Consider the following 72,089-nt stretch of genomic DNA (forward strand, 5'->3'; position numbering starts at 1 on the left):
GAAATTGGGACTGTGGTTGAGCCCACAGCAGAATGCTACAACTCTATGTGAGTCTGAAATTGCCCTGATGTTTTCAGAAATTATGAACATAACAATATATGTGTATCAATTGTTTCCCTAAAGTAACAAATCAATAAACTGAATGCACTCTAATTGAAACAAACGCCCAAAGTGAATATTCAAAGAAAGGTATACCCAAATAATTTTATAAAAAAACATATTTCTGCTTAACATTAGATTTTAAATTATTATCACAAACATTGGAAAGGTAAATGAGAATTCCCCCACCTAAAGAAAATATATTTTACACAAAGGCAGCAGGCCTGATTTACTGGGGAATAATCATATACGTCAATGCTTTGGTATGACCATGAAACAGTCAGAATAAATATATTGAATTCTAACACTGGTCTACTATGGGACTGTCTCTGCATTTGTGGTGGCATACCTACAATAACAATGTTATTTTCTCTAAAGTTTTGACTAAATATTTTACATCTGCTAGCTATTTGTAAGGCACATTTTATAAAATTCGCACATAAAATTCGCACTGATACCATTAAAGGCGGCTGTTAAAAGTTCAGCATTCAACCATGGCAAGTACTCTCTCATACATTGCTGATTGTGAATTCATAATAAATGATAAATACCTGTACTACATTGCTCTGAGGCCATAGATACATTATCAAGCTCATCATAAATTATTTTCTTAAACAACAACCAAGCAGACATTGGCAACTGCAATACCAAAATTTTTGAACTGCTGTTTAAATATTGGATAATTGTTATTTAACCTATCACTGGGTGACATTTAGCTCATTATACCATTGTCTATCAGAAACAGCAGCAACATTTTATTATAATAAACGGTTTTATTTTTTTCTATTTTTAGTCAGTCTTAGTGCTGCTGATTTCCTGCAGCAACTGCAATCACTTTCGCCTACAATGACAAGGTCCAGTAACGGCAACATTGCATAGGTCAGGGTGGGTTTCCTGATGGTGAATGTAGTGGACAATCAGATCCCTTACCATTTACCATGGGTGTTCCTCAATAGAAGCATGTATTAATGATATGATGGCATATTAAAAGAAACATTTCTTCCAAAGATTACTTAGTAGTTGTCCTTCATACTACTTTTTAATACAAGAATATTTACAGCAAAAAGCTGTTCTGGACCAGTAAAAAAGGACTCCCTGAGTTACATTTAGAACATGTTTTTTCTACATACTTCATAATATTTTTTGCTTTGTTTGATTGTGCTGAAAAAACATTTTCTGGCTTAACTTTCAATAATTACCCCCCCCAAAAAAATCAAAGTCTAAGTTCAGAAAAGTTTGTCAAAGCGAAAGATTTTTGTTTCTCCCTTGGAATTAGTAATTGTGTACACAAGCTTTTGTGTTTTCTTACTAACATCTGTATTAAAAGCATTTTTGGCAGCTGTGGAATGCACGGTTTGATTTTTTGAAATGGAATTTGTGGAGCTTTATATACTTACATGTATTGTTGTTATTTCATGCATCTTATTGCTTTGTTTTCGCTGCTCCATACAAGTTGAGGCAAATGCTCTTAAAACACATCTTATGTTGATCTTAAATTGATCTCATAGTGATCTCAAACACAACCTTTCCTTAAAACATTCTTGATATGACTCTACACTAAAGTAAAAGCTGTGTGCACTTATAAAAAAAGCTTTGAAATTGCCTGAAAGTCTGGAAAACCTAACTTTCGGTGGCCATTATACTCTGTAGTGTGAATCAAAAAAAAGACTTAAATAAAGACCTGCACACATGTGCTTGCTGTATATGTGCTGTGAGAAAATATATTAAATTGCAAATATAATATGGTCTTTTTGATTTATTTTTTAAATGATGCTCTTCTTTAAAAATATTTTCTATATTCTTTTACTAATAATTGTGTGAAAATGCTTCATACTGAGCTACTGTTCGTTGGTTGATAATATCCCATTTAAAGGTTTTAGACCACAAATAGCTACATTTGGGGAATGATTAAATGAACATCAATCAACTTTTACAATGGAGAAGGAGAATGTAAATGCATTTTAGAAGAAATTTATTTAGAAATAATTTTGTTAACTGTAGGCATTGCATTGTTCCACAAATGATATGCAAATCATCTGTGCAAAGGTTCACAACTTTAGGTTAACAAGTGTGCAAAAATTACAAACCAATTTTTGCAGGTCAGAATCAGAACCAGTGTTTGTGCATAATGTATTATCTGTGATTTTCATGGATATTGGAACTGTATTTACCTGACTGGGGCATTAACAGTCTTCCCTATAATCCCTATCATCCCCTCTGATCTAGCTGTCAACCAAAATAGACTACATTTTACCAAACTGCACAAGATGATTTTTTTCTTGGAAATAGCTGAGGAATGTTTGCTTTTATAACCAGCTTTTTGCTTCAGCAGAGCTGTCAATCTATTTTAGACTGTATTGCTTGAGAAAGATTTCCGATAACATACCTTCTATTTTAAATTACAGCTGACCATATATATATATATATATATATATATATATATATATATATATTTATATATATATATACTGTCAGGATAATAAGAGTGTAATTTTTAAGAAAAAATTTGCTTTTTCTGATAAAATACCATGCTAGTTGCAAGAACCAGTGACCATAACTGTTTACACTGTCAGACAGCTAAAACTAGTCAGTACTGCTTAAAATGGACCCAACATCAGGCATATATCAGGTTTTATATTTAGTGCAGGTTTCCTCAGTAGTTTGTCATTGTAACACTTCTATCTCCACTGAAAATGCTGTTTCTCTTTCCTAAAGGATGGCGCTATCCTTGTTCAGTCATCATCCATGGTCTCCATCTACCAATGATTGGTAATGGACAATGTGCAGGCCTGACCAGAACAGTAAAAACTTGTGGTGCTGGATGTAAACAAACAGCAAAACCATGTTCATCAAATCTCTGTAAATACGCATTTCTGTTAAGGAAAAAAAGCAATTCAAGTTAACGAATTCTGCGGGATATTTTGTTGACCAGGACTGTAACATATTTATAATATTAGTGTATTTTTTGCCATTGCAGAGCTAGATTCCAGGTTCAAACCTCAGCCAGAATGTGTAGGTGTGGGTATTCTGTTTTCCACACACATTTGAAAAACATTCAGGTAGAATAGTTGGTTTCCTTCCCAAAATGGCTTTAGACTGGTAACGAAATTTGACTATGGTAGGGACATTAGATTGTGAGCTCCTTTGGGGAACAGCTAGAGGCATGACTATGGACTTTTTAAAGTGCTGCGTAATATGTAGGCACTATAAATCGACAAGTTAATATAATTTTAACAAATCAGTCAAATATTTATTGTAATAATCAACCCACTAGGTCACCCACCCACTAGGCCATATGAACTCACCTTGTATGTAATCTGGCCCAGGGTAATTTAAAAAATTGTAACTATGTTTTTCTTAGCACATTGAACTATACGATCTAAATAACCAATAATACCAGAAGAGGGAATCACACTATAAACATCTGCCTCCCTGATGTCCCCTGCAGTTCACAGATGTTCAGAAAGACTTAGATTGTGCCCTAAGGTAATGTGACAATCCTGAAAATCATTCACATCTCTGCCAAGGATAAATAACACATTCTTGTCACAAGAATGTTTTTTCTAAACTTCTAATAAAATCCTGCAGCTTGTTTAAGTGATTCCTGATGTAAAATGCATCCTTATTTGGATTATAATTCTGGAGATATACAACTCCTTGGAAAACATGAAAATCAAAAAGTACTTTTCCTTAGCAAAACAAATGTTGTGTTACATTTTAATTCAGACTGTTTCTTTTTATATTCCTTAAGCAAGTAAATACCCACGGAAATAAGATGACAGTTTTTCTGAATTGGATGACATTTTGTCATTGGACTGAGATGGACAACTTCCAGTTTTGTCTATGATAGTCACTCTGAACAGGGTGGTCTTAGATGGATATGTAGTTAGGAATAACAGATATGCAAATAAAATCAAAATCTTTGAACTTTTACAGAAACATTTTTTTCTCCTAAGCCTTACAAAAGGTTGACTTTTTTAAGCACCCTTAGCAATGTTTAATATTAATATTGATATTAACTAGTATTTATACAGCTCCAACATACTCATGTCTCTCGAAGGGACAGTTACTGGTAGTGACATGATTATGGACTTTGTAAAGTGGGTTGTCCCAACCCCTTTAACTAAAACTTTTCCTAGAAGGCTTGGCCTGTTTATGTAAGTGAAAAAAACTGTGAATCTGCAGCATCAAAAGGTATAAACGCATTTTCACAAGGCGGACACAGAAAATGCTTGCTGTGTTACTACTAGCAACACACATCATACATTTGGATCCATTTATAGCTCTTCCACTCATATAGGCTTCATTATAATCACTTGCATATTGCAATAAGTTCTATTTAAAGCTATTCTCTCATATTTACAAAAACCGTAAACATGCATTATGCATCACTAAATAATCAAAATGACATATTTTTGCTATATCCCTCAGTTTATACTTGTATATGTAATGCTAAATATACTTTTAATGCTGTCATGCAGAATAACTAATCACTCATTAGTATTGAGCACTTATGACAGCACATACACAGTTCATAGGTTGTTGCAAAAGTGAACTAAAATACCACATGAATTTAAATAAGCCAGACATAAAATACATATAAATCTGCTGTTCCTTGACCTCCCTGAATATAATAATGCAGTTATTCTTATCCAGTAGCTTTAATAACTGATCCAGAAAAAGTATGTTAATCAGTAATCTTAGAGAAATATCAGAGGTGCCTATTTACATATTTGCTTTGGGTCAGTAACTGCAAGTACCGAGAATCCAGATATGACATCTCTATATTTCTCTCATCACAGACTTCCTTTCAAAGGTAAATGTGATTTGTTCAATGTCTAGCAACCCTGATCATCAACTGTGACAGTTCTACTTTAAATTCTAACAGATGAATGTAAATTGGAACCTTTTGTCTACTGCAATCAACATTAATATTTTCAGGTATCATTTTTAAAAATACAATTGTGACCAAAACAATTTTTTTTAATTTATAACAAAATTTTACATCAAATATAAAGAATGAATGATTTTTTAGAATACATTTTTGACTACTTGTTTATATACATTATTATACTTATATATTATATATATATATTGAGTACATCTTTTCATTTATGTGACTAGTAAGTATTAAAAAACAATTAGAATCATAGGAAGGAAATTTGCTAAATAAAGGTTGTACATTGTTTTGAAAAAGATAGCTGATCCATAAAAAATGTAATAAATATTTATATATTTATTTATATATTATACATGTGTTTATACACAAAATAATGGTTTAGAAACATGTAACATATATGAATAACTGTTGATAAAATTCTTGTTACATTGTAGATAAACCATTAATAGATTTTAGATTATATATGACTTTGTTTATAAGATACTACTCCATATGCAAATATTAGCAGTCAATCAGTAGTGGCCTTGCAGCTTGTTATAGTTTATTGGTATTTGCACACATACACACACTTCCTGCATGTATGTATATGTGTGTAATTTTTTATTATTTTTAATTTTTAAAAAAACTTTTGTTTTATGTGTTTGTTTTCTCTTTTGTATTTCTATCCTTAAACTGCAGGACTTTTGCATGTTTTCTCCATGGACAGAGCCATCAGACATCCCACAAACCAGCTTTACATTATTAGGTACTTCTCCTTAATGGAAAACATCTGGAAACAGAGCAAGAAAAAAACACAAAGAAACTCCCACAAGTTGAAAAAAAGTTTACTTCCCGAGGTATTGAAATGTTTTAAACATTCTAACAGGAACAAAAAGAATTTACATAAAAAAAAAACTTACTTGTAGTGAAGAGCCTGACACAATCCCTTCTTCGTGGCTGGAATGATGATGAAGGCAACTCTTGCTCAGAAAAGATCCCTTTCACACATTTTTACAATGAATGAAACAACTCAATAGGGACCAACCAAGTACGAAGGGGAGTAATGAAGCTTTGAGCTTTGGAAGGAGCCAGGAAACTCATTGAGGAGTGGGAGGGCTTATCCCCCTCTTCCTCCAAATTTTAGGACTTCTAAAACTAGACATATCAGTTATGCACAAGGTATTAATAGCTGGAGTGCTCAGAGGCAAGCTTCTGCAAGCAGCATCTGATAGAAGATGCCTGCACATACTGCATTAGCTGTAATGATAGAAAATCAGCATGTCTCTTCTAATGCACAGAAGTATATGTAGTGTTTGGTATACAGAATATAAAGGAGTTATCAAATATGCAACATTTCCTTTTCACCTAGAAACCAGGACAAGACTATTAGAAATGAAATGCGAATTGAAGAAAGTGGGCTCTGTTTCAGCAAAAACATTTAAAGAGGATCTATCACCACCGCTTTTACTTTATATAGAAGGGTAGATAACCCTTCTATATATAATAAACATGTGATTTGTTTGGTTTTTGTGGTAAAGAAATATCTGGTACCATTTGCCTGTAATTACAACTGCCTTTTGGGGTTTTTGGGGATTTTAAGGTAGCAATACATTTAAAAAAACATTCCAGAACATAACAATATTTTAGGGACACTTTCCCCAGAGAATTTTTGCCTCTAAAGGCATTGCAGTTCTTAAAGTTGAGGTCCTGGACACGTTTGACTTTTTGACTTTACCAGAGGATCAACTTTTATATATGCCAAACAATCAATGTAAAGAATTCCACACACCCATATGAGGCAAAGTAAATTATCCAAATTTTTGTAAAATCAGTGTAAATCCATTGTTTACAACCAATAGATAGACAATTAGTGGTGTAATCATTGTGACATTGTGCACTTGAATACAACATTACCAATATGCTTGAACTGTCACATGATTTTCACTGGAAGTTTAATGCACCAATGTCTCTGACCTTGATAATAAACAAAAGAAATTCACTCACACGTCATATGGCTGTTTTTTTAATTACATTTTAAAAAAATAAAATAAAATGTAAAGCCCCTCCTCTTCTGTCTTTACTGCCATTGCAGTAAAGACTGAATGGGTGAGCAGAGCCTCCTGAAATACATACGTCACAAATCCCAGGTGGATTCAGGCTCCGATCTCAGGCATGAGCAGAAGAGACCTTTCAGTCATTGAACAACAGCAGCATACGTCACCCAATCTTGTGCCTGCGCATTGCGTGATCAGATGACAAAGGCAGAAGAAGGAAGAAAATGTCGGTGCCCAGAGCAGAAGAAGCAAGAAACCAGGAAGACACAGAACTGTATGGAAGACAGCTCCAGGGGAATCGACGAACATGTCATTTTTTTTAATTTCCACTTTAGTTCCACCTAAAGAGCTAATGGACTTTATGTCTGATTTGTCAAATAATTAAAAATTACCATTAATGAGCTGACATATGGGTACACTAGGTACACAAGCCAGATTATTACTGTCGAGGCGAGGGATTGTATTTGTCTCCTGTACATACAGCGGTCCCCCAATACCGTTCATCAATCATCCTGGTGGATCAATGACTGACCAAGAAGGGACCACCACTATACTTTCTATGTGGGGGGAGCACAACAGGGTGCCGCTTGCTCGTTCTCCCCTACTTGATCCACAGAACAGAATAGGGCTGTGTGTACAGTACTCTTTTCTCCTGGCACGGGAAATGCTTACAAAATATGTTTTCAGCAGCAGAAATTTAACATGTGCACAGGGTTTAAGGGCTCCAACAAATGTTATAAAAAGTGACAGATCCTCTTTAAGTGTTACCATTCTACAACTACATACCATTACAATGATACTTGCGACTATGGTTAACATGTTATTATCAAAAAGACAAATGGTGAGGTCATTTCTAGTTCTTTTAAATGCGCCACATCCCACATAACCAATTTTTTCAATTAATTTTTTCAATTAAAAACATTTAAAACACAAGCAAAAGTACATCGCCATTTAGTAATGAGTTTGTTCCTCCTTTGACGCGTTTTTCCTCCTGAAGAAGTGGACTAGATCCATGAAACGCGTCGAGAGAAGAACAAAACAGTTACTAAATGGCAATGTCTTTTTCTTTGTGTTTTAAATTTTTTTCTGACCATAGTTTCAGGATGAAAAAATTTGTTTAAAAGTTATTTATTAAATGAAAAACTGTTATAATTTAAACATTTGAGTAATATATGTTATCTTTCTATATGTGCTGATAAAGTCCCTTTGTTGTTTTTTTCTGGGAAATTTGTAACATATTATTTGTTAACAGCATATGACAATACATTTGTGAATATGAGATTTTGAATACGCACAACGGGCCTGATTTATTAAAATTTTTCAAGACTGTGGAGGATAGACTATCATGGGAGGGCCTGGGTGATCCAGTAAACATGAAATTGATCTGGTTCAGGCTTTAAAGTTTTTGCCACCTAACAGGAAATTATTTTTAAGAAATACGTTCCAGGTTTCCTGGATCTCCCAGGTTCTCCCATGATAATCTATCTTCTCCAGTCTTGGAGAGGTTTAATAAAACAGGCCAATGGTGTGGGTGTGTTGATTATACAGCCATATTTTACATATGTAGTAACTTTTAGTATTTTATATGCTTAAATATAAGCATCCTGCAAATATGATCAGAAACAAATATTAATAGACAAGCTCTGAGCCTAGTGAACATACTGAAGACATAGAATCTGCATAAAAGATAGACAGTGCACATTTTCAGCAGTAAGCACTCTTAGATAGATAGTTCAACTACAGGTTTCATTTAAAGGTATACTCCAATCAGTTTTTGAAATAAAAAAATAATAATTGAAACTCTTTTATATGTGAGTACCTAACTGTGACCTTATATCAGCCTATGCATTGCATTTCCCTCAGACAACATCAGACTAAAGAGCAGCACAAGGAACCAATCAGTTGTATCTCAGTATTTATGCTCAGAGCATGCTGATAGGAAAAGAGAACACAATGACAGATGATTTCAGCCTGCTACCACTTTATATATTACAAAATCATTAGTCCAATAGAGAAGCATGACAAATTATTATTATGAATTTATTAAAAAACAAAACCACAAAGCATTTATAAAACAAGATTATCTTATACTAAGAGTGAACGTAAAGCTGAAATGGTTTAGGACATAATTGTATTTCTGTACATCCAATTCTGGGAATTCTCCAGCCTTCCACACAACACAGCCAGGTAGGTCACCTCCCTGCCTCCAGGTTGTTATTGGACAGTGAAGGAATGGAAGCTGACTGATAAGCTCATGGCCCTGCTCACTCTGCTGCCTCCTCCTTAGCATGTTCCTTGTCAGTACATGTGATTGGCTCATAGCACTGCTCTGTTTCACACAGAGGGCTGGGTTTATCAAAGCTCTCACATACTGAAGGAGAGAGAATATCATTGGTGAACCTGAGTGATTCAGCAAACCTGGAAATAATCTGATCCAGATTTAAAACATTTGCCAAATAACAGCAAATGATTTTAAGAGATCCATTGAAGGTTTGCTGGATCACAGAGGTTCACCCACAATAGTCTATCTTGTCTAGTCTTGGAGCGCTTTAATAAAGCAGGCTCAGTGTGTTGTGGTACTAAGGATAACAAAAGTCTGCTACTAAGTCAAATTAGGTTTTTACACTAGTTGCATTACAGAATACGTTCCTTTATTTTTGTATTAAAAAACTCATTTTATTAATTTGTGTTTCTGCCTGGAGTCCAGAATAAAAAATGAGTTGCAAAGGGAATTACAACTTTTCTCTCTGGTGGTCTAGAATTTAACACATTTAAATTTGCCAAGGCCATCCAGAGCAGAGGTAAGAAATAGCAAATCCCAGCCTGTACAGCCTCTAGAAAGTTATACAAATGTTTCATTCATATGACTGTATTCATCCTTTTTCCCTGTGTTTTTGGCTGCAGCCCAAGAATGAGGGATCACATAGCATAGATAAGCACCAAACCAAAGTTTAAATAAAATCCAGCTGGAGCCAGAAGTGCAACTATTACATACCATATAATACTCCCACAATGTTTACACTCCGCATACAACTAGGAATCCATAGTAAACTTTTTTTTTCTGAAAAAAGCCAAATATTTGACTACTCTGACTAAAGTGTTTTGTGTGTTTTTTTAATGCCAATTATTTGTATTTTTTCGTTCTATAGAATTTCAATATTTAACTAAAAATTATTTAAAATTATTACTGTATTTGTATTTTATTAGTAATTTTGATTAACTGAAACAATACAAAATGTGTTATCTATGTATTTATTTTAGATACATACCCATCATAAGTGCAGGTTGTAATGCCTGAAGGCAAATCACTTTTTATTATTTTCATTTATTTATTTAAATGATTGTCCATAAGCCACCAGTCCTCATACTTTTATACACCTTATGGATCAGAGCAATTTCCATATATCCACTCTAGGCACAACTTATGTAAGAAAACACTGGGGAACAATTTTGAACACATTTTTTTAAGCTTATTTACACTAAAATAGGTATGCCGATGAAAGTGCAGTTAGTTTTCTTCTATCAAGTTAGGTTTTTTCACTACCGCTTATATTATTGCGATTACTGTAGCATGGATTTGTATACGCTATTCATTTACACGCAAGACAGTGTGGTCAGAGGTTGTGCGCTGCTCTACGTAGTGAATAGGCAAAATTTATTTTTCTACTTACACATGTATTTCCTTTCTTTCAGATCATGTCTGGCTCTGCTGTTTCTCGTCGTAAGTGCCTAAACAACCCTGATTTATTTGGTTATATCTGTGGCAGTTTCACCATTCCCAGTCAAAGGACGAACATCAGCACATTTGTAGAACAAGCCTGTTTGGCATATTTCAAAGTTAAACTTGGTGATCAAGATACGTCTTGGGCCTCTTGTAAGGTGTGCAAACAGTGTGTCGAGGGTTTACAGATGTGGACAAAGGGAACACGTGATACGATGCCATTTGGTATAGCTATTGTTTGGTGAGAGCCAGGAGATCATTTCAGTGACTGTTACTTTTGTATAATGAAAACATCAGGATATAACAAGAAAAATAAATGTAACATAGAGTCTGCCATCTAGTCTGCCATCAACAATACTAGGTGACAACAATGATGAAGAGCTTGAAATTGAACAGGACTCTGTTCGCAAGAGATTTGATCACCATGAGCGGAGTAATTTGGCACGTGATTTGAGACTATCGAAGAAGGGTTCAGAACTCCTAGCATCAAGACTGCGTGAGAAAAACTTACTTGAGTAAGAAACAAAGGTATTGTACTTTCCAACCAGAGAAATTCCATTTCTGCAGTACTTTAGAACTGACAGTGGCTTTGTGTATTGCCATAACATACCTGGTTTAATGGAGGAATTGGGAATTCCAATCTATACTCAACTGTCAAAGCTTAAAGTGTGTCCTCAATGGCAATATATTTGGGTCAGTCCCAATTGGCCATTCAGATTCTTTGTGAAGAATATGCAGACTTAAAGAGAGTCATTGAGTTGTTGCAAAATCACCAACATAATTGGGTCATCTGTGTTGGCCTTAAAATGTAATGCTTCCTTCTTGGTCAGAAACGTGGATACACCAAGTATCCCTGTTATCTGTGCATGTGGGACAGCAGAGCTCGTGAGAGGCATTGGATGGAAAGGAATTGGCCTCCAAGATCTGTCCTAAAACCAGGTGATCCAAACATTCTACATGAGCCACTTGATGATAGAAAGAATAATGTATTCCTACCTCTGCACATGAAACTGGGTCTGATGAAGCAGTTTGTAAAGCTTTGCTAAATAAAGGAAACTGTTTCAAGTACCTAATTTTGGCATTTCCTAGCCTGCCATTTGAAAAAATAAAGACCGGTATGTTTGATGGTCCACAGATTCGGCAGCTCATCAAAGATGAACATTTCATCAGGACAATGTCAGAAGTCCAAAAGTTTCCTTTCTTTGAAACACACGAGCAAATAATTACACAGAAATTGCCCAGAAATTCTTGGAGAGCTACAAAATGCTTGGTTGCAATATGAGCATCAAGGTGCATTTTCTGCATAGCCATCTTTCTAACTTCCCGGAAAACCTTGGTGCAGTCAGTGATGAGCAAGGTGAATGATTTCACCAAGATTTGAAGGTCATGGAAGGACGGTATCAGGGTAGATGGGATGTACATATGATGGCTGACTATTGTTGGAGCATCCGGCGGGATTGTCCTAACACTGAACACTCCAGGAAAAGCTAAAAGTGTAAATTTTTACCTTAACTGCTTACCCGATTCATTTTCAAATGTTTTACTGTAAAAAAATGTCATAGAGTAACAATAAATTCTTTGTATGAACAAAAGTAATTTGTGTGTTTTTTGACAAAAATGGAGGGTACCCTGAATCGTAAAAACTGGATGTGATAGCAAAAAAACTGGGGTCATTTCTGGATTCACCACCTAAAAAGTAGTAAAAAAACAAGTGTAAGATCTAACTCAACAAAAAATGCGTTCCCCAGTGTAATAAATAAATAAATAAATAAATTAAAAAAAAAAAAAAAAAAAAAAAATATATATATATATATATATATATATATATATATATTGGCTATTCTTTCTTGAGTGGTGGACAAACTAGGATTTCTTTAGGAATTAGTTTCTTGCAAAAATGATTTTATTTGATCAAATTACATAACAAAGAATAAAAAGAACATTAATTTTCCAATGTAACCAGTTGCAGGTGTTCAAAAGTATTTTTCTGTAAATAAAAACAATTTCTTTACTCTATAATTCATCCCATTTAAAATCACAAAATGGTGTTTCTAGTACAAAACATGGCAAATCTTGGTTTTCTATTTCTACCTATTTTTCTAGTTATCTATCCTTTGCTATTCTACCCAAGAGTTAGAACCTTGTGGGAAGAAGAACCAAGTGAGACACACAAACTAATAAGTCAAAGAAGCATAAATGAAGCTGGAACACATGGGATGCTCCGAGGTCACAGGAGGCTCAGAGGTCATGGAAAGATCAGGGGTCACAGGAGACAACTGAGAGAGCAGAATTAATGGAGGCACATAATTTAGCAGCATGGGGGTTCAGCAATTACATTGCAACACATATCTCAAAATCTGCATGATGATCTTGGTATGCTTTTAAATGCTTAGGAGAAGGAACTCCAGGCAAAATATTGAAAAACACAACCAGCAGAAAGATTTAGATTGAAAAGTAGACTAGCAACAAAAGAAAACTGGTGGGAAGTGTAAGGGGGCATAATCAATAGCTGTTGGTGAGTACCAATGCTCTGTATACTTTATTGGTCAATGAATGATGGGTGCTAAACTAACACACTAATTTGTGTAGCTTTTTTCAACTAAAAGCAAATTAATGTCGGAAAGTATTCATTTAAGCATTTACGCATTGTTTTTATCTACAAAATGTTTGCTGGCACATTTCCAACATCTTCTAGGCCATTCCTGATGGCCCATTCAATAACAGAGCCTCCACTGCAAGATTATTGCTTAGCCAAGGCAGATCATAATCTTTACTCATGTATGCAAGCCATTATATCTAAACCAATAATTTAGAGAAAAAGGAAAATAAAGAAGCCAACATATTTTGACTGATCAACAAAAGGAAGTTGGGCTGTTCAATTAACAAATTGAATTATCACTTTGCAAGCAAATGTTCAGTTTATCACCCAATTATACCAATACATGACTTTTACATGCGCATAATTAAATGAGTGATATCAGCAAAGCTTCATCTAATTCACTAAGCGAAATCTACTTTGCAAAGTAAGCGTTCACCTTGACAAGAAAAAACGCATAAATGTATTTTTTCAACCCAATTATTACAAACAGCAACAGGTGAATTTAAGAATTCTTCAACATCCAAAGAAGAAGACCATTTCAATCATAACCAATAACCAATAAATAACAAAACAGATTATTTGCATTCTTCTGAGCCAACATTTTATAAATAGTCACTGATTTCACACCTTAAATTTTAATGATTATTTTCCACCTTTTGTGGCACAGCAAACAAGTATCATAGCCAATTGTAGCCAATTGCATGTATTTTACATACTCACCAGGATCTTGTTTACTAAGTAACTTTGAGCTGTCTTTCTCTTTCTCTCCTCCAGATGGCAGATATATAATTCCCCCATTGTTGAATGCACAAAATATTCATATGTAACCTTCTTGCATCTGGATCTTTATTTTTACCAATTGAAGATTACTTTTACTGTATATTTAAAATGATTGCATTGATTTATAGCAATAATTCAGCTTTAAAGGGCCTCTTTGGTCCAGCAAAAAAAAAGCACTGTAAAAACTCCACACTACAGAAAGCTTCACAGCTAGTAGTTACAAATGGGATGGTACAGGGATTTAACAGAGAAGCTGCTGTCAAGTTAATTTTTCATGGTCTGGTAGTTTATTTTACCCTGCTTTCATAGGACTACATATACAGGAAATGGATGAGGCTGCAGTTTGTTATGAATGTCTATATAATCTCAGTGTACCACAGACAAATTAAAGCAGTTTATATATGGATACATTTGGATTTTTAATCCATAGGAATGGTAGAATGGTCGGACAATTAAAGAAAGGTTAATATTGTTTATAACATCCCAGAATCATCATAGATCATCATCTTCCAACATTGCTTTTTTAACAAACAATTATCTAAGATAGCACATAGATTGACCAGATTATTTGTCCAATCTGTACTATGAATGCCTTGAAATGTTGCAATTATGAAGTCAACAAGTGGAAAAATTGACTGGGAACTCCTGATTTTTTCTATTTCAGCTATTGTGGTCTAGATTTGCTGGTGTGCTTAGAATCATTTTCCTGTTGAACCAATTGGGGTTAGGATTTAGCTGTTTCACCTTACATTTGACCCCAGAATACAAGGTGCCCAGGTCCTGTGGCTGCTAATCAAGCTCAATTAATACCCCACCACCACCACTGTGCTATGTTTGGCTTTCCCCAAGCGTGGTGCTGTGCATTATTAACAAACATGTCTATTTGCATCTCCAGCCTCTGACTGTACTGTAAATTGAGAAGCAGCTCAGTTATGATCCAATCCATATCATCTCTGCTTTCTTCTCTTATCAGTATACTGCTTGCCAGCACATAAAGTATTTGGCTCTATGTACTGCTTCTTTTTTCACAATAGAGTCCTGCTAACTGGCAGGTCTCATACCAGGTCAATTTCATCTACCTATACTGTAGGCGTATAAAATGGTTATAACATGGTAAAACCTAACTAGGCATGTATTTGATTTATTCTGGCCTGTTTAACCATTGTTGCTATTGTGAGATTTTCAACACTGTACAGTGCGTTCTAGTTTTAGACCCCATTGCAGGGTATTTTAGGGAGTAAAACATGAGGTAATGTGCATGTTTTGCAAAGATGTTGCAATATTATAATTATTAAGACCTTGACATAGATTTTAAACCTTCCCCCCCACCCCCCCAAAAAAAAACTGCTGCACTAACTACTTAAAAAGTGTGTTATTGTTAAAACAATAGATGTTTGGCTCATGCTAATCCTATTTCTGAGTAATAAGACTGCATACACATGCTCAATTAATGTAGTTGGAAACAATCTTTCATGATTGTTTCCAGCGACAAAAGACTGAAAAATGAATGAACCAGTGCTGTACATACAGCGCCGTTCTGTTGTATGTAGAAGGAAGAGGGGAGCGCGAATGAGCGGCACCCCAATGTGCTCTCCTCCCTTCACTTCTATTGTAGTTTTTCATTGTCTGTCATTCATGGATCTTTAAGGATGGATCCATTAACAACAACAGGTGTCTGATTCTCACCTGAGATGAGTCCGACTGATTGTATCAGACCAGAATCATCAGATGTGTGTGCATTACCTAACTAGCAGTGAGCTTCAGATCAAGAGTTATACATATGTTCATATCAGTTTAGTGACTTAGAAAGCAAAAACAAATCCTCAGTCATGTATTATATTAATCCTAGGGGTTATGATTTTATGGATATTTCTTCTAGATGTCTAATAGACCAAATCCCTAAATTTGAAAACCTTGATGGGCTTTCCTTATACTTCTATCCTTATTATGTTAAAGACAATGTAATACCACATCCATTCAGTAGATGGTGTATGTGATCAATGTGAGCTCATGACAAATGCTATTGTTACTCAGCAGTAGGCAGTCTTTGGCTTGGAAGTGTGCTTGTATAGTAAAGTGTTTTGTCCAGCCCATTAAGTCTATTGACAGGATTTGTGTGCACTTCCTTCACTGCTGAGTCTGATTGTTACTCTTACAGATCTAGCTGGAACAAAGTTTTGTAGTTTGGGGTAAGTCAATTCTCTTTTGCCTTCTATCTGCTTTTTGTACTTTGATCTAATGCTTTACCTTTTAACTTGTACAAGCTGATGTCATTGGGCTTTGTGTTTATGGATGATTGGGATTCACAAAACAAGGAAATATTTAAAACTATGAACTGAGTATTGTGCATGGACAGCTGTTTGATATACAGTGGCAAAAAAAACTAGCAAATCTATCAATCTGTTGGTAAATGTGTTTTATGTTTATTTTTTTATAAACATTGTATGTATCTAAATAACACAGCATTGGGCAAACTAGTATATGTTTGGTTGCTGAAGTTTTTGGGATATTTGGTAATGTGTTGTAATATTGTACACAAAAGTCTGTAGCATGCATGGTTACAGTGCACTGTATATAACCCCTAAGATCTGATCTGAATAAAATGATTCAGGTTTTATGTATCTTTATACAAAGCATTGCTAGCTAAACCACACATATGATAACTATTTAAACTGTCTCATTTCTTTACAAATTCCAGCTGTGGAACATTGCCAGGACAGAATATGTTTTCAGTTAGATACAGAGTTCAATTTGCAGTGGGTGTAACTACCAAGAAAGCAGAAGGTGCAGGTTGCTGACATTCCTTGGAGAAACAAAATTATTTTCTGTGTCTTTCAGTATGTCCTGTACACTCTGCAATACCCATTGTCATTTTTATGCTGCAATAAAATCACGTAAAAATGTGTATTCACCTTGCTGCAACTGGATAATATATTGTTTATGGTACTGGTAGAATTTATTAACTAGGGCGGGCATTGAACTACTCAATCTATTATTATTAATAATAATAAACATGATTTATATAGCGCCAACATATTACGCAGCAATGTACATTAAATAGGGGTTGAACAGACAGTGACACAGGAGGAGAGGACCCTGCCCTGAAGAGCTTACAATCTAGGAGGTGGGGGAAGTAACACACAATAGGAGGGGAGATATGTAGTGGTGGGAAGTAGTGAGGGTTTCAAAAGACAGAAGAAGATGGGTAGGCAAGTTTGAAAAAATGGGTTTGAGCGCTCTTTTAAATGAGCAGAAAGTAGGAGCAAACTGAATAGGATGAGGAAGACCATTCCAGAGAGTTGGGGCAGCTCTAGAGAAGTCTTGTATCCGTGCGTGTGATGAGGTTATTAGTGAGGAAGTCATTAGTAGGTCTTTGGAGGAGCGGAGAGAGCGGCTGGGGGAATACTTTTTTACCAGGTCAGAAATGTAAGTGGGACAATAACTGTGTAGGGATTTGAAGGCAAAGCACAGGAGCTTGAATTTGATTTTAAGGTGAAATGGAAGCCAATGGAGAGAACTACAAAGAGATGCAGCGGAAGAGGAGTGGTGGGAAGGATGGATGAGTCTGGCAGCAGCATTCATAATAGATTGTAGAGAGTCGGGTTAGTGGAATACCAGCGAGAAGGATGTTACAGTAGTCCAGACGAGAGATGATAAGAGCATGTACAAGGAGTTTGGTGGTCTCGGGGGACAGGTAGGGGCAGATTTTGGAGATGTTGCGTAGGTGAAAGTGACAGGACCTGGAAATGTTCTGAATATGGGGGGTAAATGAGAGGGCAGAGTCAAAGGTGACACCAAGACAACGTGCCTGAGGGGAGAGACAAATAACAGTGTTGTTAACAGTTAGATATATGTCAGGGGGGGATTTGGAATTTGAGGGGGGGATGATGGTGCGTTCTGTTTTATCCAGGTTGAGCTTCAGAAATCAGTCAGACATCCATGATGAAATGGCTGACAGGAAGCAAGTAGTGCTCTCAGTTTTAGGCACCACTTGGGTTCTGACCAATTTCAGGCAGTTGAAAAACTTTTTATCACACAAGGAGACTTTTCAAATGTATTGGATTATCTCCCTGGGAGTGGAACCTGGCCAATTTATTTTCAATGTAGATGAGTAAACAATCAAAAACACTAATTCATAGGATATGAATTATAGGAACACAATGGACCACAGTGGGTTCAGTTTCTAGAAGAAGATACTCAGTGTTTGGCATGTTTGACATCTCCCTGGTTATATTTTGGGAGACATCTGCTGAACTATGGTCAGCTCACAGTAATATGTAGACACCTACCAACCCCATGAATACATGAAATACATATAAAACATGAAGTGATATATAAAGCTGCATTATCCACAAGTTGTCCTTATATAAAAGGAAAGCCTACCCAAGCCCTTGATCTAATCCTGTTTATAACCCTTCATCCAGGTGCTTACCTATTCCTGGTTGATGTACCAGTGTTTTGATCCTTTCACATGTGACCAGTGCCAAAAATGTTTTTGGCACTGATTGAATTTTTTTTAATTTAGTTGTATTATGTAGCACTTTCCAAAGTTCATAGTCAGGCCACTAATTGTCCCTCAAAGTCTCACAATCTAATGTTTCTACTATAGTCATATGTCATTACCACAGTCTAAGGCAAACTTTTGATGGAAAATCAATTTACCTAACTGCATGTTTTTGGGACTAAGGCCGCAAATATGAGAGAAGACTTCTTCCAATAAAAAGGGCTAAGTAGCATCGAGAGGGAGATATACCTTAGCATATTAAAAGTCTATGGATGGTGGTCCTTAGTTTTTTAAGCTTTGTTTTTTGGATGTGTTTAATTTTTTTGAAATTGAAGTTTCCCCAAAAGGTAAACAAGCATGTATTACCTAAAATAAAACACATTCTTTAACAATCAGTTGTTTGGAGAAAATGCAATACATTTCTTCATTTTAGTAAAGCAAGCCCATTGAAAGGCATGTGTATGTCATGTGAGGCCTTATTAAATGGCTGATCTCATTCCTAAATGTTAGAAATGTTATAAGTGCCTATATCAATAGGTGTGGCAGAATCCTGTTGATGCTGTTTAATGTGTAATTTTAGAGATTCACTTTCTGCTACACCTACTGCTTCATCACATTCCCATAATTAAGCATGTATTAGACATTTCATATAATGCAAGGTCATAAAGGTATCCAAATAAAAACTCAGTATTTAACCTTTAAAATAAATCAGTGATTTGCCTGTGCAGGCACAATGAAAAGGTTTGATTTAATCCCTCATACCCAGTAGCATATACTTACCTTTCCATTACCCCAACACTGATTCACTTACTACCAACAGCAATAGAACTATCTACTACCTCTGAGCATTGATGATCATGTGACCGACTCCCTGTAACATGGGGGATCCCTCTTATAGGCTACATGGCTTTCCTTTTAATGGTGCAGAGTGGGAGTTCATTATATCTTCATAGTGCTAAGCAGAGAATGTACCACTGTCTGGAAATCTGTTTTACAAAATAGCATTTTTGTATTAATATTAATGTATAACCAAAGCTTTTATCATAGTCTTAGAGTAGGAAACTATCAGAGTGTTGTTTTATTGCTGGTGGTGAGAGCAATTCTTCATTGGCTGTGATGTCCTCTGAAATCTAGATATAAATTATTGGACTAAGGCTGCCTATGCCTAATTAGGTTATTCCAATATTCATATAGCAAAAGAAGAGGTCAGAAACTCAATATCAAATGTATGGCTATAAATTATTTTTTACAGCTGCATTTGACCCAAATCAAGGGCCCTATTCCGTGATTGTAAACTGCATGTATTTTTACATGCTTTTGAATGCTGAATGTGTTTTGAAGGCATTTTAAAAGATGTATATCCTGCATGTATTTTTAGAAGTGAGACTTTCTAAGCATGTACAATACATTTACAAAAGTACCATTTAACCCATAAAAACTTTCATTTCTCAAAAGTGTACATAAACTACAACAAACTAAATTATTAGAAAACATACAACATAAAACATCAGTTGTAGTGTGCTAAAATATAAAATGTAAATAATCCCTACTTCCCTAATTATCCCTGACATGATTACAGAATAAAAGATTTCATTGGGCACTGTACATATCCGCTAACATTTTATATTTCAAACAATTTTATTGGGGTTTACAAGGGTTTTTTACAACATATTTAGGGTCAAATTGAGAAGGCAGAATGACTAGTAGGCATTGTTACAGGGAAATAGGCTGTTGTCCTACACCCTCAGTTTGCCTCAAAAGGTTTTTATCTTGGTGGGAAAAAAGGCAGCAAGTAACATAACCACAAAAATAGGGAAATCAACTCAATTTTGAACTTTTGGGTTAAAAATTGAACAGTGGGTTTTTGACTGCCAAGCTCTGTTTTTTTTAAACCTACATGTTTTCTAGTTTGGAGCTAATGCAGCTCTATAAACATTTATTTAGCTATAAATAACTTTCTTTATAAAGGTTACATCCTTGTAAAACATTCCTCTCAAAAGTATCTGTGTATAAGGTCATCGAACATTGTCTTCCCCAACATCACCTGGGGCTAATTTCATTTATTAGGATAGAAAAAGAATGAAACATTCCTTTCTTTGTATTGGTATATATAAGTTTCAGTACTCAATTCACTTGTTGCCATGGGTTGTACACTGCTCTCTAATCCAATTTTAGTAAATGCACCACACTAGCATTCCATTATTAAAATAAATTTGGCTATTCTGGGCAGGCCAAAAAAATCCAGAACTTGACTGGATTTATTTAATTCTAAAAAGGTCAAAGAAAATGATGCAATCACTTGAGAACAAGCTGCTTTTGTTGCTTGGATCTCGTTACAGAATCTTAACCTTTGTCAATGTAGCTGCTGGATCATTTTGTACTACTCGATATACGTCAGCACTGACTCTCTTCTAATAGAGTAAACCTCACAATGTTCCTTAATAACAGCCAGGGTCTCTGTGAAAAAAAAATAAATCACAGTGGAGATCATTGTTCTGAAATTAACAGAGAAGAGGAATGTACTTCACTTACATTTAGAGTGTAAGTAGTGTAACATTTTTTAAGTTTTTATGGTATAGGAAAGGGTTAAATCATCTGCCAAATATTTTATTTTGAACCCTCTCTTTCTTGCCTGAATAACTTAACTATCTAATATTTACATTACTATCCCCCTTCTCTGGAGTCTCGATATTTATCAATATCCATCATTTATCACAAGGCCAGGTAAATTAAGCCAATTGGCTCAGAATTTGTCATCTTTAATAGCAGAGGGACACTGAAAGGGTTGTTAAAGTAAAAAAGGATGCCAAAGAATTCACTGCAATATGTTATAATACATTGCTGTTACAATGCATCCAAGCAAGTTAACATACAATAATGTGTGATAAAAGCAGCAGTACTGGTAGTTTCAATAATAAAGTTTAAGAAAGCTATCGTTTTAGTTTGTATAAGGGTAAAGAAAGGTTGTGTGCAAGAGAGATGGCAGGGAAGCAAACCTTCCAATAGCATATAGGTCCACCTTACCTATAAGCGTGTTGTCACTCAATCCTCTATGTGGAAATGCTGTGCGGCTGCAGCCAGAATAGGTTATGCCTCACTATTCTTCCCAAAATTTTCTTTCTATTTTCTCTGTATCATCTTCTCTCACTTTCTGGATCTTCCAGCTTTTCCCAATCTTTTTAACTTAATGGAACCTTTGACATTTTTATGCCTGTCAGAACCAATTCATTGGGGGTTAGTGCAGATTGCTCTTCATATTGGTGGTCATTGAGATAAAAAATCTCTCATCACAGTTTTGAACAGATTGGAAACCTAACAGACAAGTAAAACTATCATTGATGTCCTGCAGCTGGCACTGCCAAGTGGCATTGGCCCTAGAACTATATCATATCATCCAATGGAAGGATAAGGGTACCAGCTCAAGAGACCACTGTCAACCACTGGAAGAACACTAGGATTCAACAGAACCTTGTTTAAGAATGACCGGTCTAGATTTTAGATGTAGGCATCATAACCAGTTAGGAATATTCACATTCTTTCTATGCAGCTGTGAGCTCAGGCTCTAATTCAGATACATTCTGGTTCTGATAACTCTACAGTATCATCAAATACTGTACAAATGCTATAAAGGATATAGAATGTTCTTCTCTACTTTACTTTAGAATCAAAGTTATCAGAGGAGTAGGATTTTTGTTTTACATAAAATGAAATGGTTTCATTGACATAGTTAAGCAGAAACCTTTCAGAAATTCCAGGTATTTCAGAATCTTAAAGAATTTACAACACCATATGTTTTCTATTAAATCCAGTCCTTTTCTTCTTTTATAATGCTTGTGATTCCCTTCAGTAAGCCCCCTCTTCCCTGCTTTGGGTACAGTTTACAAACAAATGAAAAGAACACAATCTTACATTTTTGAAAACATGTAAATGTATTATTTATATATTAGTTGTAGTTGTATACCCAACCTATCACGTTTATTTTTCAGATTAAACAGGGAATCTGATTGGTTTCTGAGGAGCTGCATTAGTTATCATATATGTACAGTAAACTAACATGTTCAGTCTTTTTTAGTGGCATTTAACCAGAAGCAGAGTTTATTTCAGGATAGAAATATAAATGGAGTTGTTTTGTGATATATTTATCTTGGAGTAATTTGCAGTTACAGTTTATTTAAAGTACACCACAATCCAGAATGAAAGCACTGCAATTAGCATGCTTGTGAAAACTGACCTTTTGTAAAGTCTGTTATTATGTTCACGTTTACTACTGGTTAGGTCTTCCTTTTATTTTAGTTAGCATTGAAGGTTAGCACAGAATGCTGAGATTTTGGTACTGTATGACAATATGAACGTCTTATAGATACAAGTATCAAGGTGTCAGGATCATTGTCATTTCCACCAAACAGAACCAACCCAACCCTATCCTGGAAATTACAGACCGAATCTGACTGTTTCAATCCGGTATTTGAATGAGTAAATAAAAATAATACTTTACAGACACCTTGGTATAATAATACAGACACCTTGGTATATGTTAATAAACAATGACCAGTAGTCTAAACATAGACTATATTCAGGTTGTTGTGCAGATACTACTTCGTCATGCCAGTGAACTGATGCTTTGAGGAAGATGCTACAAATAGCTTCTACCTGCGGCAGCCAGGTATAATGGAGGTGGCAATGAGAGCGGTACATTATCATTCACTGCTGCCCAATGTCTAATCTGCAGATCCTGGTTCTGGAACCAGCACTGTCTTATGAGTGACCAAGACACTGGGAGTTGATTCCAAAGCAAGTCTGATTCTACTTTTAGTCTCTTTGCTACATAGATACTACTTTGATCAACGAGTACCTCCTGCATCACTGAAAAAATGGTTTCCCTTTAAAATGTAGTTGATTGTACATTGAAGTCATGCATCATTTTAGGTTTGGATGGAGTAGTGAAAGCTTAAAGTCTTTGCCAGTTTTTTTTTTTTTCTTTCTGCTGTATTTAGATTTTCCTTCAATTCCTGTCCAATAAACCTAACAGGAATTTAGAGGAAAGACTTTCAAAGATAGCTGGCCTTGGAACTGGTATTCTTGTATAAGATTTACTCTTACCTTTTGTTCTGGTCACAAGGTGAAAATATTAAAAATATTGATTTCCCATCACTTTCTGTTTTGGTTATGGTGGCCAGTGTAAAACAAATTTCCAAGGCTTCTTATTCCATTATTTTACATTGACCCTGCATACATGGTGTAATATAATGTAACATTGTAGTTTTTTTTTTTTTTATAGTCTACATATAATAACATGTACCCCAAATGTTTTCTTTTTCAGAGATGAAAATATATTGTACACTATGACATGGATGCTGTACAGTCTACTCAGATGCTTCAGTGTTAAATCCCAAGAAATATAACTTTATAACATTTTTCTGAATCCTAAAAGGATTACCTATTGCAGTTGAATCCCAAGGATTTTATCATATAAACTGGTATAAACAGCAGCAGCCATGCTTAAGCAGATATTAGCTGACATGTATATCGACCCAGAACTTTTAGCAGAACTTAGTGAAGAACAGAAACAGATCTTGTTCTTCAAGATGAGAGAAGAACAGGTACGGAGATGGAAAGATAGAGAGACCAAACTTGAACAAAACGAAGCGTTACAGAAGTGCAACAAACCAAAGAAAGGTAAGGATTTGCTTCTTTATTCCTAAAAAGACCCAGACACTCAAATTGTTGATGTAGTAGTTTTGTAATAGTATAAATAGATTTCTTGATATTTGTACTAAATACAGAACTGCATTAAGTTTATATTATTTTGGATAAATGTGCATACTAAAAAATACACTACACAAGTAGTACACACAAGTATTTCCTTTAAATGTATGTTCGTTCAGGCTCTTTATGGCCAACCTGACAGATAAATAATCTAAATATCTTTATTCTTAAAAAAAAAGTCACTGACAAACAAAAGCATCCTGTTTGTTTGTGGAAGTGATTCAGACTGCCTGGTATTATTACTAAAAGGCAGGAAGATTAGGTTTAAACAAGAAACAAGGAAGTCACACAAAGAGTATATTAAAAAAAAAAACAACAGCTGTCTGTGAAAGGGCTAAAATATTATCCTTTATCTTCTCTGAAATATGGTCTAGGGTTGATGTTTGTAAATGGAGATTACAGCGTTTGCTGAACTTTGAGCTCACACTGCTCACCAGCAACCACTAAAGTAATCCTCAGTTTGAGATTGAGGTTTTGCTATGTTGTAGCAAATATCTAGAAATGTTAAATGTCCACTATAAAAGGTACTCTTTGTCTTGAAAACCTTTTTCAAAATAGCAGTGTTTTTCAAGGCTTAATAGCTAAATAACAGTTGTCCATCTACTCCTGTTTTGTGATATGTGCCTTTTCATAGAATACTTTATACATTTCTTTTTGTGTATTTAAAGTAGTTAAAGTGTTTTACTGAAGGTTAACTGATTCAGAGGATGAATTTTATACATACCTATAACCTGTAGTAAGGAGTGGTTATATCTTTAGACTTTCAAACAGAAGTGTTTGGTTAGTTGGTGTGTCTCTCAGCTTTGATAAAGAACACTTGAAATGATCTACAGCTTTTGAGAATCTTAATGCTTGCATTCCATGGAATTAAAATTAGGAGGTGTTGCCAATGGACATTGCAGGAATTTTATTTTCTAGCCATTAAAAAGAGCATTTGAGGAGTGCTTCCACCAAAATGTTATACATTTGTTACTTTTTTTTAGCTTGAAAATATATTGTTGCAATAGTTGGCTTGAATAGTTTTGTCAATAAAAACACAAACATTTTCAGAAGGGGGTTACTAATGACCCCCGACCATCAAATCTACCACCACATCCAACAATTCTCTCATGACATGTATACTTTAAAGGCCAATTGCTTCTGAATTGACATTTGGGTGGGCACTTGTTAATTAATTACCCACTGCCTGTGGTGCCTCTGCTAAACCCATATGGACATCATACCTTACCAATGTAAATTATTAACAACAAGCTATATACTGTACCTTCTATATATATATGTAATAATAAAACATATAAACTATTACTACCTACACTGAATGATGAAAAAGGTACTATACTATACCTAAAAGTAAGTTTGACAACTTTAACCTATTACATGATAATGATTTTTTTATATCTACTATTTGTATTAATAAAAAAAGTCCTATGTGTTGCCAACATGTAATGAATTCTATACAATACAATAAAATGCTTGAAGGTAACATTATCATTCAGTGATATAGAAAACTTTACACATTCCACGTCATTGCATAGTTTCACAGTGTTGTGGTATGTACAGGATATTCCATATCCTTTTTAAAGCACTGTTTATACAGACTTTTTTACGTTTCCTTCCTTATTTTGCCATTAATTTTCCTTTTACTGCATGCCACTATAGCTTTATCTTTATGCAACAGGTGTCTTCTTCATTGTGTGTTTTATAAGAGGTTCATAAAGCACAACACCCTGATTTCTACTTGCCAATAAATAATAACTCCGTTATGGCACATAGATTGTTCCATAATAATATACTATATATATATATATATATATATATATATATATATATATATATATATATATATATATCTTTACAATAAGGTATCACTTGTTTACTCACCAAAAGTTTTTAGTACAGTTCCTATATTTATAAAATACATTGATTACTTGTATTTGCATCTTCTTCCATTGCCCCCATTGGCAAAGATATTTTAAAAATAGCTGACATTTTCAAATTTATTGTGGCTTTATTAGTTTACCTATAAATATGCCCCGTGATCCTTTGTACATGATGGTATAAACCTAATAATATTAGGTAATAATAATAATACTTTATAACTGCACTGAAAAATGAATTAATGAGGGTGAATATCAATGAGTCCAGATACATCTAGGCCTTCTTTTCATTCATACGTCTTAGTATTTATTACATAATTACTCGTAATATCCTCAACCCTTTTGTCTCTACACTGTCATACTTTTGATTGTACAATATAATTTTACCATGACACCTGTGTCCAGCATATACAAACACCATGGTATTGTTTCCAAGAATGAACAAATAGGCATGATTGAATCAGTATCATGGGTGAAACAATGAAGCAAAATACAGTCTATTATAACATACAATAAAACACCTGCCTTATTGCCCAGGTAGTTATCCTATTATTTTTTAGTATTTATATAGAGCCAACATATCACGCAGTGCTATACAAAGTCCATAGTCATGTCACTAGCTGTCCCTCAAAGGGGTTCACAATCTAATGTCTCTACCTCATACTAATATGTCATTACCACAGTTTAAGGTCAATTTTGGGTAAAGCCAATAAACCTAACTGCATGTTTTTGGAATGTGGGAGGAAACCGGAGTACCTGGAGAAAACCCCTGCAAACACAGGGGGAACCTGCAAACTCCATGCAGATAGTGTCCTGGACAAGATTTAAACCTTGCATCTAGTGCTACAAGGACCAGAGTGCTAACCTCTGAACCACCATGCTGCCCACCTGCCTTTGTCCCAAAATAATATAAAAAGTGTAAAAACTCAATTCCCTATATTTGACAGTAGAATAGTCGCAATAGCAGCCATTATACATGGTTAGGTTATATTTTGTTCACAGGGAGAGCTTTACATGTAGGAAAAGAATTTGCCTTTTTTGGTTAAAATCAGTGCATCAGTCATGTAGTTCTCCTGATTTCTTTCCTCAGCAATTAACTTTTCTCTGTATATCAGAACATAAATCTCAGTATCAGGATCTGAGCACAGCATACTTTCAGTTAGATAATAAAAGTTGATATATATATATCCCATAGAGGATGTCCCGATAGTACTCTTAATCCAGCAAAGGTGAAATTTTACTTTAATGTTTGCTAACAAAAAGCAGATGACGTTTAGGAAAACCATTCCAGGTTTTCTGGATCACCCAGGTTAACTGATAAAAGTATAATGCCTTGGAGTGCATTAATAAATCAGACCCATTACTATAATATATATATATTATCTGCCTGTAGTGTAGTAAATAAGTCACCAGTAAAACATTCTTATCATAGTTTGGCACTGCTTGTTTGTTTTTTATTCATACAGTGTTAATAGGCAAGTTATGTGCTTGCTTCAGCATTTACTCCCTATGATCTATTCCAGATGTGGTCATTAACAATGGATTGTTTAGGAGATTTCAAAAACAAAGGAAAGATACCACATATCAGAGGTTTTATAATGTAACGCATACTAGCAACAATAATGCTAAGATTTTTCTGAAAAACTAAATAGAATTATCTTGTACTAAAATGTTGGCACAAAAATACAAACATAGGAAAAACAGGATTTTAACCTTGCAGTCATTTTCATACATATGGCAAGCACGTTACGGTTTTATGTTTTATTTTGTCTCGTAAAAGTTAAATAGATGTTCTTTTGTCACTATAGGCAAACAGAAAAGTTAATTGTTAGCCCTGACTCAATGCACTAGTGCTTTGTGATGAATTGTTTGAGAATTTTAATTCCTGTTATGCTTCATTCTACAGCTGTGGAATGTGGATCTTGTTAACTCTATGTGTAGTACAGCAGATGATCTTTGGGGATTCTCAGCAATAAGAAAAGCAGGCTTTTCACATAATTATATCACATACCTTGATCAGTTATTTTCCACTCTTTATTATAAAGCTACAGCTTTCATACAAATTCTATTAGCACTATTAAAAAGCATATTGCTATGCAACATGTTTAGCATTTGTAACATGCACAATTTAGATTCCAAAGTGAACTCCAGGTAAAAAAAAACACCCTTCTATCTTTTAAAGCATTCATCATAGTGTACTTTTTAAGCTAGTTTAGGTGCCTGTTTTTTTTTTTTTTTGCCTTTTTTTATCCCCTGTACAGACTGGAGGGGCCAGCAGTTTCAACCATTCAAGCTTTATGCTCTGTGCTTGGCATAGTATTGTATTGCATGGCAGAACTAAACCTAAAACTGAAAAACTTGCAAAGGACAGGATATGTATCTTCTGTAATATAACAAACATATCTGTCTGTTCACAATCTTTTCTATAATGTACACTGGGCTGCTCAGGTGCAACTTAGTGTATGACCCACTCATACCTGGCCGCCATAAATGTGCCATAAATGGCTCACTTGATTATCCATTTGTCAGGGGTCATTTTTCCCAGTTGCCAATATTTGAAGCCAGGTGCTGTGAGTAGTTAGAAAAAAAAAAAAGGAAAACATATTCATATTGTAGTAGAGGACACAAAGATATTTGACAGCCCATAAGGACTCTCAAAGATGCTTCCTAAAATTAAATGGTAAGAAATAATATTTTCAGTTGATTAAAAAAAAACAAAGTAGTTTTTTTATTTTTTTATTAGAATAAATTATTAAAAATGAAAAAAATAAAATAATTTATAGGAAAAAAGAAAACCATATGTGTAGTTAAAAGTGAATCCAAACCAATTTTTTTAATTAATTTTTTTAATTAAGATGAGGAAAAAAGTGGTTCATTTTTAATTATTTAACATACAGCAGAAGTATGTATTGATATTACCTTAGTTTTAAGTACTAGAAAATGTGCAAACGGTATTGTTATGTAGTCACTAAATCACATACTGTTCATCTACATTACACATGCCTATTGTATGTTCTTTCCTATTTCCTTTTTGCTTATTCTCCATGTGACAGTTATGTAGGATGCATTGTATAATTTGAGAAACAAGCAGACACACACCCAGGCCACATTCCTATTACTTGCAGGCACAGATCATACCAATGTCACCTACATGTATTATTGGCATTGCAAATATTTATGTATTGCATATAATTATTTTTGTAATGTACTGTACGTTTTTATGGTTCATACAGATATATATGTGCACATTGCTGGGTTGCCATTATTGTGTCTCTTTACTGTTATTTAAAATTGTTCTATTCAAATTAGCTACAATACAATCAATGCAAGTTCAAATAAACTACCACTCCTGTAACAAAATGTTATATATTTGAATGTGTTCTTATTAAGAATCAAAGTTATTTCTCTATTGCTATTAAGTGCCAGCAAACATGCAGTAAAAGTTTGAATCTGGGGAAATATTTCTAGTTCTTAAGCTGCGTACGTACACACGTGCAATTCTTAGGATAGATCCACGTACAATAAACGACGTAAGCTGTACACACGCCAGATTCTCGACGGTTATCCGCCCTGAGCCGATTATCGGGCAAGAAAAATTTGACGTGTGTACATAGCTGTGGTAAGAACATATTAATTCCCAAGGTTGTAAGGCAGTCCAGAGCGACCACTTATTCCAGCCACTCCAGACATGCTGAGACTGGAGACCAAAGGAGATAGCTTATCCACTGCTAGGACAAACTGTTGCCCTTCTTTTATTGAAATTGGGACTCAGGGTAAACAAAAACACACTATATAAATACAGACACCAACACTGGAGGAACAGTATCATTAAGAACTAAGTTTATTTGTACTGGCAGACGGAACAACAGGCTAGAACATTTTGGTAATCACCAAAATGTGTCTACCATCAGAAACATGTGTTCGTGGCTTGTGGCCCCCACCGCAGCCTGTCCAAGGCTCAGCATTGTCTTTACAGAAACCTATCAGTGGGTATGTATTAGTGGTGGGGGTGGGCAGAAACACATCATGACTTCTGATTGCTGCAGGAAATAGATGGATAGATCCAATGCAACCTATGGAGAAAAACTGCTTATTTAATAAATCATGGCCTCCTAGCTCAAGAAGATGATTGTAGAACTGCTGGAGTCAGTGATGGTCTTGAAAAACAAGGATGCTTCCCAGCTGATCTTAGGTCCATGGTCCATGTTGAAAATATGGAAAACAGTTGTCAAAAGTTTATTCTTACTTGTGATTATATTACAAATCATAAAACTGTTGCTTTACAATGCATTATTTGCCAGGAACATAGCACAGAACATAACACATTATCATCAGTACTTTCCAAGCTGGAATGTTCATAATGATTTATATGACTGTGATTATACTATAATGTTGTTCATGTGATGTAAGCATAATGTTTATCCACTTAGAATGAGTGTTATGTAGTAAACATAACATGAATGTGACATAACACATATTCATTGATGTTAGGTAAGCTGGAGTAAAAGAATCGCGTTATTCTCATACAGTCCTAATTGCATATCATTTTGTTAATTCTATTACCAGCAATTTAGCTTTAAAGAGTTATAAACGTAGTTTGTCATGTGGATCTTGTAGCTTTCATCTGTACAAGAAATCTTACATAACTTACCTTTTATCTGAATTTTAAAATATATTTTTTTTCACTGTGTAACAATGCCATTGTATTTTAGGAATATTTTTATATTAAAGCTAAAAATAATTTTGATAGCAATGTATGAGACACCTATATATAGTATTTATTTATATTCTTCTTATGATACAGTTTTTATTTTTACCTAATCAATGTATTATTCGAATAGTACATTATTACATTTTAATGTTCAGGTTACCTAGGTAATCCATGTTTGCTGGACCCCCCAGGTTCTCCCATGATAGTCTATCTTCACCGGTATTGGAGAGCTTTATTAAATAAGGTCCATTGTGTTGAACACACTACACCATAGTGGAGGGATATGTTTACATGTCTTTGTTTTGAATTATTCCCTATACTAGGCATGAGCAAATTTAGATTTGACCCTGAATTGTCTTTATTTGCATGCTTCATTAGTATGGATTTTTTCAGGGGGAGCATATTGGATTTTTAAGACACACTCATCTCATTTGAACAATCGTTAAAAAAACATTGCCTATAGTGTATTGTAGGTATAACACACGACCCACTAATTATTTTTAGGCTGACATTGATTTTAGGTTACATTTAAATGAAATGGCTAAATGATTTTTTGGCTAAGACTTCTAAAGAAAAGTACACTTGTAAGAGAATACTATTTGCTGACTTATTTACTGACTTATCACTGCCATAGCTACAGACCAATGTCCTCAATGCAACTTGGGCACCCCTATTATCAGCACAGTTTGGACACTGACTAAGTGACAGAACCTCTCAGTAACAGACTCTTCTTGGTTCCCAAGACAAACCCCTTTGGTGACAAACCCCCACAGTACAGACCGCCCACCGCCCACCCCAGTGACAGACTTCTCCCCTCAATGCAGAATCCCAATGGCTGACAGACCCACCACACCTAATGCAGACAGCCCACTTACTGAGAGGACCCCCCTTGGTGACAGGACCCCCTTCTTAGTGACAGACTCTTTGCCTCAGTGCAGAATGCCCAATGACAGGACACCTCCCAGTTATACTTCCCTTTCGAAACAATGGGCCCTACCGCAATTGTGACCTCTGAATCCCCTGTTCCTACATCCCTGCTTTCAGCATTGTTTACTATTCTGATGCTGATTTTCTAAAAGCTATTGGTCACCTTTCGAAGTGAAGAAGGAAATAAACTCTATAATGAGGCCTAATGACATTCAGAACTAAACAGCAGTTTCTAACTCATTATTAACCTTTTGCACAGGTTACACTTATGACTTTGTTAGGACATACATATTGATAGTTTCAACAGTGGGGTCTTGCAATAGAAAATTCCCGGTTTACGATTGAAGTATGTCATTTATTGATATTTTATATCTGTTTTATTATCTATTTTATTCAATATAAGAAGTCCCAATAAAGCTTTATACATTTATAGTAAGATGGATCCTGTGATAAACATATTTCTTTTTTATGATGTGAACTCTTATTGGTCTCTACATAAATGTAACTATCTATGTTTGATGATTCCCTCATGGTATTTGGTGTCTCAGTGCTGGATAGTTTGTCATGTGATGTGACACTTTTATATTTGATGACACTACTCTACTGTCCTTCTAGACTTCATCTGTTATCAGGCAAATAATCATGGCAATTTCTCAGCAGTCCTTGTTAACTATTATATGATCTCATAGTTTCAGTATAGTAAGTTATTTTTTCAAGCCACAATTTTAACATATTTAAAGCCCAGGTAAAGTCATGTAAAAAGATAGACCGTCAGATAGACTTTGTATTTCTATTTTTATAGTTGTCAGTTTTCTTGTCAGTATGAAAACACTCACTGGGCCAGATTTATTAAAGCTCTCCAAGGCTGGATAGGATACACTTTAATTAGTGAAGCTGGGTGATCGAGCAAACCTGGATTGGATTTCCTAAAATCATTTGCTATATAAATGTTTTGAATCCTGGACCAGATTAATTCCAGGAGTTCTGTATCACCCAGCTTCACTGAATAAACAAATTGCCAGAAACAAATGGTTGTGCTCGTCTTCGGCAAAAAACTAGCATGGGTAACCGTTTATGACGGGAATTACCATTGTGATTTCCTATGGCGGCGTTGCCACTTGCTTGTCCTCCCTCTTTCCCCTCTTCATAGATCAGAATGGCTTTGTGTGTCTTGTTCATTCATCTGTCACTGGAAACAATTTTGAAAGATTGACAATAACAATATTCTGAGGTCTATCTGATGTTATTACAGTGCTATATTCTGTGTAAAGGAGCTTGGGCTGGAGATATTCACCCCCTTATTTACACTAATGACCATTGTCACTTAACCAGAAATTATGGAAATTCCAATACTTTAGAGTGGTCATCAGAACAAAAGGTAATGGAGGTATCTCAGCCATGAATAACTGTTTAAGAAGGGAATTTCTGATACATCACAGAGACAGGAAGTAAAGGAAAAATTCTCCAGTGGTGCACAAACAGGAAAAAAACCCAGAATAAACAGTCAAAGGAAAGTAAAGGTAAACTAGTAAAGTACTTAGAGCCAAGGTGTGACATAATTAGAAGGATTTCATGTCTTTTGGCCAATACTGCTGACATCCATACAGTTTTTTTCACAAATGTGTTTAATGATCTCACTTAACTAAATCTCACAAAGAAATGCACAATATAGTATAGTTAACTAATGTTTATGTTGGGATTTTTTCACCCCATATTGACGTGCTGATTTTATTCCCACTATCCTAAATCTTGGTGTTGTATATCATATACTTCAAGCTGTCATATGACTTTACTTGTGTTTTCACATTTCTTGTCTCTCTTTTTTTTTTTCATGACTGCCTTATATGTAAAAAAATGTTATCTGTAGAGTTTTATCACAGATAGATTTAGAAGGGTATGGCTGGTTTACTGAATGTTTTTTTTTGTAATGGGAAGCATTGCTACTCAATTAACTTTAACGACAAGTACATCTTTGTTTTTTGAAAACCAGGCCTTGCATACTTATTAAATCAGCCATATAAAAGCTGTATTATTTTCCCACAAAAACTAAACTTTTGTCATTGTCTGCCTTAGTTAACTCTTAAGACCAAAATCATATCACTAAGTGACAATATAACACACACACGGCATTGAACTGAACAGGTGTTTGGGGAAGAAAGCTAAATATTTCAACCAGTGGTCACCAAACTTTTGGACCTCATGGACCACTAAATTTATCATTTTAAACCCAAATGTGTAGCAAATTGTGTACATAAGTGTGTGTTTTAATACAATAACTTAATTGTTTTTTTTCAGCCTCACATAAATCAGTAAACTGGAAACTTGGAACAGATCAAGAAGTCTGGGTCTGGGTCATGGGAGAACATTCATCAGACAAACCTTATGATGTAATCTGTGATGAGATTATTGGAGAAAGAGCACGTCAGCAAGCTGAAAAAGAAGCAGAGGAAAGGAGGTAGGGCTACTATGAATGTTAGACATTAGAAATGCCATCATAGCCATTGTTTTTTAAAATTTTATTTAAAAATGTCAATTTGTTATGTTTTGATTGGGTTTCTACTTATATCTCTGTGCCCATTGGGGAAATTTTTTTTACTACTATCTAGCTCAATGATGCAACATGAAATAAGAAAACCTCACTGGAACCCTTAAGGTGTTTTTGTTATATGGTGGCAACCCCTAAGTGTTCTTCTATCTTGTCATGTGTGCCCCTGTGGAAACTTCAATTGGCTTTGTTGGAACTCATTGTGAAACCATAATTTTAATAATATCGAAATCCAAAGTTGTTTCAAGGCAATAATGAGTACATGTAAATAAAATGGCTAAGGAGGATCTGGTTCTTTACCTAAAACTATGTCATCATACTTTCCGATTGCCATTACACAAAGCAAATGGAACGGGCAAACAGGTGTGCCACCCTGTGCTTCCTTTGGATGATTGCTTAGCTTGAGTAGGTTAAATGAGGCAATACTTGCTTATCTTATATTCTCATTTATTGCATGGCGCCTGCGTTGAAATGTAGTAGTCATATGTAACTTAGTAATACGACCAGACTGGTTATCTTTATCATTTCCTGCACAAAGGTTGAGTGGCTTTCTTTAATGTGAAAAATTTATTATAGCTGAGTAATGTAAGCACTTTCTTGGGATGGACTTTTTTTTAATTGCTTGCAATTATCAAGACAAATTACGCAAGACAAATTAAACAATCAAGTACAATTAAAGGCATCTAATTATTAGTGAATGTAGACTGAATTATTCTGATGGTTATCTTACCGGCTAACCTTATTCCACATGCTTCAACTGCTTCTCTTTGTGTATTGAACCAGAAGTCCTTTTTTATGTGTGGACTGTTATTGCCTGTCTGCATGAGGAACAAGGTAAGTATTTGTACCTAGTTCCACTGCATGGCCACATTTTAACAGCAGCCTGGAATTTAGCTGTAAATGGAACAGAAATAAAACAGAAAGAGGAACTCTTCAAAGTTCTTTTCTCATATCATGTTATCTCCTACAGGATAGAAAGTAATGGATCATCTAAAAACTAGACACAGATGGCAAAAAAAAACATGCCATGGGATTTACTATTTTACTATTGTAGATATACATGAACTAACAGACTTTGTATAAATAATAAAAAATAAACACCATTGTTCCAGGAGGGTGGGTCTGAGCAGCATCAAAATAATAAAATGATATTAAGCATTTTTTATTAAAAATACCACACTACTCAATGAATGGTTGCTAGGTCTGAAGTCACCCCTTGTGAAAAAAAAAATGATACACTTTTTTATTTATCAATTAAACAGAAATTGCATATTGAAGTGACCTGAGCGTAAACCTAGCTTCTTTTTCCAATAGCATTTTGCAGGAAAAAAAAAATTTTGGTTTATACTCGAATATATACAGGAAATGTATTTAGGAGTCCCATGTCCTAAAAGCATGAATGGTGTGATCAAATAGATAGTAGCATGTCAAAATATATTTTGTGTAACTGAAAGCTGACCCTGTAAGAATTGCTTTTCTTAAAGTCATTACTGAATAAGTAATTAGGTGGCCTTTCTGTCTCACAGGAAAGCTCAAGAGCAAGATTTATCCAAACTAACAGAGGCCCTGACACTGAGCACACAGAATGACACAGTCGAGAGGTGGAAGGAAAATGCTGAAAACAAGATAACAGCAAAAGAACAAGCTAAAAAAGCAGAAAGAATTCAAATTAATGATGAAAATGAGGTAATGGTTACATTTGTATTAAAAGGACCACAACACAATCCCACATTTTAGTGCAATCATTCTAACAAACTATATATATATATATATATATATATATATTATATATATATATATTGGGTAAAATTTTGCAGTTTGCAGTACATGTATTTATAATATATATAATACTGGCAATGATGTACCATTTGAAAATGACCTGGAATACCTTTTTATTGATAGATACATCAGCACCAACCATTTGTGTGCTGAGTACTCATTAGAACTGATAATCAGAATACACATTGCCTGTTCAGTGATGTACATAATATATTTGTTGCAGTTCAGTTTACTCATTTATTTAATAAGTAGTAGAATACTCAAACAGTATGCTTTATATAGGCAATGCTTTTTTTCTGATCTCTAAGACCAGCCAGTGCAGATTTCTTACAGAGAATGACCCTTGATGATAGATCTGTCTGCGTTTGTTCAGACTGCTATGTTGACAGGTCTTGCCAATATTTTAATTCCCAGCTTGGACAATAGTACCATGCAGTGTAAAGACTGTTTCTTTTTATATCATGAAAAGAAAATGACTGAATAGTCATATAAAATTGCTGTATGTAATTACAGGCAGCATGGTTCACAAGCACTTACTACTATACTTAATACAGTATTAAGTATACTCCTGTATGGATCCATCATCACAAGTGATGAATAAATGTGTCATGAAATTTAAAAATACGCTGTGCATTGCTGATCTAAGCCATATAAAAATGTTTACATATGTTCAGTCTATTCACCTTCAGTATTGCGAATGAAAGGGACAACCATTATGATTCTTCTTTATCATAGAAGAAGCTCAAATAGTTTTGAAAGAACTGATTTCTGTGACAATGATAATATATGTAATTACATTAGCTTCTCTGAAATACATGGCAGAGAGACACCCAAGAGCCCACTGTATTACTTTCATCCTTTTTAAAAACAGTAAATTGAACCTGCTTTAAAAAGTATTTTTTATTTAAAGTTCACACGTGTGAATTAGCAAAAAAACATCCAAGATATGTTTTCATATTCCCACATTACCTTATTGATTTTGCAATTGCTCCATTTACGTGAATTTATGTACAAAACAAGAGTCAGATAAGATCAGTTCTGTGCACATTCTATGACTCAGTATCACATTTCAGTGACAGCAGTGGAAGTCCCCAACTGTTCACATAAGGTAAGAATGAGAGTTTTACAGATATCCCAGGTAAACATTTCTGTGCTGTGATGTAAGAACTTAGTCACATTGTTTTTGTAGAGTAAACTCAAGTTCAGTGAATTACTTTCTTTACTAACCCCTGTGACTTTATTCGGGACATATAACAAAGTACAAAATGCAGTAACTCATAAAAATCAGGATATTACCATTGGCCTGCTTTGTAAAAATGTATGGGTTCAAAATTTGTTATGTATTTGCATTTGTATGTAATATATATCTTAGTTTGCAATACAGCTAATTTATAAAAAGAGAATGAGATAATAGATAGCAAGTAATACTACATGATGGCATGCAGTGAATAGAGTATGGACTCATAATCCTAGGCCATGCATACAGTTCCTATGCAGATACATTTTTAATATTCTGCTGAGTATCTCCTAATAGAGCTACCATGCCTCATTTGGAGGCACTGTCCAAGTTTTAGATCCAAATCCCTCTCTCCCTGTTTTCTCCTTAGTTTTCTTTTTTTAACCTGATGTATAGTCTGCTCAAAAAGTGCTATTTAGCTCAAAAAGTGAAAATATTCTTATAATACCTTCCTAATTTTTGCATTTCTTATTTTTTAAAAGCTGATTTCTTTTAGAAAACTAGATGAAGATGAATCTCCCCATATCATCAATATCTGTCTGATAATACGATCTCTATTATTTGGCCTAGACTTCTGTATAAGGGATTGCTCATGGCTGAGACACATCTCTGGTAGGCTTATAAATATGGACATTCTAGATAAATTACAGCAACCTGTGGCCCTTTTATTGTGATTTCCTTTAGCACTTATAAACATACAGTAAGGGGAGTGTTTTACAGCTTCTGATAAGATTAGAAATTGTTTTCATAACATAAAGGAATAAATGAGTAAGTAACTTGTGGTGTCCAGGTGAGGTAACTATCAATCTGTTGTTATGTAACACTAGTGCCAGATGTGCCAATAACTGAAATCATTATATGTGATAAATTGTGTCTTGCTCATAGGGTTGCATTTGACCTACAGGTGTTATTTCAGGGAAAGTAAGTTGTGTACATGCGTTGTATATTGCATCAACACTTCCCTTTTACCCCTTTTGTGTTAGGAGGAGATGACTGAAGAATGCCTACTATTATTATTAGTCAATATTTATATAGCGCTGACACAATATGCAGAACTTTAGTATAAACTATACACTATATATTTTACAGTATAAGGTCATTTTTTTGGGGGGGGTGGGGAGTCAAAAAACATAACTACATGTTTTTTGAATGTGGAAGTAAATCTACGCAAACATGGGGAGAACCCAGAAACAAAACTTGAACTTGGGACCACAGGAATTATTAGAATAGATAAATAGTTGCTCCTGTTGGCCATTTTAATGCAGCATTAGTTGGTGGTAGGCATGGTGGACATGTTGTTTGGAGGGGGGGGGGGGAGAGATTATGTAAGAATACATTGCTGGCTAAATCTGATTAAAATAGCAGGTACTGGTTATATGTAAAGTTAAAAAAAAATTAGGAAATCTGCATTAGACTGTAATGCTATTGTTGAGGACTCTATTATTATTATTATTTATTATTAAACAGGATTTATATAGCGCCAACATATTACGCAGCGCTGTACATTAAATAGGGATTGCAAATGACAGACTAATACAGACAGTGATACAGGAGGAGAGGACCCTGCCCCGAAGAGCTTACAATCTAGTAGGTGGGGAAATTTCACACACAAAAGGATGGGAGATATGTAGTGTGGGAAGTAGTGATGGTTTCAAATGACAGAAGAAGCCGGGTAGGCAAGTTTGAAAAAATGGGTTTTGAGTGCTCTTTTAAATGAGCAGAAAGTAGGAGCAAGCCGAATAGGACGAGGAAGACCATTCCAGAGAGTTGGAGCAGCTCTAGAGAAGTCTTGTATCCTTGCGTGTGATGAGGTTATGAGTGAGGAAGTCAGTAGTATGTCATTGGAGGAGCGGAGAGAGCGGCAGGGGGAGTATTTTTTAACCATGTCAGAGATGTAAGTGGGACAATAACTGTGTAGGGATTTGAAGGCAAAGCACAGGAGCTTAAATTTGATTCTAAGGTGAAAAGGAAGCCAATGGAGAGAACTACAAAGAGATGTAGCGGAAGAGGAGCGGAGGGAAGGATGGATGAGTCTGGCTGCAGCATTCATAATAGATTGTAGAGATGCTCTATTGGCATCATTGGGGTTTAATGATGATAAAAAGGAATAATATGACTATGCTTGTGGTGTGCTATAATTGTGCTGTTTTAAAATGTTTCTTGGATTTTTCTAGCAGTGTAGAAACTTATAACTGTTCTTGCAGGTTATAATGGCAATATTAGATTTTTCCAAGGTATAGTTGTATTCAAATGTTTAATATAAGTCAAATCTGACCAATGAACACAGATTTTTGCCCACTTGGCTGTAAATCATCTGTTAACATAAGTTTCTCTTATAGGTTCATTTCCCATTCATTCCTGGACAGAATTATAGTGCAGCATACTATAGTGGTGGTCCGCAAGAAAAATTTGCTGGTCCATGGCTCTGACTGGTGAACCCCCCATCAGAGTCCTTCTCCTGACTCTGCTGGTCCTGTCCCCGCTACTGTCCCGCCAGGATATTTAGCAAGCAGGTCTGAGCCGGCAGTGGGAGATTGGGTGGGTTCTGGCATCATGACGCCACTATGGTGAAAGTTTCTTCTCCTTTGACTGACACACAACTCCCCGCACCTGCTCTGTCTGGATTCTGTTGGTTGAGTGGTCTGTGAGATCCGAAAGGTTGGGGACCACTGTTATTTTGGGTATGTTCTTTTCATGCCCCTATAGCAAAACTTTTTTTTTAAGTTTGGCTGATTCTGCACCTGACATTTCAAGGGTTCTCCTGTGGTACAAACTTTAGAGCATAATGAAGAAGGGATCAACTAATACTGTTCTAAAAGGATTCCAGGTAGCTTTTTCTGGGAATCTTTTGCCTAATAATATATGAAATGTGCATAAAATATAACAATCACATTTATAAATTAATTATATAGTAATATTTCAGTCATGTAATTCTTTTAAATATAAAGAGAGCCAGCACACCAAATTGTAGTATTTGAAATATTTCCCAATACACCTAATATAGAAAGAAAGAAATATAAAAAAAAGAGAAAAGCTGCAAATATCATGACAACAAAACAGCATTTCTTTTTTTGAAGTCAGCTTTTACATCTGGAACTTTTCAGCCCATATGTTTCAGATGACTAGCAAATGAGATACTGTAGGTGCAGCTGTTTTGCAGTTTAAGGTATTTGTGGCACAGCCCAACTTTGGTATGGTAATATAAGTTAACCTTTTCCATTTCAATTGATTCTACCTTTTTCCCAGAAAATCTACATAGAACAACTTAATTTGTCTGGTTCCACTGCATTACTTACACTGCGTGTGCTTAGACAAACAAACAAACCTGACCTGTGCAAGCTGCTTGTTGCCAAATTGTCATGTGTCACACCTAAACTATACCTGACATAGAATTTCCCATGGAATGTCCTTGCCAGCAGTGAGCCTCGGAGACATTGCTTCCTTAATGTAATTGTTATTTGTGAAATCTTCCTGTAAGAACTGGTCAAACAAGTGGAACTATAACAAGTTAGGAGCTAAAAATATATTCAGCTACATGACATCAATAAGTAAGGAGAACTAAGTGAAATTTCCTTACTTTAATTTTGAATTCTGCTTTGCAGTAATTGAAAGCTGTCGAGATGTAATAATCATTATCAAATCAAATGAATGATGGAACTATTTGCTTTTTCCCTTGCAGCATACAGCATGCTTTGCTATATTAAATACACACATGCCTGTAAGCAAATACACTTGGAATGACTTGGGTGGCTATTCTTTTCACATACAGTTGCTTACTCCTATCTTTTATAAGAATATATCTGAATCATCTAATATCAACAAAATAGTTTGCTTTATGCTCTGTCATCAGAAGGCATTATATTTACATCTTCTGCACCCTGTGTCTGCTATCTTTGCTTTATTGCAGTTTCCTTCATAATCACCCTATTCTCTACATATATTTATTACATAATACTAGTGCTACTTTATTATATATTATGATTGCATACAATTCATTCTTTACAGGCTGTTAACAAGTAGAGATAAATGCACTTGCCAAAATGGCATTTTCTGCCATTTTTTCATTTTTAAGATCAGCTTTTCACTTAAACAAAAAATTCTTCTGACAGCTTAAATCAACTAATATATCCCCTTCGTTGTGGAGTGATTGTTATTGTGTAGTTATTGTATTGTTCCCAGCTCAATGAAAAGTTCTACTCTTTCTTCTTTCAGAGAAAGAGTCTGACACTTAGATTGCAGTTATAAAACAAACATTGAATTTGAAACATAAGTAGGTGTATATAGAAGAATTTAATTATCGTTTCAGTTATTTTATTGTTAAAACGCCCTGCTTAGTCATCGCATTGTACTCAGTCTCTTTCGAGGCTAAAATAGCTGACTTTTGACTAACAGATCAAAACATCAGATTTCTCTTAGCTACACATGCATGGATCAGCCAGAACAGCAAACCACATACCTAATATTATGCAGGTTCCCCTTGTGCTGCCAAAACACTGACTACTCGGGCCATGGACTTAAAGTGGAACAAAACTTTGAAAATTAAAAAACTGTGACCAGGTGGGTCTTTTATTGCAGAAGGGATAGACAATATCCTATTTACAATAAATTAACCTTACCTGTCTTAACACAATTTAATTGGAAGTTGAGTTGGATCATTGGCCATCTTGATTGGCTGGGCTGGGATGACATAACCCCTGTGCATACTGACATCCGACACCGAGCTGAGCATGTGCAACACAGTGCCCCAAAAGCACAGGTGAACAGGCAGGTAAGTTTATTTTATTAGAGAAGGGACATTGCTAGTCCTTTCTACAATAAAATACCTGCCTGGTAATCATTTTGAGTGGAACAATAGGACCTCTAAAGATGTAATTTGGTAATAATGTCCTAATAAAGACAGCGGATGCTATAGAAATAAAATGACTCCTTTTCCTCTTCTCCTGCTAAAAATGTTGGTTATTTGGCTGTTTCTGGCTTCAACTCTAATTTTTACTTTTAAACATTGGTGCAGCAGGTTTAGTGTGAATGACCTTACTTATTGTCCTTACTTAAATCCTGCTAGAAAATTTGACTTGTCCATTCCCTAGCACTTCCCTCTCCCTCCCTCCATGCAAGGGGTATGTCTTCTTGGAGTGACTAATTAATCTTTGTGCTGGCTCCTTTCTTTACCTCCCTTTTATGTAGCTGCTGACGGAAGAGGAATACTACCAAGTGTCACTTGAGTCAATCAAGCTTTAGGATTTATTTGGTATTTTCCTGTATATTGACTTATTTTACTGTAAGAATATGATATGTATTAAGCATTGTTAAACAAAATACCCATGATGTGGCTGAATCACAATTATGTGAGATAACCAATAATGCAATAGTTATAGTAAAAAATAACACATGGCAGCATGCACAGTATTTATTGCAGAAGGGATGGGTGATGTCCCTTCTGTTACAAAAGAGATTTACCTGTTGATTGCAAAGTTTTCTTTAATTTATACTGAGCTTGGATGTCGGGTGTCCCAACTTTAAAAATATCAGGCAAAGATGGTGGCAGCCATGGTGGAGCAAGGAAGTAAACACACAAGCATTGCAATCGGGAAGTAACTTCACCTGTCTCTTCTGCAACAAAAAATATACTTGCTCGCAATTTTTTACTTTAGATTAAAGTTTTATTCTAATTTAGATTTTTGCCCTGTCAATGATTTGAACATTCATTATAGTTTCACAGTTTCATTATAGTATAACAATATCTGAATCATACGTAAGTCCTGTTATGGCTAGTATTCTTTCAGACACTAATAGATTATTATTATTATTATTGTTATTAATAATAAACAGTATATATATACCACCAGCATGTTACGAAGTGCTGTACATAAAATAAGAGTTGCAAATAACAGTGAAACAGGAGGAGGAGTGGACCCTGCCCAGAATTTAGGATGACAGTCACCTGATAGCCCCACTTTGATCTCCTATTTGTGAATGAGTCAGAGAATGAGCAGTCAAGTACAGTAGGCAAGAAAGCTGGTTGTAATCATTGTTGTTCTCAGCTGATATAAATTGTGTAATAATTGTTAATGAGATCCTTACAATAAAACAATATTAGCTTTCATCTTTAGTCTTGCCTGCTGGTTTGAGCTCATACATTGCTGGAATCACTTACAGTGTTCTTTATTATGTATATCTCAGTTATCAAAACCATTTCCTTCCTTGCTTTGTGTTATCACAGAAAAAATCTGTAATAATGAAGTCACAAACAAAAGAAAATGAAAAGTTAGAGGAACGAACTCAGGAAATTTACATGAATTGGAAAGAAGCTCAGGAGATCAAACAAAAGATGGAGAAGGAAGATTCTGAGTGGCAAGAAACACGTAAGGTTTTTAAAAATGATTCCATCTGTAAATGAATATAACTAACATAAAATATCTTGCACATGTATTGTGAACATTGTTTTACTGTATTTGGCATGGAGGTAAGTTGAAAGATAATTCCACAGCACATTTTGTTTTCCATGGAACTTTAGGGTCCATCCAGAGGTTCCTAAAGTTCTTTGAGCAATTTCTGTCTCTAGGATTAGCAAACACTAAAGCTGGGTACACACATGCAATAATTGTCATTGGAAAGGATCTTTCACGATCCTTTCCAATGTGTAGGGACTGCACAGTGCATGAACGAGTGTTGTACATACAGCACCGTTTTGCCCTATGCAGAGGGGAGGGGGAGAATGACTGAGTGGCGCCCTGCTGCACGCTCTCCCCCTTCGCTTCGATTATGATCGTTCGTCATCCATCATCTGTGGATCCGCCAGGATGGTCGTTCGTACACACACCAGATTCTCGTCCGATATCAGCCCTGAGCCAATAATCGGACGAGAAGCATTGCAAGATTGTACATGGCCTAAGACCTATTATTTTTTACTGACCACAGAAGGAATATTCTTCCTGCTGACCATCATGTTAGTGATTTGTAGTGTTACTTGTTGATATAGTAAATAACAGCCAGGTTACCTTGGGTCTGAAAGATATTTCAAGGGTTGTTTAGTGTTTAGATTGAGAAAGGCTGTCTTACAGTATAAACACCTGGTTAAAGGGGCATTTTATAAAGAAGCAAGCCTTGTTTGTATTTAACTCTCCCAAACTAGAGCTGAATGATACTTTATTACAGTCTTTTTGTCCGTTTTTTTACCTTTTTAACATAAGGGAACCATTTAATAACTTTCAGCTCTTCAGGGAACCCCTGCTATATTTACTACAGCTCACATTATTATAATGGTCATTTACATATCATGTACATTGCTGGTCAGTGGAAAGAATGTCACCCTTACAGACAACAAAAATGATCGTTTTTGCCAGTAGTAGCTGACCTGGGGATCACAAATTGCTTATTGCTTAAAGTACTCTTAGCAATCTTTGGAGGAATCCTAGGGTTACATAGGACATTGCATATGCTCCTGCATAACAGTCTAAGCAAGTTACAATTCCAACCACTATGTCCTTTACTTTTTCTGACTGAGCCAAATCTTCTTTAATTTGTTTGGTACACAATTCTTTTCCTAGACACTGTATTATTATTACATTATTATTACACAGTATTTATATAGCATCATCATATTACTCAGCGTTGTACAAAGTCCATAGTCGCGTCACGAACTGTCCCTCAAAGGAGCTCACAATCTAATGTCCCTACTATAGTCATATGTCATTAATGTAGTCTAAGGTCAATTTAGGGGGAAGCCAATTACCTTAACTTCATGTTTTTGGGATGTGGGAGGAAACCGGAGTACGTGGAGAAAACCCACGCAGACACGGGGAGAACCTGCAAACTCCACGCAGATAGAGTCCTTGCTCGGATTTGAACCTGGGACCTAGCGCTGCAAAGGACGGAGTGCTAACCTCTGAGCCACCATGCTGCTCACTGTAGCTTACATTTGGAGGGCTTCAGCAACAGAGGTAATATTATCAATCTAGAAAGCATTGGACTAGGTTGACAGATGCTGTGAAAATGCTGGTGATGCCCCGTGAACAATAATCTCACTGTAATGCAGAAGCAGTGCAGTATTGTTGCCACATAACCACAGGAAGCTGCATTACAGGTAGTTGCACAAAAAACTGGATATGCAAATGCACAAAAAAACGGATATGCAGATGCATAATTTTTTTCTCTTTGAAAATGAGAAGCTAGTTCAGCTTTACTTAATAAAAAAAACACCTTAATGGCTGTTAAATCAGCAATTTAATCTCTGCAAATGCTTTCCAAAACCTTGCTATACATACTTATCTTTGAGGGCATGGGGTCATTATATATATGTATATATAGAAATTAAAGGTTCAATAAGCATCAGTGTTTTGTAGCTCTGAATAGGTCAGAGACTGCTAAAGTAAGTGAGCGTTATTTTCCAAAAATTTTTCGAAAATATTTTGTGCCTTTTCTTAGATTTTTCAGTACAGTAATGAAACCAAGGGGTACAAAATGCAATAATCAAAAATGATCTGTTAGCAATGAAACAATTACATGCTGCATACTTATTCTGGGGCAGTGAAGCTGTACCTGATCACTGACTCTTGTTATTAAACTAGTATGACTCCTACTATGGCAGGCTAATCAGATCAGACACCACACTTTTAAAACAACTAAATTAGGACTAAAAAATCTATTAAAACAAAGTCTTGTATGTGTGGCTTCAAGAAAAAATGCTCCCTTTTCAGTCCTTATAGTGTAACTGTTCAGGTGTCATTATTACAAAAAATTGTTTTGCTAAAAGCACAAAAGGCCAATGCCAAAGAGGATTTTTTCTAAAAACAAAAGAGAGAAGATGTCGTATTACCAAAACAAAGCGTCAGCATTTTCCTGCAGGCTAATATTGGCCTTCTACTTTTTTGGGTAATTGAATGTTGTGAAAAAGTAATGTAACAATTTGAGAGCAAGCACACAGCTCAGTGTATGATGCCAGGTATCCCGTCATACACCTGGCTGCTGGGAATGAATGAACTCCCATGTGCAGGAGTTATGCGATTCCCACCTGAAGATCCTGAACCCGGGCAAGGATGGCAGCACCTGCAATAGATCTAGGAGGGGTGAGTGGAGTGGAAAACATTTAGAAAAGGCAGGTAAGTTTATTTTTAAAGGGACATCATCCTTTCTGCAATAAAGAACCTGTCTGTCTGGGAAGAGACATGAAGAGAATGATGTGCTAACCCTTCCCTACTCCAGATGTATGAATGTAGATATATGTAAAGTATATGTCATTATGTAAAAATAAATTAAGTTTATTATTTTCTTTTTTCAGTGAGAAAATCAAAAGCAGCTGATGAGAGAAGGAGGTCTATGGCTAAACAGGCCAGGGATGACTACAAGAGGCTGTCAATGCAGGCCATTGAAAGAGGAAGTGTGGCTGAGAGGGCCAAAAATTTTGGAGGGGAAGTTAAACGACCACCTTTACCACCAAAACCAAGGCTCACTCCATCTACTCCATCAAATAGCAACTGTGGAATAAGCAGGTACATTAAAACACATTGGTAACATCTGGGAAAACCTTATAATGTTCAAAGCAGAGTAAACATAAAGTAACAAGTGGAGTGAGGAGAACCAGGAGAAGTGGATCCTGGGAGATAAATAATATATAAGCATTCACTTGTACAATATCTACAGCAGGGAGGTACACAGACCCCCCCTTTTTCTTACAGGGGAACACACCAGAGAGCATTCCTATTGGCTAAGTTATGCATAGGCGCAATCGGAGCAATGCAACCGTTCTCTTGTGTAAATATGTGTTATTGCAACACACAGAAAAAACTCATTCACACTAGGCTGCCCAGCTTGTTCCTGAAAATGATCTCATGTTGACATTAAGGTTGGCATACCTTGTGTATGTGCATTTTATTTGTCTACCCAATGTACCAGAACTAATGGAAAATTGGGATGATATTAGGAATGAATGGCAACACAGAAAAACAACACATGTAATGTGCACTGTGAAAGCATGTGTTGTACAATGCATGGAAAATTCCTGTACATAAGATTAGGAGTGCAGTAAAAAATGTATGAAATTTTAATGCTAAATATTTTTACTGATTTTTAGCTTTTATGACTCCCACTTGTTCTGTCATACAAAAGAAGTGTGTTACTATAGTAACTTTTACAAGTGTAGTAAAAAGGCCAATTAAATATATTTTCCTATTTTTAGTTTAGATCTTTACTTAGGATATATATTCGGAACAACAACACTTTCATCATTGTGTATAGACATTCATTCTTTATTAAATTCATTATTATTGTATCCTTTAAGATCTGATAGAAGACAAGGTATAAGAAGATTAAATTCTAGTTGCACACGGGATAATATCATCAAATGGTTCAAAGAGGAACAACTTCCTTTACAAGCTGGATGGGACAGATCTGGAAGCAGCATTGCACCTTGGTTTCATGGTAAGCGCTTGTCCCTACTACCTGTTGGTGTCATTTACCATGGCATGGCTCTCACAAGGAAAGTCGGCGATATCAGGGAAAGTTTGAGTGGTGTGCACTATTCTGTTTCTTACTGTTGTTCCTGCATAGCTACTTCTGAGCCTGCTGGCCATTTCCCTGCAGCAGTAATTATATAAATACTATAGCAAATATTAAATTGTAAATATTTGCTGTTATATCTGTGTATTTGTGGTGTCAAGTTAGTTTCGGAGAAAATGCAATGCATTTCTGTGCATGTTACCATGCATTCATCAATGTATTAATTTGAATGAGCATTCCGATGCAACACATCACAGAAAGGCCTCCTGTTGTCTGTGTATTGCCCTGTGTTGTGTTTATGTGCAACACAATATTGGGAACTAGTCGGTATGAACCCTAATGTATGAAAGTAAACATTTATATGAAAACATAAAAAAAATTATTGCATGAGAATCAGTCGCTGTATGTTAAAACACATTCAGTGCAGGAGAATCTTTCTGGTGCGTGTCTTATTCACTGCTTTAAAATTAAAAAACCCTAAAGTTATACCTGTAGCCAAAATGTTTTACCAAGTTTAGAAAAGCTAACTATTAGTTTATTGCTGCCTTTTACATTGGAATGGTTCTCTCTATATTATAGTGGCCACCAAGACTGACAATTACTGGATGTCTAAGGGGCTACAAATGTTCCCAGAACAAGAGGTGATTGTATCTTCCAATGGAGACACCTGTTTTTTTTTACCTGAAAAAAGTCTTTGGTACAGAAAAAGACAATGAAAAACAAGATTTTCACCATTCTCTACCTTTTCCAAAATAGCTTTAGCTATAAATACACTTTAACCAATATATTTACAATGTGCTCCTAGCACCACTAGTGTACAGTATGAGATTTAGGATATCTGTGTGCTAGAAATAGCAACCCAAAGCCTTTAATCAATGGTCAGTGGGGATTTTATTGACATCCCTCAGCATACTGGTAACTTTACCTTTTCTGCGACTACGTAAAGCGAGTCCCAGGTCCCAGCCTCTATTTCCTCCATTTTATTTAGTATGGCAGCTCCTCCCCTTCAGTGGTCAAATCCTATGTGTGTGCTGGGTCAGATCCTATATCCAACATGCTATCATGCAGCCACTTATTTTGTCCCATGATGTAATATTAAGAAACATATTGAAGATATTTTAACACAAAATGTAAAGCAAGTTAATACTGCACATATTATGGAACAAGTAAAGATCCTCCAATAGCAGCTGACCAGTCTAGGAGAATTATTTCTATCCTCTCTTCTATTCCTCTCCTTCCTGGGAGTGTTTAACTATACTCTATGCTGGCCCAGCTCCTCTGACCTTTAGCTGTTGGTAAAAAGGCTAGGAAAAATACTATAGTGTTGTTTAGGTGACAGCTCTGAGTTTGTTTGACTAGTGCCTTCTAGCTGCAGTTTAATTTTTAAACAATTATAAACAGGGGTGCTAAGTTAATTAAATCAACTTTTTCTCCTTTTATGTTCAAAAATTAATTTCACTTTCTGTATATTTTAATTCAGTTCACAACCTTGCTGCCACCTCGTGGTCATACTGAGTAATTACAGAACTTTGTGCAGCAGTTTCCAAAATTAATATTTAATCCTCTGTATGTGATATATTAAATAAACACCACAAGAAACCCTTATCAGCCAGTTTCTCCTAATCAACTTGCACCAAATGTTTACTCTTCAGTATGAATCATACTTTGTGTTGCTTAATGCAGAATATTGATTTTTGTGTGCTGATTTTGCAAATAAGCTCTTGAAAACTAGTAAAAACACACATTGGTTCCGGGAACACTGTAGTCAACAAGGAAGTTTTACTGAAATGAGTTAAGTATGTTATGTATATTTGAACGAAAAACAGCCAGACAGTGCATGGAACACAGTGAAATGCTTGTGCGTTTTTTTTTTTTGTTTTTTTTTTTGCTGTGTACGGCTACCACCCTGATCTGCAATGCACACAATAATGTTCCATACATACCCTACTTTTAGAAAGTTGGATTTTGCATGATACAAGACATAATTCTTGTCAAATGGGTTTCACTAAAATCTTGAAGCGACAGGGTACAATATGATTGATAAAGGATTTATGGAAGCTGTCATTCCTGACAAATTTCTAGCTGTCTGCATGCCATGGCATTATAACTTTAATACTTTGAATCACTGAACTGGAACAAGTATACAGATGAGAATGACTGATGCTCCTTTGACTTTCCTTATCCATTTTGCACCAAACACCCTAAATAACTGTATGCCCAAGTCAATCCTCCTCAATACAGCATACAAAGAAGAAGTGTCTGTTGTTTATGGTAGAAGAGTTTTTTGGGGGTATAGAAATTCTCAAGTGTTCCATGCTGAGTAGGAGGCACACATACGTGAGTGAATATATTATCAGTAAAGATCACTGCCTGGTCGAATCATGTCCAGGAGGTAAAAAAAAAAGTATTGTGAAAATTAGGGTAAAACCCTATCTTGGCCTAGTCAATCAGGCCATTGGACAACTTACTGTTAATTAAAAAAAGATTTTTTGCTCTCATGGTTAATTCTAATAATATTCAATTAATTTTTTATAGATACTGCGTGAAATTAATTGTTTATTAAATAGGGGTTGCAAATGACAGATATAAACAGTGACACAGGAGGAGTAGGGGACCCCATTCTGAAGAGCTTACAATCTAGTAATTGGGAATAAATTGGGCATTTATAGGATCCTATCAGCCCCAAAATGAAAAAAACCTTATTAAATATAGGGAATCAGGGCTGACAATAAAACAGCGGGAAGTCTGCTTGTTTTTCAGTGTTAATACAATCTCATATACCTGATATATCAGGGAAAGGAACTTACTAGTTTATGTCAAAAATGACAACAAAAAAATTGATCAATTGACTGCTAACAAAATGAGTTTACCTAACCCTAATAACAATAAATGTATAACATGTCATTATACTATTACAATATGCATAGTGACATGACTATGGACTTTATAAAGTGCTGCATAATATGTTGGCACTATATAAATACTGTATAAAAATAAAAACCTCAGGTGGATCATATGAACAAAAACATGCATTGTTGTATATGAAATGATTTATCTTCAGAATAACAAACATGATCTTAGATGCAAGCAAATTCTTTCTTGATGACCATGTAAGCATGTGACATTTCTAGGTCTAGGTACAGAGGTTGAAAAAGTGTAATGGGATTTTCGGACCTATGACTAATGTTTATACACAGATTAAGTTCCTGAACAAAGAAGGTTATTTATAGTTTTTTTCCTGTAAAAAAAAAAAAAAAGTTTTGCTTTAGTCAGAAAAGTGAAATTTAAATACTAACCTGTCATGATGTGCACAGAGGTGAACAGGAGATAGAAGTGAATATTGTGTTCTTCCCATGTGCAGTCCAGTTTTAGCATGGTAATAATATCATCTTGTATTTATATAGCACTGAAATATTAAACATCTCTTTACAAAGTCCATAGTTATATCACTAACTATCCCTCAAGGCGACTCACAATCTAATTTCCTTTAGTATTATGTCATTAACACAGTCTAAGGACAACTTTGACAGGAAGCCAAATAACCTGGATAAAAGGTTAATACACAGGTATATATCCACCCTACAAAGGGAGAGCTGAAAAAGGACTTAAAGCGTACCTAAACTCAGATTTTTCACTTTACATTAAAGGTTAGACAACCCTTTTATGTTAGGTTAAAAATTCTAGTGCCCCCTAATTCTCGATCGACCTAGGCGACTGAGAATGAATGAGAGCACAAAGCATCCCTGGATACCTACGTCACGCATCCCGGGAGACTCTTGTATGCTCCTTCTGGGCATCCCCGAGCACCTCTGGCATGCAAAGAAGGAGGCCTTTCATCAAAAGGGCGAAAAAAAAGACGATTTCGCACATGCGCAGTGTGCTCGGCAAGTTTTTTTCCCCAACTAGTTCACCCAATCCCACGCCTGGGTTGGGTGACATAGTAAGAAGAACCTAGAAGAAGAGGAGAAGATAGCGGCTCCAGAAGAGCCGGTTCGTAGACGGATACTGTTACGACGCGGGAGACGATGGAAGCGACCTCCGGACCGAACGACTGCACTGCGGGATTGAAGTTAAGTATTTTTTTTTTTGTTTTCAACATTTTTGAATTTAGTTCCTCTTTAATTGTGAGGGACAGTCCTTCTAGATAAGGGACAGGTGGGAGTTATGGAACACTATACTGTCATGATGGCAGAAATCAAATCAAGTGAAATGTCAGGTGTTGTTTGGAAAGCATGCATTGCTAATTTATTTTCATAGTTTTGGAATAGAACAGATTTTTGCTTCTTTTCACATATTCAGGTAAGCCTATTTGTGTTCATGTTACCCACCCACAGGTATCATTTCAAGACTAGAGTCAGAAGACATTTTAAAAGTCCACGCACCTGGAAGCTTTCTTCTACGTGTCAGTGAGAAGATCCAAGGCTACGTTCTTTCATATCGCTCTGAAGAAGGATATATGCATTTTCTTATAGATGCTTCTGGCACCTCTTACAGCTTTTTGGGAGTAGATCAACTACAGCATGCAACTCTGGCTGACCTTGTAGAATATCACAAGGTAATACTATTGTAATAACTCATGTTTACTTACCTCCTTGTACAGGCTTGTTCCTTACTTTTAGATGAATAGTTTTCTGTGATTAGCAAGTCGCAGCTAAAATCTGATATACCACCCTGAACCAAACTTTCCATCATGGGCAGAATGGAACAAAAGTTTAGGCCCCTGCAAGATGGTTTGAGGGCAACCAACCCCAATGCATACAATCATGGCAACCAACCTCATTGCATACATTAATGCTTACAGAGCTACTAGGTTATTAGACAGAATATATCACAGCTGTGACTAGACTGCCATGGCAATCAATATTTTTTCATAAGAATTACTACTCAAAAAATTAAGGGGCCACTAAAATCACATATCAGATCTCGAAAGCTGAAATACTCAAGCTGAAAATCACAAATTGACCTAAAAAAGGTCAATGGAAACAAAAATCATTACCCAATGAGGCCCAGGATTCAAAACCACACTGAAAATCAAGGTAAAAAGTTGGAAATTACGCTCACAGCAGAGAGTCTAAAGTTTAATTTTACTCTACCAAGATGATAACTTTTCTAGTGCCCTATTTCTCACAAGGCAGCCTACTCATTAAATAATGTATTCTTTTTTTTACTTAAGCTGCGTACACACCTGCAATTTTTCTCGTTGGAAAGGATCTTTCACGATCCTTTCCAACGAGAAAAGACTGCACGATGCATGAACGATGCTGTACATACAGCACCGTTCATGCTCTATGGAGAGGGGAGGGGGAGAGCGACGGAGCGGCACCCTGCTGCGCGCTCTCCCCTTCCCTTTCATTAGGATCGGTCGTCGTCCATCGTCCATGGATCCGCCAGGACGGTCGTCAGACGATGGACGACGACCGACTGTACACACGGCAGATTTTCGCCCGATAATTGGCCGATACCGATTATCGGGCGAGAAAAATTTGCCGTGTGTACGCAGCTTTAGGATGAGCCATTTATAGATAACACATATTATTGACTTAGTGGCTTCAACAACAGGCTCTTGTGTGTGTTCAGTCCTATCTGCACCTAAATAGACAGAGACTTGAATTAGACCAACATCTGATCTAGGAGAAAGTGAGAGATTGTCAAGAGAATGGTAGTCTGTGTCTCAACGGACTAGGAGTCTTTTCAAGAGACTGCTTCAGTCTACCCGATGGACTGGTTCTCTAGGTTTTTGTCTGGCAGGGAGAAGAGAATTGTATGACAAATAGCCAGGAGGCTAGAAGTTCTTTGTTTCTAAGTAGTGCTGAAATTTCCCCTACGTGGTGACAAAAGTGTGGCTGGTAGGGATGGGGGGGAGTGGTGGCAACTAATATAAACAAATTCTAATAAAAGAGATTTAGATCAGGGGCTAAAACAGGAAAACAGTGCAGTATTACATTACAGGCTTTCCCGGTATATATGCAGGAACTTCTATAAGAGGAGAAACTGACCCCAAGGTTTTACATGGAATTAGAAAAATTGGATAGGTATAATGGCAGCAAGTCTAGTTGTAAAATATAACTTGTATGCTTTAATATAAAAGCAGGTTTACTAAGGCACTTACATGTGTTTATTTTTGACAGACTGAGCCCATTACCTCGCTGGGAAAGGAGCTGCTACTGTATCCATGTGGTCAACGCAAAAACACCTGTGACTATATGGACCTCATATCATAAGGGACTGGCCTTCTTCTAACTGCCTTGGGAACAAAATATTTGCTGCTCCTTGGTATTGCAAGGGCTGTTTACCAGGACAAGAACATTCGTATTCTATCAGTATACAAAAAACACTTGTAGGATCTTATATCTGGTGGTGCAATTCCAAAGGATATATATGACTGAAGCAGAGTTATGGCTTTATCATGGTTTAATAGCACCTGGACTATTCCCTGGACTACGTATTTTACTATATTTAATTGGACACAACTAAAACAAACCAACTCTAGGGTTAAGTTATGTGTTGTGTCATTGCTGCACTATAATGAACATGTTTGTTAGCAATAATAACAGGAATCTTTTATTAAAGTTTTAGTTACAGTTTCTTGTTCTGTTTTATTTGAAATCAAGACTTATATTAAATTATTGTAAGCTAGTAATTGGGTGCATGACCAATATAAACAATGATATCTCCTTGATATAGATATTTGGCTTGGTTACCGGCATGTACTTATCAATCGAAAGAGCCATCATTTTGCCAAATGGCAAAACTGTATTGGGTGTGGAAAATGGTGGGGGTGCTCCAATTTACTGGTGGTAGGAGGTGCTATAGGAAGAATGTTAATTGAACAAAGGAAATGCATTTGGAATTTATGTTGGATCAATATGTGACATTAATATTGACCAAAAATGTCTTAATTGTTAATTGATTACCATTGGGTACTTGAATACAAAGATTAAAGTGTCTACTTTAAAATGGAAGGTCCATTTAATCTCTGCAGTCACCCCACCCAAACCACCAAGTAGGTTGCAAAATGTATCAATAAAGAAAAAAAAAAGGAATTGCATCTCTACCTTATCCCTGTCACATGCCCATGGTGCATGGATGTCAATGACAATTCCATTCCTCCTGGAAGATTCCTGTAGAAAAAACACTTGACAAGACTCTCTTACAATGGACTGGACTTTCACGTCCTGTTAAAAATTGTGTCCTCTCTACTTTCCAATGGGATTTATCTGGAACAACAGTGATGTCACACAAAGATGTTAAAGGTAGGGGTAAGTATTCTTTTTTCTTTTTAGGCATTGAGAGAATTGGTTTGGTGAGGGGGCAGAGTGTGTAAACTAACCTTCCATCCTAGTGGTATCTGAAATAAGAGAATACTTGTTTTCTTTAGAAATTCAGCTATAAGAAAACCTATTGATAACAACCAATGAAGAAAGATTATTTAGAAATCTGCTCCTACTAGGGAACAAATCTTTGTGTTTTCTCTGTCTATGCAACTGCTTCTTTCATGCCAATCTGTACTTGTAATGGGAAAGATATCTAAGTGCCCATGAATACAAATAGTCAGAGTTGCAGATAATTCAGATATTGTTTCTGCAATAGGTGATTCCAATATCCACTACTGATGATTGGTTTTTGTTTAGTCCTTTCTTTGGAAAAAAATGTATCTGGTTTATTAGTGCTTTCTGTCCTTGATTCACCCTGATGTTTGTTTTGCTAAGACCCTGTTGTGAATCAAAGTTTTTGTAAGGATGGGCTAAGTATTGGTATACATGACCGCTGTATGCCAGAAGATTAGCAGCCTCCTATTTGCACAGTATTTGGCTGGGGATAAAAAAAAAAATAAGTAATTAAAATGTATCATGTACATTAGCACATCTACAGTGTGCCTGATTTATTATTAGACTGGAGAAGCTAGACTATCATAGGAGAACTTGGGTGATCTGGCAAACATGGAATGGATCTGGTCCATATCTGAAAATATTTGCCAACTAATAGCAAATGATTTGTAGGAAATCCATTCTAGGTTTGCTGGATCATCCAGTTTCACCCATGGTATTCTGTCTTCTCCATTCTTGGAGAGCTTTAATAAATCAAGCCCAATAAATTTAGATTATACAATATAGTAGCTTGCAAGCCTTTTTTTTATAAATCTTACAGTTAAAGACATCTAGAAAGTAAAATGCAGACAAACTGGATAAAGAAAGCCTTGTTTAAACGTCAAAATGAGTAAAAATAGTACTCTGTAACTAGATTTCTACCTGCATAGTCTATCACGAATGCTGCAGAAAGCCTTTTCTATCATTGCCACCATTTCCTATCTATCTCTATCTCTTTCTGGTTTCCCACCAACACGGTAAATTCAAGTTACTATAGGTAACCTTCAGAACACTCTACAACCTATTCCCACTATGTATTCCTGACCTCAAGCACAAATACCCCGCATAGCATTCTCAATACTCCTACACTGGTCTACTAATGTCCTCTTCACACACTCTTCAACATATTTCACCATGGTGCTCTCCGGACCTAAACAATGAAAGCTCATTTAAAGGTCTATTTATAAAACAGAGAATCAGGCAATCCCTCAAACATTCCCTCATGGGAATCTTCTAGGTCCGTGTGTTTCAGTAACAGTAACTGATGTCAACAGGAAATGTTTGAGAGAATGTCAGATATACTGTTTTATAAATAGAGCACATACACCAAAAGACAAGGTTATTACTCACAGTGCAAAATAGCACAATTTAAAAATGCTTTATCATGACTATAACTTCCATTTTATATATAGACCTTAATCAAAACGTTTTAGTATGATATTTAATTATATCATTATATTTATCTTTTTTATCTTTGCACTTTAAATATTTCAAATACATAAACATTAAAAACCAAGATTAGCCCCGGTGTAGGTTTCTAGAAAAGCGGATATTAATTTGCAAACAATTGGACGGAACAGATTTATACGTTAAATGTTATATGTTTGATACCATTGTAGCACAGCGACATGCCTTGTGAGTGAATTGTAAAACATAGAAACATATAGACAATAAATGAGTTATACATTTTAACAGGCACCCTTTTTTTCAAGTGACATTGCACACAACAATAAAATAAAACAAGCACAAATTGAGATGGGTGAATTTAGTTTGATATTAAATAGACATGGGTGAATATACAAATACATTGTTTTAAAAACATGCATCTACTTACAATATTCACCCAATACACTTTTATTTATTGGGAATTAAAACAAACACAGCACCACCTTGTGGACATTTTTAGTAAGTACATTTGCTTATCTGTGCACAGCATAAAAACACTTTAGTTGAAAAGATCATGATGCCAATTGTTAATTATTATTATTATTACTATTTTTATTATTATTAATCATAATAAACAGGATTTATATAGTGCCAACATATTATGCAGCGCTGTACATTAAATAGGGGTTTCAGATGACAGACGAATACTGACTATGTACAGACTAGGTTTTGTGAAAAGTAACAATTGCAGTGCATTTATTTTGTAAAATTGTCAGAGCTTTTTGTAAATAACATAAATCAATCACAAACAGTGTCACAAACACAAACACACAAACAGACCCTGTGTACATGAAGTTTTGTAAGAGATCAATGCTCTAAAGCAGAGAAAGCTTTTGTAATTGTTTTCTACAAAAATGACATTGGTATTAAACTAATTTAAAAAAAAAAACAGCAGCTACTTTGGGCTCTATTTGTAAAACAGAAAATTTTACATTACTCAAACATTCCCTGGTGGGAATCAATTAGTGCCACTGAAACACATAGACCTGGAAGATTCCAAAGATCTCCAAAACGATGAATACTAGTGTCAGACCAGGTCTAGGTAATGCCTTTAATCTGAATAATCTAAAAAGTGTCTTGATGCGTAGCAGATCTGATAAAGCCTGGTCCTGGTAACCTATACTGGGCGTGAGATCCTCCAAATACAACCACACTGCAAAGGGAAAGGAGTTTGTTGCCTCCAGTATACTGAGATACAAGATCTGGCAGCAGCGGCCAGATGTCTGATTACTGAGTTTTGGTAGAACCCTAAGATCTATGAGTAAAAAGATGGCATGCAATGAAGTTGTGTAGATAGGGGAAGACAAGCAAGAGGTAATCTCCTGTGCTCTCCTCTATAGGAATACTTGGCAGTCATTCCTGATCTGTTTAGCTTGGAAAAGATTTTATTTGGAAAAAGTGTGTGTCCCAGGAAGGAGGGTGCTTTTTTCAGGTGGAATTTTTGCTTAGAGTATTGGGGGTATGAAAACTGGATCTTGGGAAGGATTTTATTTTAGAAGGGGAACCTGTGCTGCAGAAATGGGATAGGTTGAATTTGCACTGAGGGAACTGGGGGACAGGGGAAAATATTTCAATTATTAGGGGAATTGGTACTCTGTGGTTAAAGTTTTTGCCAGAGGTGCAGGGAATTTTGCTTAAGAAGAAGAGAAAGTGGCAATTTTCTCATGGATGGCACAATAGTATTGGGGGAATAAACTTGAAGGGCCATACGTTGTATAAACTTGAGTGTTTTTGGTTTAAGTACCCTGTGCACAATGTTTAAAGTGCAGCAGTCAGATGTAAGCAATATATGGCACAACAATATGTATACTGTGTTGTATGTTATGTACCTATGACTGCTGTACTCTGGACATTAGACTTTACATTACATACTCAAGCCCTGCATTTTGTACACCAATTTGTACATTACATACTCCTGACCTCTGCACCCTGTTAATTGCTGTGTGTGTTACATATGCTAAACCTGCATTAGAAGTTTCACACTCCACTCACTGCAAACTGTATATTACATATTCTTGATCACTGTAAGTTCACACTTCTAAAACCTGCACTCGTGTGTGCGTTATATATTGCCGACTTCTAAACTCTATGCACCTTTTACCCCTTAACATATCACATTTTATCTTATGTACTCCCGACCCTGGAAATCTGTGTTACATACTTCTGACCCCAGTGCATCGTGTGCATTACAGATAACTTACCCCTGTAATTTGTGCAGTACACACTTCTGACCCCTGCACCCAATGCTTTACAAACTCTGTACTTTATGTGTAAAAAATTCTCATGTACTTGGTTCATTATATATTACAAGCTCTGCACTTTGTGTGATAAAAACTCCTGACCCTTGCACCATATACAGTAATTTGCATATTACACAGTTCTATCCCTTTCAGTATACATGTTACATTGCACATTAAACATTCCTAATCGTTAATTAACTTTTCTGCCTCCCCTTTGGAAGAGATGGAGAGGGAATGTATGCCCATAGTTGGCTTGCCTGGAAAGTACTGGAATACAGGCTTAGGCGAATACAGCGTGCTTTTTATATAGTTACATAGTAGGTTAGGTTGAAAAAAGACATAAGTCCATCACGTTCAACCACTAGGGCAAAAACATATTCCAGATATAAAACCCTGTAAGACATACTTGGTCCAGAGAAAGGCAAAAAACCCTCCGGTACAATTTGCTCCAACGGGGGAAAAAAAATTCTTCCTGATTCCATAAGGCAATCGAATGTTCCCTGGATCAACAGTCACTGTTATCTTTATTTTAAAGCCTTAATCCCCACTTATATTCTGTGCTTCTAGAAAAACATCCAGCTTTTTCTTAAAGCAATCTATAGTAGTTGCTGAAACTACTTCCTATTTCACATTTTCACAGACCTTACAGTGAATAATCCCTTCCTTATCCGGAGCTAAAACTTCTTTTCCTCCTTTTTATTTTCAGTTTCTGAGCTCATTCAGAATTCATTGCAGGTGCCTTTGCCCTCCCTCTAAACTGCTTCAAGCTGCTTTTGCATTCCTATAGGCTTGTATGGGGAGAGAAACAGTTCCAAAACCAACTAAAGCCCATTGTGGAGGAGAGTTGGTCACTGTTTGTGGCACTGGTAGGCTATCCAGGTATATGTTACAAGATAACAGCAATAAAACCAATAAACAAAGGTAAATACTAATAGCAAATCGCCTTGCATTGTTTTAATGTTGTAATTTTTTTAATTGTTCTTAAAATAGTACTTTAGAATGAGCCTGTGATATAATATAGCATATAATAAATGCCCATTGACTTAAGTGAACATATTACATTCCTAATGCATTAGCTGCTATTTTCCTGAGTACACCATTTCCTCTGATTCCAGTTTAAGTCATCCTTGACACAAATAGTTTAGCAGTTCTGGATTCACTCTGAGTCTTATTTTGGATGCTTGTTCCTGCTATATGCCTTTATGCCTTAAAGTTTTCAAATTTAGATACAGTTTCATATTCAGAATGAGGTCATCATTGGCACAATCTTTTAAGATGAAACCTGGAAAAAATATCTTTTTAACCAAACAGTGTATTTGAAGGCAGTTTCCAGCCAAAATGTGATTATATGCTTCATGCACTAGGTGGCAGATGTATATAAGAAAAACACAGGATTTCACAAGTTCACAAAAATAAATGTAACTGTAATATAAATCCATTGCAAAAATTCCATATTGGTTTCTCCTCACCCATAAGATATCCATAGACCCATAGTTAGGGCTCAGCTTAGAATATAGTTGTAGCACGTTGGAGGCAACGAAGAGGGTAAAAGTCTTTTCTAATCTTCTGATGTGGTACACCATATAATCTTCTATTCTTAGTGTTTAAAGTTAACCATTGGACAAGCCACCATTAAAGAGACTCTGATCCACAGTTCAGTTACAGGATTACTAGTTCACCCACCCACCAACCTACATACTCATCTATCACAAATTCCAAAGTTTTCACATTTAGGGGAGCATGTGACCTCCTCTGAGGATTTAAAGCTGATGCTAATATTCAGAGCTGAACAATGGCCCCTAATTAGGACAATGATGTCACTAACTTCATGTAATCTCTTACACCATTTTACTTTAAGTTTCCTACAGACACTACTCTTTGGTCAGTCAAATTAATTAATCACCATCTTCTCAGGTGAAACCAAACATTAGTAGGCCACACACACCAAGGTCAGTCCTGGGGGGGCAATTAACTGAACGGCGTGTTTTTGTGAGTGCACATTGTGTCTTGGCCAGAATTCAAACCATCATGAGATTTCCTGAATAATCTCTTTCTAGCTGTGCTCAACATTCATTTCTTTAGTTCAAATATGATAAGGTCAGCCACAAGACAGTTTTGGCTGATCTTTATTTAAAATGCAGAAACTCTATCTTCACTCAGCTGAAGTTTCAAAACAAATTAAATGGTTTCCATTGATCAAGAATATTTTTTTTATCATGTATCAAAATCAAATTACCATCAGGTGGGGCAGCTCTGACATAAAAGATCAGCTGCAAAGGAACCACAGGCAACTGATGACTAGCATATTCTCACTTGCTTGCCTTTTTGGCACAGCTTTTACAGTACAGGTACTCTTGAATCATTAGGTGTTCATGGCTGCAGACTGATGACAGGACTGCAGACACCAGGAGCGCCAGTGGCCCTCCTTATACTGCTGTGCAGCGAGTCAGTGTGACAGTAGGAGCGGGAACGGCCCTCTTCACACTCCTACCCCCCTTCCCAGGCCATGGCAATGTTACCGGGCCCTGCTGTCAGAAATGGTGACCGCTGATGTAAAGTTTTAAGGAGGTATGTTTAATTGGTATGGTACTGGATGACACTTCTGAAGTGTATACCATAGAAAACAATTTGATCCATCTGTTTAGTGGGCAACCAAAATTCTCTTGGAAGTGGCCCTCTAGCTAAATGAATCTGCACTTGCAGACAGACACAGCTTAAATCAATAAAAACATATTTATTTGGTTAAATGAAAGGACAAGTTCAGTCATATTAAGTATAAATTACAAACAGCTGCACCGGGTCATTTCCCAGCGAGCCTCAGGTAGGCCATAATAACTGATTCTAGTACAAACAGCATTCAAACATATAGCAAAGAACAATTAAACGTCTGCCCCCTTTTTTAAGGGGGAATAAATTATTCATACATAATTAAAGCAAATATTTTAGATATCAACATGGAGTATATAAAGCTTTCATTGTATTTATTTTTGTTTAAAAGAATATTTTGCAACTAGGTATTACAGCAATTTTTCTTGTAGGCAAAACAGAGTGCAGTCATAAAATTGTAGCAGTGAATGAATCATTCATAAAAATATATATATATTTCTGTCTCTATTACAATTATTTTACAAGTCTGTACAGTTATTACAGAACTGGAGAAGCCAGTCATTTTTTGTATAGGTAGTTAACCACTGGCAGGCCCATAGGCCTTTTAGAAAGCTTTAGCCAGATAATATGCCACAGTTGGTTGGCAAGTAACACTTTGGCATGGCAAAATACAGGACTATAGCTATCGTCATCTTTTACAACCAAGTATGGCCTCAGCCATAGATTAGGTGAAGCCACAATTTTTAGATCAAATATAATACAAAATTAAAATTAGCTGAAACTCTGGACCTAAAACCATATCAGCTGCAATGAAAGACCAACTCTGATTTATCTACAAAGAATCGTGACAGTATATTAAAAAAACCAACACATCAAAATACCATTCTGCCACAAGAACGGTGGAGTTGTTATCCATATCAACCAAAAATGTCCACTAAAAAATAAAAGATGCATAACCTAAAGGAAGACAAATGATGTGAGCGTATGGGCTCTAGTTGTGTAGATACATTTCCTATTACAGAATTATGTAAGTTTTTCAATAAACAGAACAAACTATAAATGAATATATTTGTATTTACATCTGTCAAATAATGAACACACCCAGGCATAGGGAGGACCAGTCACAGAAAAGTCTTTTACAGGTTCACGAGGGTAAAATACAGGAATATGTGGTGAGTCTTGTTCCTTGGAACTGGAATAATTCAATTATATTATTATTATTATATTCAACTGATAGTTCTTCCCCACCCAGGATAAAAACATCCCCAGATATGAAGGGAAATGTGGACAGGATCATTGGTATAAGAGTCTGTGTCAATGGACTTTCGTTTGTTTCAAGTGGTTTTACATGTCCACACAAACCGATAGAGATTAAAAACCTTCTTGAAGCAGCAAATGTAGGACAGCAGAAGGTCAATTGCAGGTCAAATGCATCTGTCAGTGAATACTTATTAAGCTCAGATGTGTTTTAAATGAATCACTGATCTACACAAGCCCACTGAAACCAACCAGGCCACCTAATGTACATGTGTTACAGAGCTGGATGTTAGGCATAATGCTCTGGACTAAGAAGAAGGAGTACCTGTTCTTGATATTTTCTACAACATGTAAACCAGCAAAATCATGCTCCCGAACAACCAGCAGCCATTGGGAGGGCTTCCCACCATTTACCATAACACAGCTCTGCCTGGTGTTATTGTAATGAGCAGGAATGGAGTTTTCAATGTTATAACAGACAGACATAAACCACCATTATGACGTTTTATATGTATGTATCGATATACACATAATTTAAATTACACATGTACAACTGCTAAAAACAAAAAGGAAAAGCAACTCAAATCCATTCAATAAAAACAGACTATTTACAAACTACCTTTGAAACAAAGGGACCTTGTTGAAGACGAATATAAAAAAACATTTGTTACAATGAAAAGGCAGACTTTGGTTTAAAACAAGGTGCCAGTCTAATGAACACAGTAATCAGTTCAATTCACTGAGCTAAGTGAATTACCCCTTGTAGAAATATAATTCACTTTACTAAATGAACAGTGTAAACTCCTTTAGTAAATCACAGCACTGCCTCTATACCTAGGCAATTCAATGGCTGAAATGTATAGTATACAAGATTGAACTTATAATAATGCAAAAATGTATGGCTCATTTAAATGAACCAAAACCTATTTAGATAAATTTAAAATGGATTTCTCTATGTATATGTCTGGGAGATCTGAAGAATTAGTTAATAATGATCACAGAAAACTTCATCAACAAAGAATGTCACCGGTGTTCATCTGTATAAATGGCCAATCAATAAAAAAACATGTTCAATGAAAAATGGGCAGTTGTTTATAATATAGGTTTAAAAATTATATTATGTTGAGATAAATGAAGGCATAAAACTCTCTTTTCTATATCTGTGCACCTTATCAACTCAGTCATCTAGTAGGCCGGATGTGTGAATATATCCCCATGATCTCCAGCCTGTGTCAAAATAAAATCACTTAATAATGAATATTTGAATATTGAATAACTAATGAATATATGCAGTAATACTGGACTTATATTATCACAATGCCATTTACTGTGATTGAAACCATTTGTTGGGAGTTGCACTATGTGACCAGATAAAGCCACATGAATAGAATAATTTCCATTCTAGAGGATGTGTAGAAAGCACGGCAGATGGCAGTGTTTCTTAGCCATAGAAGTAAATCTGTTCAATGTGCATTTATTTCTAATACTTTTTCAGGAAATGTATCCATTTACAATCTCCTGCATTTTAAGTGCCCCTCTAGAAAGAAAGCAGTGCTTTTACAAAAACACATTTAACATAAACCAAATCATTTGTATTCCTCTTCTGCCAGTCTTGTGATTAAGATGCTTGCAATACAAAACCAGTCAAGTGCAACAATTATTTCAGCATCCTGTACTATCTGTCTGATCACTGGATGATGAATGATGATTATTAATTGTCCAAAGAGAAGGCTGATGACAAATAAGTATTATAACTAAAACAGAAAATTGGTGTGTTACCTAGTTGTGTGAAGATGTAAAGCTGCGTGAAACTCCAGACTGACAAAACAGAATGACAATCTTTTGTTAGGTAAAACAATTCAGAGATATGTGCTACTTTTTAATTTGTTTTTAACGTAATTAAAATTCTATTAAATAAATCAGGAATCAACGCACTATTTTCCTTCTGCGTAAATTAACAAAAATGGAAATTGTATTTTGTAGCAAAAATATCACAGTTATATAGGTTTTCTAAGTGACCTAACATTCCAACATTTTTGTATAGTTTATTTAAAAAAATGTTGCATGTGGACGTTGTTTGACTTTATCAGATAGCCCAGCGTACTGTGAAAACTGAATGTCTGGTGAATTTGTATACAAGTTAAACTTGAACTGATCTATCTATCTATCTATCCACTATACTTTCCCTTAAAAAACACAATATACTTCCATTTGCTGAAGACTTTAAGAAATGAACCAATTAACCTGAGTGGGATCCTGATTACAATGGCTGGGAAATGAATAATTGTAATTTTACTTTTAGTGCTGCAATGTTATTATCTACCTAAAAATAACATAATGCTTCTATAGGTTCCTCCTTTTATTGTAATCTATAAGTTAGTTCCTTTTAAACCACACAAATGTTTATCATCTCCTAAAGTCTTGGTTAACATTTATAGTGCACTTTCCAAAAAGTGTGCATTGGAGGTTTTTGCTTTTCTATCTGCCTTTGCGATCAGTCAGGCATTCACAGTTTCAAAGACAAGATTCTTTTGAAAAATAAGACCCAGTGATTGTGATGATAAGTAATAATAGCCTTATAATAATAGGACTCACTTCTTCCTGGTGTGTAGCCATTGACAGGGAACAAAGGGCATATTCTATGTAACTGCACACTAAAACGTTTGTCTCTTAGCTGTCTGGTAAACTGCATTGCAGCTGATTTAACCAGTATAGGAAACAGGCATTTAAATGAAAACTACTAAATGAAAACTACTATTGATATTATTGCAGTAAACCTTTTCTTTTTACATAGACTGGCAATGAAATGTACAAAATATTATTTAGGGATAACAATACACTAACTTGTGCTTTCATTATTTGTTTTCATCATTCATTCAGAAGCATTAAAACTAAGAACTATACACTTGGATAGGACATAGATGCCTCACAACCATTTGTACATTTGATATTAATGTAGCCTAAAGCAGAAATTAACTGAAAAATAGTTTTATTGCCATTGAAAATGTATCCGCCTGTTTGCAGACTTCGTCAAAAAGCATATTGAACTCAAAAAAACATGCACAGCTTTGTGTACATGAATGAGCTCTCTGCCCATAACTTCATCCTGATAGCCACAGATCCTTTTTACCAGCCAAAGATGTTGATGCCGATGAGGTACCAAGAGGAGGTGGGTTTAATTACACTTTAAAACCTAACTCAAGCCAAAGTGAAGAACGGATCTGCTGTCAGGCTTTCACAGCTCTGGTCCCTATTAGGGAAATCTCCCCTTTATGGAGACAGAACAGAAAGTGAGGAGAAAGCTCCCCAGTAGGCACAAAGACAGCAATAACTTTATGAGTCTATACAAAAATATAAAAAAAAATGTTGAACTTAATGTTCGGCCTGTCAAGAGACATTCCATTGATATGGCTTGGTTTTGGCAGCAAATGTTACAGCAAAATACCGAGGTTAATCATATCAAAGTAATACTTTCTCTGAAAGCTTCTGTACATTCAAAGCACGTTGTCAGGTTTCACAAAAGTTGCATTGTCAACAAAAACAAAAATCAGAAGTTTCTGGGCTCTCTTTGCTCAGTAGAAAAGCTATATATTTCCACTATTGCTCTGCATTTGATATTTTACTTGCTTTCATACCCTTCTGTGGCACATTTATTATAGTGCCTCAATTTTAGTGCACATGTACGCAAATGAAAAAAACTAAAAGCTGTTTATGTCCCTATATTTTTGCAACACCAATGCCAGCAATAAATATTTCATTGCTGATCATTTCCACTTCATCTTGTAACTTCATTCAGTGTAGACCTTCAGCATGTCATCCTCACAGGTCTTTTGTTCTTCATCTTATTGAGTGCTCATGTGTTTACACTCTGCCATATGTGTTTGAGATAGAATAAGGAACAAACATGTATTTTGAAAGTGTCAAGATTTTTTCATACTGGGTTTTTGCTTCTGTTTGCGCAGGTGAGCTTCAATCTCATGTCTGAACACCAGCATTCCAAGCTGTCCATGAGAAGCCTCATTCATGGCCTTTGACTGCATACACATTTTGTATTGCTCTGGAGTCAGCTCATCCACACAGCGCTTCTCATGCCAGAGGTGGAAAAGACCTCTCACTGGTGTCCTGATCACAATGAGATTGCTATGAAGGTATTTGCGGTATAGGTGAACATCTTCTCCTCCCCAACCTTTGATGTCTAAATCAAAACCACCTGCAGAATAAATATAATGTATGTATAAATCATCCAAAAATAAACAACACATGTTAGTATGTACATACAGTAGTTTGAACGTATACACATGCTCAAGTGCTAGCAGATTTTGGTATTACCAGTGGTATGCTAAAAAGAAGCGACACAAATTAGGTGATCCCTCATAAAATACATATTCAAAATGTACTATTATTATATTTTTTTATATATTCAATATATCATCCTTTAAAGGACAAGTTTGGTTTAATTAAAAACTTGTTTGCCATCTCTCCCTTTACCATATATAATATACTTCCACTGCCACTGATGTCCACTTTTCCCTGGCATTTTCAGGGATTGTGGTGTTTCTAGTGTAAATCAGGTTAGCAAGTTGGGGGTAGGCGTCAAAGTAGAACTATAGTTCTGCTTGCAAAACCTACTTACCTGCCTGTATGCTATCTTTAAAACAAAAAAAACACCAAGCTGGGCATTTATAGGAGTTAGGCTGGGTACACACGTGCAATTGTTCTCGTCTGATAATTGGTTAATGGCCGATATGGGACGAGAATCTTACATGTGTACAGCAATCGTCGTCCATCGTCCGAACGGCTGCCCTGGCGGATCCATGGATGAATGATCGTAATTGAAGTAAAGTGAGAGCGCAGCGGGGTGATGCTCTATAGTTTTCCCCCTCCCCTCTCCATAGGACAGAACGGTGCTGTATGCACTCGTTCATGCGTCGTGCAGTCGTTGGAAAGGATTTTTCATGATCGATACAAATATTGCACGTGTGCACATAGCCCTACACAATCCCAGCTCAGCCAGTCAAGATTGCCAAAGATTAGGTATCCTGAAAGAGAAGAAGATATTGGTGCCCAGGAAGGAGTGGGGGACAGGTCGGTGTGTTTTAAAAAAAATGTTTAAACTGAGTTAATTATTTAAGATTTACATCTATTTTGGATATGTAAAAATTAATAGAAAAGCAGAAAATGGCACCATGCTCCCTGCAATGTTTGTTATATAATTAGTTAGGGACAAGACTATTGACCTTGTAAAGCACTGTGTAATATACCACACAATATAAATAAAAGATATTAATCATAATTCTAACAATAGCCTAGTTGGACCTGTGATGTTTGCCAAATAGTTTGGTCATCGAACCTAAACCCTGATCCTTATCTTATCAACAGAAATATCAGGAGTTTGGCCAGCACTGAAAAGAAGCCTGCCATAACATTTGCTTCAGGAACAGAAAGGATCCCAGACTGTATAATAATAATAATTTTATGTCCCAGTTGGACTTCTGAAATACACGTTTATATACACAATAAAGGCGATTATAATGCTTTCATCTTACCTATATTAATGAAATCTGAGCGGTACTGACAAGTCATTCCAAAACCAAAGTCTCTCCAAAATCCAGTATCCTTTTTAATAACCTAAAAAATACAAGAAAGCAACAAATAAATTAACTTTGATATAACAGAATACTCCTTTATATACTGTTTACCATAAATATTACTTATAATTATTAATGGGAATTCTTACAGGTTGACAAGCATTCTTTCAACCCATTTCTGGGCAAAATCCCCCCCACCTCAACTCATCCCATGCATTTTGTAGTGCTCTTGCCCTGCAAAATATACTTGCCTAAATCTATTGCCTAGGTGCCCATGCCACCCACAGAGTGACATGAATACCTGAAGGACCCAGATGAATGTAAACAAGAATGAAGAGAAGACCTAGAGATAAATTTAGGTAAATAAAAATGGACATTTTTTTTCTAAATTTCAGCAATTAGTTGTGATAGGGGAAGGAGTAGTTGTGATGGTGATAGGGAAAGGAGTAGGGGAGCCACTAGAAGAGTTTTTTGCTTGAGGATCAACTTTAATGTTCATGAAACTGTTTGCTGTGGACCAATGCCAATAAATGCTGCCCACAATGTAGTTAACTGGTTGTAGCACAGTTACCAATGTAAAATAGGGGACACTATTCACACTGACTGGTGGCACAGCACCTAGCAACCTTCAGCCAATGGTAATACTGCTCACTATTTACATTAGTAAATGTCAGTAACTAATATACCACTATCACAAAAGAGAAACTGTCCAGAAGGCAATTTCAATTAGCCCCGGTAAACCGGTTGACCGGTATTGTGCCTAGCCTTCAAATATTCTAGAAATTTGTTAGGAAAGAAGGAAAGGGAAGGCTATCTGAAAGCCACCCATTATTCAAAATTATAATTGAATAAAAACCTACCTTTATTAATTAATATTGGTACATGAATAAAACAGTAATATGCATAGCTTACATATACTATGTCTAAATATACAAAGAAATATATAAAAAAATGTGGTTTCCAATCAATTTATTAAAGTAATAAAGCTTGATTTTGCACTTACAATTGTAAGTATCTCAGTATGGAAACCACATTTCTTTATAATTAGACATATTATTTTGTACATATTAATTCACTAGAAAACTTTCACTGTTGATAAGATTATGTATACTAAGCCAACTTTTTTTGCACTTATAGCTTGCTATTGGTTCCCCATATCCCCTGAGGAAGCCTTCTGGGTAAAACATGTCAGAAGGAAACTGTTTTCTTTTCTATACAAACATAGCAATATCAAAGTGTGATTTTATCTATTTGTACTATATGTTTTTTGTAATGCATATGCAATGCAGGTAATGCATATTACTGTTTTATTCATGTACCAATATTAATTAATAAAGCTATGTTTTTATTCAATTATAATTTTGAATAATGGGTGCCTTTCAAATAGCCTTCCCTTTCCTTCTTTCCTAACGAATTTCCAGTAACTAATATATATGTTGGGCAGCATTCCCAGTGGTTGGTGGATGTCGGGACCTCTGACAACCACCAATCAATAGAAATGCTGCCTGCTGTGTACAATTTCAGACCACTACCAGCAATATTCCATTCCAGTCAAATAATAACTGTATATGACTATTAAGGAAAATTGTAAATGACTATTAAAGAAAAAATGTATACTTGAAAATGTCTAAAGGCTCTAAAAGAGCAAATATGTAAACTTGGATGTGTTCTATATCAATAAAATGCTGTATACACACAAGTTTTTTTTACTAGTCAGGCCAGTAGACATTTGTATTGTGTCCATTCATGATATTAATAACATTAGGTTTAGACAGAAAACATGTTACGTATTATGCTGAATGTGATTCTCATATGAATAGTGAAATCTTAAGGACATCAGTTTTATCAGAAATGGAACAAAGCCTGCCAAGACACGCCTGGGAATTACTGGCAATGTCAACCGGGTGGCGGCTGCTGAACCAATTACAGCAGAGCCGCCTCATGAAGAGAAGCGATGGTCTCATGCAGGAAATATAATCTAATAATCATGAAATCATAAGTCAGGTCAGCAAATGTAATTAAAAGAAAAGACATAATGTCGATCATGTTTGGGAGTCAGAATGATGAGGAATGTCTAAATTTAAATTCCATATAGACTACAAATGAAACTATACTAATACTTATGCTGATTTTGATAATGTTGAGAAAAATTCTATCTTTTTTTTTTCACCATATCTTCATTTTCAGCACAAATTACATTTCATCACACTGAAAGGTTTTGTTCAGCTCCTCAAAGGTGCTTTGAGGAATCATCCCTAGTACTGGTACATAGTGTGTGCTTAGAGGTTTAGGTTCTTTTTCTGATTGCATCGATAGTTTTTTGGAACTATGTACAACAAATTGAGTTTTAGATCATTTATTTATTTTTTGACTCATTTATTTATTTTTCTTTGAATGTAAAGGATGCTAAAGAGTCTATTTGTAATGCGGCAAAAGAAAGTAACACTATTAAAAGATCACTACTGAAAGATGGTGGTTGACATAATTATTGAGAGGCAAAGAGCCTGGTCTGTATATATTTTCCCAGAAAGCATTCCTCACTATGAAAATGGAGAATACTATATGCTACAATAAAGATAAGCTTTAAAAAAAAAAAACACCCTGATCACCACTTTTCAAAAAGTGGCGATCTCGACCTCAGTGTAAATCCAGCCCTGAAAAAGTGAAATTAATAGTTAGACTATATATAGTCTACTACAGTGTAGATCATGTACTTTTTTTGTTTCAATCAGTTTTATTAAAATTGTTTGAAAAGTCAGTACATAAAGAAAATATCACGTATATGAACAAAGCAAAAAGGGAGGACAAAACGTCTCCCGTCACATCAAGTATAAACAGTGTGAAAACACATGTGAAATTTTACATTTAACAATTGTCTAACAGTGCAAATGAGTGCTTATACGTCCGCCAGAACATATAAACCTGGGGTAAGGGGAGATACAACAATAAAATATACATGTCTAAAAAGAGCAAGAAAAACAAATACCCCAGTATTAATTGGAATAGCGAAACTAATCCAATACATGCATTTAGTGTATCAACTAATATACTCGTCTCTGGATATCAGGTATATCAAAAAGAAAAGCGCCCGACTGGCCAAGCGCACATTTAAACTATCATAGCAGTACGTATCATTTCAAGATAATATGAACTATACTGATACTCCCATATTGATTAGCTTAGGTTAATGCCAAAGAACTTTTGAATTGGGTGGATTCCTTGAACCAGTCCCATGCAGACCACATTAACTTATATTGTTCCCATTTATTGTCGTCCTCCGCTACAAGCCTCTCCAGATCATGTACTTTGTATTCTAATTCCATTCTAGTAAAGCTTTACCTACAACTAAAAAGTTTTTCTTGTTTTGAATATAGTGGGAAAGGGTTAAAACATCAGACTGTTATTTTTGTTTCGCCTTTGGGATTTTATCTTAATGTTAATGGCAATGGGAGGAGGTTTAGGTTGCCCTAGATGGCCTACAATTATCCTCCCTTTAAAAAGTGTCCCTAGAACATGCTTCTTAACAGAAAAATGTAACCACTACAATTTTAGATTTCCTCTTAAGTAGGTGGGGATGTTCAATATTTTAGGACTGAATAAACTGAAAAATTA

General features: G+C 35.6%; 2 protein-coding genes across 4 annotated transcripts in view; one reads left to right on the top strand and one right to left on the bottom strand.

Annotated features, from left to right (window-relative positions):
• Positions 1-16,170: 16,170 nt before the first annotated feature.
• On the top strand, positions 16,171-54,553 carry SH2D4A (SH2 domain containing 4A). The gene is made up of 9 exons (XM_072405278.1): positions 16,171-16,321; positions 23,957-24,312; positions 34,213-34,372; positions 35,989-36,148; positions 43,699-43,840; positions 46,756-46,966; positions 47,755-47,894; positions 52,307-52,527; positions 54,101-54,553. The coding sequence occupies exons 2-9, from the start codon at positions 24,132-24,134 to the stop codon at positions 54,191-54,193; spliced, it is 1,308 nt and encodes a 435-aa protein (XP_072261379.1). The 5' UTR covers positions 16,171-16,321; positions 23,957-24,131; the 3' UTR covers positions 54,194-54,553.
• Positions 54,554-61,739: 7,186 nt separating this feature from the next.
• Positions 61,740-72,089, bottom strand: part of CSGALNACT1 (chondroitin sulfate N-acetylgalactosaminyltransferase 1) — a 193,570-nt gene continuing 183,220 nt past the window's right edge. For all 3 annotated transcript variants that reach the window (XM_072405281.1, XM_072405279.1, XM_072405280.1), the window contains 2 exons: positions 68,436-68,517; positions 61,740-67,099 (listed from right to left, as the gene is read on the bottom strand). In XM_072405281.1, coding sequence (XP_072261382.1) covers positions 66,810-67,099; positions 68,436-68,517 — 372 coding nt within the window. In that variant the 3' untranslated portion in view covers positions 61,740-66,809. The remainder of the gene's footprint in view (positions 67,100-68,435; positions 68,518-72,089) is intronic.

Source organism: Pyxicephalus adspersus, chromosome 3, assembly GCF_032062135.1.
Source record: "Pyxicephalus adspersus chromosome 3, UCB_Pads_2.0, whole genome shotgun sequence".
NCBI classification, from domain to species: Eukaryota; Metazoa; Chordata; class Amphibia; order Anura; family Pyxicephalidae; genus Pyxicephalus; species Pyxicephalus adspersus.

Bases quoted from the DNA above. Each gene is read 5' to 3' on its own strand.
- SH2D4A (XM_072405278.1), top strand. From the start codon at position 24,132: ATGCTTAAGCAGATATTAGCTGACATGTATATCGACCCAGAACTTTTA. The intron at 47,895-52,306 runs GTAAGCGCTTGT...ACCCACCCACAG, and splicing joins CATTGCACCTTGGTTTCATG to GTATCATTTCAAGACTAGAG. The intron at 52,528-54,100 runs GTAATACTATTG...TATTTTTGACAG, and splicing joins ACCTTGTAGAATATCACAAG to ACTGAGCCCATTACCTCGCT.